The sequence below is a fragment of the Schistocerca serialis genome, chromosome 2 (assembly GCF_023864345.2).
Source record: "Schistocerca serialis cubense isolate TAMUIC-IGC-003099 chromosome 2, iqSchSeri2.2, whole genome shotgun sequence".
NCBI lineage: Eukaryota > Metazoa > Arthropoda > Insecta > Orthoptera > Acrididae > Schistocerca > Schistocerca serialis.
Window position 1 is genome coordinate 621,688,633 of NC_064639.1, and position 72,089 is coordinate 621,760,721.

At 39.0% G+C, this 72,089-nt stretch overlaps 2 protein-coding genes across 2 annotated transcripts; both read right to left on the reverse strand.

The window, feature by feature from the left end:
- Nucleotides 1-4,025: 4,025 nt before the first annotated feature.
- LOC126457677 (uncharacterized) lies at nucleotides 4,026-44,983 on the reverse strand. Its single transcript, XM_050094181.1, has 6 exons — nucleotides 44,604-44,983; nucleotides 28,704-28,800; nucleotides 22,510-22,669; nucleotides 21,627-21,782; nucleotides 19,568-19,728; nucleotides 4,026-6,531 (listed from the first exon to the last, which is right to left on the reverse strand). Exons 1-6 carry the CDS (start codon nucleotides 44,750-44,752, stop codon nucleotides 6,175-6,177), a joined length of 1,080 nt encoding a protein of 359 aa, XP_049950138.1. The 5' UTR covers nucleotides 44,753-44,983; the 3' UTR covers nucleotides 4,026-6,174.
- A 17,209-nt stretch (nucleotides 44,984-62,192) lies between these two features.
- LOC126456288 (craniofacial development protein 2-like) lies at nucleotides 62,193-63,394 on the reverse strand. Its single transcript, XM_050092040.1, has 4 exons — nucleotides 63,319-63,394; nucleotides 63,176-63,245; nucleotides 62,438-63,121; nucleotides 62,193-62,358 (listed from the first exon to the last, which is right to left on the reverse strand). The coding sequence occupies exons 1-4, from the start codon at nucleotides 63,392-63,394 to the stop codon at nucleotides 62,193-62,195; spliced, it is 996 nt and encodes a 331-aa protein (XP_049947997.1).
- Nucleotides 63,395-72,089: the final 8,695 nt, after the last annotated feature.

The following is a 72,089-nucleotide window of genomic DNA, read 5'->3' on the forward strand; positions in this document are numbered from 1 at the left end:
CCCCCTACACTATTTTTAACTTAAGAATTAGTTTTTGGTGGCCTTGCAATTCCTACCCACTTTCAACATTTTTTTATTGCAAGAGTTGTTTTTTAACAGTAACTGCTGATTATTTTATTCTTCAGCTTCAGCTTGAATTCTGTAGAACAATATATCTGTTCTTTGAAACAAAATGTGCTTGAAAATACGCTTATTTTTTTTTATATTTGATAAAGCCCTTTCATAAGCTCACAATTGAATCACTTTTAGACATAAGCAGCCAAATGGATCTACACACAAAATATTCTTCCAGTAAAATATCCACAGTCCTTAATTCTCAATTATTCGTAACATCCTTGCTCATTTCTTACTTAAAACCATTATCCAAAGTTTTCAGTTTAAATACGTAAATAACAATATGATCACAGGATTCTTCCCTTAAAATGAAAAAATTGCAAAAGTCACTGTATCTTCAGAAATACCATCATATTATTCACGCAATTTCCTTGAAACTTCTCAAGCAGAAGCAAACCACACTATATGTTTCAAAGTTTTTCAGCCATTTTTGTCATGAAAACATGTAATGTACTGTTAGCAGCTTCAGACACACTTCCAGAGTAATTTTATGTGGCATTTTTTCAGCTAAACTTGCATCTTATGCAACTGTATTTGGTTTCACTAACCTACATGCAATGTCAAATCCTCTTGCAATATCTCTGAAGCACACATTTACCTTGTAATTCCACGTAATTTCGAGATAGCCTTGTTACATCCATTTCTGTGCCATCACCAAAAATGCAGCTTTATCACAAATTATGAAAAGGGAACCTTCTTTTGACTTCGTAAATCGCAGACACATTTTAAATCAGTATGTGACAGGGTCCGTAATCTGTTATAACATTTGCACAGTGACCAAGAGGTTTCTTGTGAATAATGTCTTAAACACTTACCTGGCAAGGCACAGAAAAAAATAAAATAAAAAAGAAGAAGTAATAGCTGCAGAATACAAAGTAGACCAGATGGACAGAATTCGTAATCTTACAAATAGAGTTTTAAATTTAATCGTAAGTATGGTCCCAACATATGTTGCTCTTATGGTGAACCTGATAATCTATCTCTGTAGCCCCACACCCTATACATAAATATTCACATTATTTTGTTTGCTCTGCTCTCCAATTCTCATTTGTTATTTAGGATTGACAACATAATTTGGTGCGTACATCACGAACAAAGTAGTAATACTTCATAATCAGAGGTGTATCAGCAGTTCTGTGTCTGTGTGTGTGTTGCACTTAGTATCCGTTCTTTATGTTCCAATTCCAGTTCCATACTAATTACAAGCTTTACAGCTGTCAAATGACGCTATTGTCACTAACCCATGTGCAGAAATTTTGTGAATTAACATTAAAAATATGATTTTAAACATTAATTAACATTTAATACACAAAGGGGGTTTATTATTTTTCATAGGAAGTATAGGATGCTGAGACTTGGTTAAAAACAATTCATATCTATGAGACTATTGTTTAAAGCAGAGGGTATGTCTGATCTGCTTCCAAACCCCTGGATTTACTTCAGCCAAATTGGCACAGAAACAGCAGGCTTCCCAAGTATCAACACTGTGCTACTCATCACAAAGATTTTAAACAAATTAAGTATTAGTTCAATTTTTAAAAAAGGTTGGAAAAGTTAATGACTATGTTTGTGCTGGAAGAGTATTCCTGTAATTAGCCAAATGAAATAGGTAAACTAGGTCCTAGACGGGACTTCGACATACTATTCATTTTTCATATCGTATCAAGAACATATTACAATCAATTTCCAGCACCGAGTCTAAAAATCTGCACCTCCTGATTTTCTGAATTATCATCCACCTTGCACTGACAGAAATACTAAGTATACTGGCAATTATCCATTACAGTACCACAATTTCCATGTGCAATAACCACACTTTATGATTATATGACAGTATTTTCCTGATGCCTTATGATGGTCTAAAATTTAACTACAAATACTAATTGGCAAGTCCAGCTTTATAACAGCAGCACATGTATGTAAAACCAGAATTATATTATTTTTACATAAAACATATTATGTATGTCAAGTGTGACAATCACTGATATTTGGGAAACATGTTATTTCATTAAAAATGGAAGGTTTCAAATGCAATACAGTCAGCTCGCACCAAATTGAAAAGTTTAACCGAATTCAATTTGTCTGGCTTCTCAGTCAAAACCCACACCTACTTCAGGAATGCCATATTATTAAAAAACAATCCTGTGCCCTATTAAGTAATTCCCTCCACAAGTTTACTTTTGTCTGCAAATAAATTCGTATGGAGCTTCAATTTATCTCTTGATGATGGAGACTTTCCTGATAGTTCAAGTGGTTTCAGGTACACAAACCATGGTTCCAGTTGTCAGGATCACATCATCTGAAGTTGTGTTTGAGTGCCTGCCACCTATAGGTTATTGAAACAGCATCAAGTTTCAGTCTTGCTTTGCTGTAGCTGGAGTTGAGAAGAAAGGTTGATGATTTTAGCATTGTTAAAACTCCATGACACACGTTCTGACAGTCAATAATTGCTTAGTTGCTAGCTAAGTTCTTTGCTTTAAAGATTGTCATTGGAGACTTCAACATTATTATGATATCAGTAAGTTATTCTGGATGAAACTGTTGTCCATAGTCGTGCATTCTGATGGTAACAATGATACTACATAAACAATGACAGAAATCAGTTACGGAACACACACTTTCTTCAGGCAAAAAGCAGAAAACTGCAGTCGGATTATTAGTTTTGCCACATCTCACAAACAAACAGAGCAGCTTTTATTAGAAACTGGCAACACTAAGATCACTGTCTGTGTGCAAAACACATTCTGTCTTCAATGCCAGTCCTGAAAATATTTTACCACAGTGCCTGAAATGCTTGTGTGTGTGTGTGTGTGTGTGTGTGTGTGTGTGTGTGTGTGAGAGAGAGAGAGAGAGAGAGAGAGAGAGAGAGAGAGAGAGAGAGAGAGATATAGATATTGGTTTCATTTGAATTCTTGGGTGTGATGCAGGAATTTTAAATAAAATATGTTTTAACTCAAATGCATGGGGCTTTCATGTGAAACAGAAAATCTTTTGCTACCACTGAAGTATATTCTGGCAAAAATGTGAGCAGAAATTCAACCCATTAAAAAAGGGAGATACCTTAAAATTTTCGGTCATGAAATGTGACGATGTAACAATTGGCATAACGTGGGGTATTTCAGTCACACAATTTAAATGACTGGTTGCTTGTAAAAGTGCAGCACACCTCAGTAGGCTTGGCAGAACAAACATTACAGCAAAATTCTGTAGCTGGTACTTCAGTACAATGTGAGTATATTACTGACAGTTATTGATCTGGTTTTAAAAATTTAATCCCACAATTTTGATTTACTCATCAATGATATCCTAACTTTGTCTAGGCACATATTCCAGCCCCCCCCCCCCAAAAAAAAAAAAATCCCTCTGAATGTACACATTATAAAAGCTGCAGCACAAGGAATCAAGTGCTACTGACATATAAACACACTTGCAACAGTGATAAAGTAAAATCAAATGACAGATGCACCAGTAAGATTATTGAAAATGACACTAAAAATGTTGCACAGAGGCAGATGAGGAAAAAGTGTGTTATGTGTGGAAGAAACATATTCTCCCATTACTACTTTATTTGGGTTTTTCTCCATGCCTCAAATGCACCTAGATAGCTTACACACATTCCATAAGAAATGAACTATTGACATGGCGAGTTCACCAAAAATTAAGTGTGAGAAACTGCCACTGTGTGGACATTATGTTTTATCATAAGACATTATAATGTGACTCATTGATAGTTTTGATTACTCCTCGTTTCTTCTCTCTTTTTTTCTATTAATTTACATTCCTGTATGACAAATGTGTTGGAATGCTAACAGAATATAAAAAAAATTTCAGTAATTTTCTAAAACACATACAGGTAGGAAAAACAAGGGTGTTAGGAAAACTCATTCACATAAATTCATTTCATCACACAATTCTGGCTTCATAATTTTACTCTCTGCTTTCAGCAAAAAATTATAAGCTAATTTTGGTATTTTTATAATTCTTAAGTACAATATCATAAATAAAAAACAAAACTCTGTGTACTGACATATATACAATGATTCAACACCAAAACCATGTATCTTCCAAGTGGGTACATTTGTATTTCAACCGAGTTGCACGTGATGGAGTGATCTTGAACCAACCTTGCTTACTTGCTGATGAAAATATTTCATGTGTTATTACCAATCAGGCTGGTGTTTAATAATTAAAACACACATGAAAATTAATCTTAGTTGAGAAATTGCTGTTTCAGAGGAAAAAATAAAATAAAATAATTGCAAAGTATTGCTGATATTTGAAGATTAATGTTAACAAGAAAATTTTCAGAACTCGCCATAAAATTACAATCAACATGAAAGATAAAGTTTACAAGTGTAGCTGTAAATGCTGATTTCAACAGAACAGAGAAAAGAATGCAGGAATTGTGACAAACACTGGCAACCTATAATTACCATAACATTACTATTCTTATTAATATCATTATTCAGCTAGTCAATTCTAATTCTTTTTTTGTGTAATGCACAAGCTGTAGTGAAAGGCTTCTCAAATGTTTGACTGGAAGTGTGAAAAGTGAAAACAGCAATGGTGTGTGTGTGTGTGTGTGTGTGTGTGTGTGTGTGTGTGTGTGTGTGCGTGCCACACACATGAGCATGTAAGCATATGGGCATCCAGACCACCACTCTTTTTTTACATTAAAAATGAGAAACTACACAGAAACATCCCTGATTTGCGAGAAATTTTTGCAATGGAAGAGAGAGAGGGAAAAGGGGGGGGGGGGGGAGGTAGACAGAGAGAGAGAGAGAGAGAGAGAGAGGGTTGGGGTGGGGGGATACTTTGCAGTTTTTTAGATATTAGATACAAAAAGATGTATCAGAACACAGGCAACATGTGATATTTTACTTATCTCACTTAACTTCCAATATTTTTACAATACACAAAGTGAACTGTATAAACTGCAATGGTTTGCTGTAAAATTACCAATGAAAATAATTTATTTACAACCTTTTTATCAAATATTATAATACGTAATGCAGGTCTATTAAGTGTAATGTTGCAGGTGGTTCTCAATATCTGATCTCTTAAATTCATATTCACTTGAACAACCAAAGAAATTTTAGGAAAGGACACACAGCTCCACAATGTAATGTAACTGTTGAACATCACGACAACATGGTTGTAGCTGGTGCATCAGAAAATGAATTTTGTTTTTGCAATTGTTCATTTACATCAACTAGGATTTCGACTAGACCATTATGAAACATTTAATGTAACAACGGAATTGAAAAGCAATGTGTGATTTCATCCTGGCTGCAGGAACCGTTTTAATAATAATAATTATTATTAACTATTTAAACACACAAAACATGAAAAGTGGCTTTTTTCAGACATTCACCTGAAAAGGAAATGGTAGAGTGAAAAATAATAATAATAATAATGGACATGCAGATAAAATACTAAGAATGCTGGAATGTATAGTACACACACAAAAATAATTACTACTCTTCATGCATCATAGTTTTCTTTCCGACTCCTTGCAATGCGTTAACAACTGCATAAGATGGGTTTCCAACAGTGAACATAAAACACATCCATTTTAATAATACAGTAGCGTGCAGCTCTGCACATGGCGCACAGTAGGGAGAAAATCCTCTGCTCCTTTACACCTCATTCACAACGTCCACCATATTCAAAATGTTAAAAAACTATCTGAGGAGTTTCATCATGCACTTTTCTGCACCATATTTTACACATTACATAAACCTATCAATCTGATGCCTGATGAAAGAGAAAATGACACTAACATTATGTATGGTGTATGTGACTGTTCCTTTTTACACCAATACGAGAAAGAAACTCAGGTAGAGATGTTTTGTTTTTGTGTGCTTTTTCTTTTACTTCAGTCTCTAATTTGATTTTATTTAGTAAGGTACTAAAAAAATCACTTTACTGTATACTGAGATAATGAAACCACAATGGTACATTTTCCCTTGATACTGTGATACAATTAGAAAAGTTTACTTATGATTTGTGACTGGAACACTGTCTTACTATGAGTTTCAATAAAATTATTAGAAAATATTATACTTGTGTCACTTTTCTTCTCCAATTTTCGTTTTTTTTTGCAGGAGGTTCTTCAAGACTGCTAGTCGTCTCATCTCCTTCCTCTGTATCTGCTTTAGAAATGCTTCCTCTCTTGTTGTTACAAGCTACAATTGCTGTTGCAATTGCGGCAGAATCGTTCGTGCCTGAATCTGTGGTAGCAACCGAGTCATTGGTTGTTTCATCACAAAGAGGTCCAACAGTTGGTGTTGAGGGTTTGTCTAGTGAGTCTTCTGTGAACGATGTAGTAGTATCATCCAGTGCATCAGCAGGCCCAGTTAAGTTTTTTCCGTTAGTCGAGTCTTGCGTGCTTTCATCAGAACTATTTTCTGGGTCCTGAAACATATACATCACATTAAATTTCTTTACCTTTTCAATTTTTCCACCTCAAAACATGTATCACACACACACACACACACACACACACACACACACACACACACACACACACACACACACACACACACAAACTGTGTGTACTGAATATAGACAAGTGTAATGTGCTGCGAATACATAGAAAGATAGATCCCTTATCATTTAGCTACAAAATAGCAGGTCAGCAACTGGAAGCAGTTAATTCCATAAATTATCTGGGAGTACGCATTAGGAGTGATTTAAAATGGAATGATCACATAAAGTTGATCGTCGGTAAAGCAGATGCCAGACAGATTCATGGGAAGAATCCTAAGGAAACGCAATCCGAAAACAAAGGAAGTAGGTTACAGTACGCTTGTTCGCCCACTGCTTGAATACTGCTCAGCGGTGTGGGATCCGTATCAGATAGGGTTGACAGAAGAGATAGAGAAGATCCAACGGAGAGCAGCGCGCTTCATTACAGGATCATTTAGTAATCACGAATGCGTTACGGAGATGATAGATAAACTCCAGTGGAAGACTCTGCAGGAGAGATGCTCAGTAGCTCGGTACGGGCTTTTGTTAAAGTTTCGAGAACATACCTTCACCGAAGAGTCCAGCAGTATATTGCTCCCTCCTACATATATCTCGCAAAGAGACCATGAGGATAAAATCAGAGAGATTAGAGCCCACACAGAAGCATACCGACAATCCTTCTTTCCACGAACAATACGAGACTGGAATGGAAGGGAGAACCGATAGAGGTACTCAGGGTACCCTCCGCTACACACCGTAAGGTGGCTTGCGGAGTATGGATGTAGATGTAGATGTTCTCACACGTCCAGTAAAAAGTGTCTTTTTTTTTTTCAATGCTCCTTTGTACAACACAACACAAAATAATTAATTATCTGCAAGTCTGTGCAACAGAGATGACTTAATCCGTAAAACAACTATGTAAATAGGTCAGCAATTTTACAGTTAAATCTATACATTCAATGCATATTTCTTTCCCCTATTGGCATTTCAAGCAAACACTGCACATCTCCCAAGTCAGATGTCAGCATGAGGAAAATAATATCACAAAAAATGTCACACATTTTATGTGAAATAACAGTATCCAACTAGGATCTAATTTTGTATTATCCTAAGCAATCAAACTGTGGTGAAACTGAATTATTATGCAACTAAAGTAAAGGTGTCAAGGTTGTTAAACATTTTTATGTGTGATTTTAAACCATTATCTCTCCTATGAGAAAGGCTGTATTTTCTGATTTCTGCCAACACAGTTCTCTACAACGAAGATGCTAATAATGTGGCATCACAAATATACATACATTTGGGTGATAAAGTAATGTCGCCAGTAGTCAACAGATGGCAGGGCAATGCTCTTTTACCTGCAAAATTGCAGCTCTTAAGCACATGGCCGAGTTACCGCCAGTGCGGACACTCATGGTCTGTTGGTGTGTACTCAAGTTCCTGGTTTAAAAGGTTAACACAATCTCTCCAAGGAAAATTTCAACTTGTCAGCACAAATAATCTGCGCAAGATGAAACTGAATTATCAGTGGGGGTGTTGTAATATAACATATTTACAATGCTTTACAGTTGTTCACTCTTACCCTGCCTACAGGAGGGGGAAAATCCATGCACCCTCCTAACACAGCCAACTGTAACTGTAACAACAAAGGGAGAGATGAATTATGTAGCTCATATCAGTACCAAGCTGCCAATACAATACACTGGTACTTTCAATACCAGAGTGGTGGGAAGTAAGATTTCATTATGGGGGGGGGGGGGGGGGGGGTCCACACACACACACACACACACACACACACACACACACACACACACACACATACACTGCTCATAGATCTGGCAGCAGCCCTTAGAATCTCTTTACTTCCTGATCTTGGTGTCATTTCTTACAAGGGAATAGTATTCAAGAATCAACCACACAATAGTCTTATAAACAATATCTTTCATATGTATCCTGCGCTTACCCAGAATTATTCTCTGAAACCTGGATGCCCCATCAGTTTACTTACTAATAATTCTACGTATTGCTACCATCGCAGGGCACATACTTATCCTAGTATTGCCGTACTAACTTTTTCAACTACTTAAAAACACAGGCAACGAGCTGTTTGAGAATACTATGCCTTTGCTATGTAAATGAAATAGCCACAAATACAAGCTACATATTACAGTAAGTTTTTCCAATTTCTTTCTCATGGGATAATGGAACTGAAAAACTTATGTCAAATGAATGCTGTTGGAGACCCATTCTTTCATCGCTGCACACTTTCACATATCACAAATAAACTTACAATTAAAACAGCTCCCACCACAGTATGCACTAAGCAATAGCCTAATGCAGTTTCGGCATATAATTAATTACTGAATATTAAGTATTTAAAGGCTTTTCAGTCTGAAGTGTTTTATAACTTAATAATCTTCTGTGATTGTAAATGCATAAAGGCTTGAATACTTCTGCTAATGTGTACCATCCTCAGTCATCTCAACGCTTGTTTGCATGTACCTCCGGGTTTGAAAAATTACCCAATATTTAAAATGAAATTGTTCACTTGTATTGCTTTCCGTAATTAGACCAAATTTCAGATGTATAACAATCAACGAAATTTTGAAGAAATTTGGAGGAGAGCCTGAAAATAAAATTGTGACAGAAAAAGAAAATTAATTTTTCAATTTTGAATCAGTTTCAGGAGTTGAAACTGACACAGAACCAAAATGGAGTTATTCACCAAAAACTAGAGTAGACTTCTCAATTTTTGCTGAAGGAGGTCATGATCTGAAGGTCTCAGATCTTTGGTTGGTTGGTTGGTTGGTTAGTGGAGAGGTGGATTAAACCACAGGGTCATCAGTCGCTTTTTCCAAATTCAAACAGGTTGTGGAGTAAAACCATTCCCCAAAGGAGTCTGGGAAGTAAAAAAGGCGGAAAACTAACTGGGAAACATAATGAAAAAGAAAACAAAAGAGGCAAGACAAAAGGGGAGAATGTGCAAAAATAAGAAAAAAGCAGTAGGAGGTATTAAAAGATTGTGGCAGATGGCCAAGGCTGCCTGATCGCAAAAAGAAAAAAAAGGATGAGCCAGCCACTCTGCAACACACTAAAATCTCCACCCTAAAAGACAAGGTTAGAGGAACACAGGTTGGGAAAAGACGAACATTAAGGCAAAAAAAAAAAAAAAAAAAAAAAAAGTGAATTTCAGAATATATAACAACTCTACCTTATTTGCAACATGAGGAATTTTTTGTAATATGCAACAGTAGCACTTCTTCACAAATAAAAAAAACTTTCTGAAGACACATTTGAAAAAACAATTGTTCTGAAAATTAATGTATAAGCAATTCATCCCACATATGTTTTACAAAGAATTTGAGCAACAAAGGTTTTTGGATTTATGCAGTGCTTATTTATATAGTAACAGACCAGCAAAATGATAGTACTTTTATATGCAATCATTTATTTGCAGGAAATATTTCTCACTAGCACCTCACATAGAAGACTTCAAGGGTAGTCACTATGAAAACTGTGCTCTAGTCTGAGGGGTAGTTAAACAGTTTGTAATATGAAACCAGCAAACTTTCTGGCATGGAAGTTCAGAACTTTCAAAGATAGTTACATCCTTCGTGAGTTAATGTTGAGTAACTTAATACAGCAGGAAAGTGGAGACTGGGGTTCTAATTGCATATTTGTTTATAGTTTGCCCACATTCACGCAGGATAGACAAATGACAGGAAGACACAATACCATTATCCGTATCAAACAAGAAAACTGTCCAAGAGAGAAATTTAGACAGTATCATACAAAAAAACTCAACCCAACAAACCAGTACATTTAATCTTCTCGAAAAAAGTTTTACACTACCCTAATAATTTTAGTTGTTCACTGTTCCCAACTGGGCATGCTTGGGACCAGTTGTTGTTGCAGGAACACTCCTCCCCCTGCTCCAAAAATCTTGCTTGGAATCTTACCCCAACTTATTCTGCTGAGCCCTTACTGGGGAGTGGGAAGGCTTGAGAAGCAAAATCGAAAAGATCACACAGGTGGATGCATGGGGTAGACCTACACAGAATGTTATCTGGTGCTAGATTTTAATTTCACACATGAGCAGCTGCTAGATTTTTGCCCCCCTTTTCAGTTTTGATTCCATGCGCCCCCCTCCCCAAATCTAAGACCACAAACGTTTAAAGATATGCGGGTGAATATTTACTGTTCTGCCTTTCCATATACCACGGATACTTAAAACCATAAATACACTGAACAGTTTATTTTCACCACACCTTTTACTGGTTGTTTTCATGGGTGATTCTGTTACTTATTGTTGTTACTGGTAAGCAAAAGCTTTGTCCCAGTCTTCATTTGACTGTAGTTACATATAAAACTTTCAAGATAGTCCAGATATAATGGCTGACTAAGTAGTGAATGAAATTCAAACTAAAGTTTGTCTCACTAACATGTATAGTAATGTACATTGGTATGAAAACTTATGTTACTGGTAAAGGAGAATCAATTTTAATGCAGTCTGTGCAATGTAGTCTATCACAAAGAGAAAAATGAGAGGATAAATTGAAATAAGTTTGATAATGTATAAAATGTATGTTTGACCATAAAATGCATGTTTGACCATCAGCTGACAGTCAAGCATGCATTTTATACATTAGTTGACAACTGATCGTAGTAAAAAAAAAATGTTCAGGATGGGATAAGACTGTAAGGAAGATTTTTGGAGCAGCATGAGGAATATAATGTTGTTGATGTGAATCCATTGGTATGTTTTAACACACTCAATCAGTAATCTGTAAACAAACTGAAATGAATTTGGAGAATACATTTCAAAACAAATATTAATGATTGTACAAGACATGACTGAAAATGATATTTATTGTGGAACTTAAGCATTGCAAGGATTTATCCACTTGATGGTAATAATTAAATCAATGTCATATGTTTAACTTCACAGTCAACACCCACCACAGTTGTAGAACTTTACACGCTAACAAGCTCTGCATATGGGTAGAGAGTGAAAGAACGGATGACAAGATAAAACGAACTAGTCAGGTTGTTTATGGCAACAAAAATTTAACTGTGATGATATTCTCGGAATAAATAGCATGAAAAGGAAAAGAAAGAAATATAGTAGGAGAACATGGACTGGAAGAAAGGAATTAAATGGGCAGCCATCTGGAAGAATTTTGTATGGAGCACCATTTCATCATTGTTTAATTTAAACTTTGTTTAAAAAATCATGAAACTAAGTTGTATATTTGGAAGACTCCTATAAACAGTGCACAGCTTCATGTAGATTATACAAAGCTAGAATCAAACAATGGAAAATCCAGGATGGAATAACGAAAATATTATGAAAACAATACATTGCTACTCACCATATAGAGATGTTGAGTTGTGCAGACAGGCACAATAAAAACACTGTTATACAGGTACATTTGAGCTTTTGCTTAAGTGTCTTCCTTCTGAAGTAGAAACACACACACGCACACACAAAAGAGCACATCTCACACACACATGAGCACTGTCTCTGGCTGTTGTGCCAGATGGAAACAGCAATCTATGGATGGTGGGTTTAAGAAAGAGGCTGGGGCGGGGACGAGGAGTGTACCAGGATTGGGAGGGGAAAGGTACAGTGCTACTTGTGGGAGCATGCAGGAACATAGTGGGCACAGGTTAGGCCTGCTAGGTGCAGTAGGGAGGTGTGACGGACAGGGGGGGGGGGGGGGGGGGGGGAGGTATCAAAGGGAGTGGAAAAGTAGAGGACAGTAAAAAGACTACTGGATACGTTGGTGGAATACAAGGCTTTGTAGTGCTGGAGTGGGAGCAGTGTTGGTGATAGGAGGATAAGGACAGGAACTAAAAAATGTTGAGGTCAGGAGGATTACAGGAACATTGGATATATTATGCTTCCATAATTCCCCTGTCCTTCACCCACCCATATAACTTTACCTACTCCAACTCCATCACTACACAGACTTCCTTTACTCCATCAACACACCCACCAGTCTTTTACCCCCTCTGCTTGTCCCCTTTTTCGCTCCCCCCCCCCCCTCCCCCACCACCATACCTATGACCTGCACCTAGCAGCTTTACCCTGTCCTACCAAGTCCCTACATGTTCCCACAAGCAGCTCTGTACTTTCCTACTTTCCTCCACCCCTGACTGGCCACCCTCCCCTCTTCTGCCCCTCTTACCCCCACAACCAACAGATTGCAAATCAGGTGCAGTTGCTGTATGCAGTCCTATGCAGTCCAGCCTCAATGGCTGGAAATTGCTCATGTGCAAGAGTTACATTTGTGTGAATTTGTGTTTTCTGCTTTAGAAGAAGGCCTTTTGGCTGAAGGCTCCAATATTTAACAGTCTTCCTGCTGTGCCTGCCTGCAACTCAGCAACTCCAATATATGGTGAATAAGCAATCTATACTTTTCACAATATTGTCATTATGCAAGGGTAGGATAGACATTTAAAAACCACAAATAAAACTGCAAACCATTTCCAGGGGATTTAATTTTACTGATCATGAACTGCAGTTTAAAACCGGAGAAATTGCAGAAAGGCAGGAAATTAAGCTGACGGGACTTATATAAATTGAAAGAACTAGTGGTAGCTGTGAGTCTTTAAGGCAGTATTAGCAAAGACTGACTGAAGCATAGGGGAAAGGAATACAATGGAAGATGGATGGGTATCTTTGAGACATGGAACAGTATAGGCACCAGGTGATTAAATAAACAAAACAATTAGGCCCAACAGAATTCGATAATACACAATGTACTGAATTGAATTGACACGAAGAGAAAATATAAAAGAGCATCAAATGAAGCATACGAATATAAAATACTGAAAAAATTACAGCGGAATGGATAGAGGAAGAAATGCAATGTTTTACAAGCAAGCATGACTATGGGATGCTGTCTGCAGCACAATTAGAAAGACCTTTGAAGGAAGAGAAGTATCTGTATGAATATCAGGAGCTCAGTTGGCAAGCCAGCACTATGCAAAGAAAGTGAAGCTGAAAGGTGGAAAGAATGTATAAAACAGTTACACAATGGAAACAAATCTAAAGACAATATTATAGAAAGGGAAGAGTAAGTACAAGATGATAAGGTAGGAGATACGAACACGTAAGAAGAAACTGACAGAGCTCTGAAAGACCTAAGTTAAAACAAAGCATCTGGAATACATAAAATTTCCTTTGGTATTACTGAGATCCTTGGAAGAATATACCATAGCAAAATTACACTACCTAGTATGCAAGTTAATGAGTCAGGTGAAATATCCACAGACTTCAGGAAGAATGCTGTAACTCCAACTGAAAAGAGAGCAGGTGCTGACAGCAGGGCTGTAGCCAATCCCCATGTTGTTCGATCTGAACACTGAGTATGCAGTAAAGAAGACCAAAGAAGAAATGAAGAGTTACAGTTCGAGAATAAAAAATAAAAACTTTAGGATTTATTGACGACATTGAGAATGTCAGAAATGGCAAATAATCTCCTGTAGATTATTTGCCATCTACAGGCAACTGGAATGAACAGTATCTTGAAAAAAGTTTGAAGATAAAATAAAGAAAAATAAAACAATGGAATATAGGCTAAACAAGGAGAGACCTGCTGTGGTGTGATCGAGTTTTTGAAACTATCTATATGGTGATGTATCACACTGCAGCCATTGACCCTGTTGGGCCCTTGTTTGTGAGTAATTGAAAAAAAATTAATAATAATAATAATAAAATAAATAATAATCAGAAGTTTGTGTGACATTCAGCAGCGTTGAAAAAGTTGCATTATAGAGTCTGGTTGCATGGTATACTGGATAGGATAACAGCTATGCATAAAGGAGGTTATGGGTTCAAATCTCTTTCATCTGCGTTATTTTGTCCATAGTGCAATTAAGTATTTAGGTTATGTTTTAAATTCTCGTATGACTATTACTGTGCAAAAAATAGCACATCTGGTAACAAAAATACATTTTTTTAGATCATTTCACAAACAGATAAGTTATTAAGTGTTTTGTTTTTTAACTGATATGAATTTTCAAATAATTGGATATTGTAATAGATAAATATTATTGAATTCATATTCACAAAAATTCCAATTGGAAAAAGAATGATATAAAGAAAAAATGGAACAAATGAATATGTTCATTCGGTGATTAAAATGATGTGACAAAGGAATAGAAATAAAAAATTACTTTTAAACCAGTAACTGAATAAAAATAATAATTAAAGTAATTTCGATAAAGATTTAAAGAAAATTGTGCATCTGACAACATTAGAACCTGCAACCTGCAGCATGTGAAGATGTTATCCTATCCATTATACCACACAACCAGACTTTGTATTGCAACTTTTTTAACCCTACTGCGTGTGACATAAAACTCCGATTTTGTTTTTTTCATCAATTACTTGCAAATCAGGCTGAATGGCTACCGTGTGGTACCCGGGATCTCAACTCACATCACCATAGTTTAAAAAAGTCGATTGCACCACAGGGGACGTCTTTTTGTAAGTAAATCTGGTGATGCTGCAAGAATTAGATTAAGAAATGAGACACTAAAAGTACAGATAAGTTTCTTATTTGGGCAAGAAAATGACTGGTTATGGCCAAAATACAGAAGATATAAAATGTAGACCAGCAGTAGCAAGACAAGCATTTCTGTAAATGCTGAATTTTTGTATGAATGTTAGAAAGAAAATGCTATGGGTTGCACTGCAAAAATGTGTAGTTTTGTTTTCTTTCTTGCAGTTAGATTTAACTATGATAGCAGACATTTAAACCAGTAGACGAATTTTTTATCCCTTATATATTATTTCTCCTTATATACAGTTTAAAACAAAAATTCTATCCACAACTATATGCTGTTCCGTCTTTTTTTCTCACAGTTGGTTTTAGCAGAAAACATAATTGTATTTATGGCTTATCAGCTTATAATTAGAATACTACTACAAAATCTGAATTGTTCACTAATTATTAACCATATCCACTTGCAGATTAAAACTATGCAAAAATACTGCCTATGAAGTTACTATCCCCACAGACCCAGCACCAGGAGAGGTCTCTCATATCCTGTATACCAACAAACCCAACCAATTTACCTATTTATTTTAAGCAGCTTCAATTCCCAATCTAGGTTTTGTTGGAAGTAATGATAAACAAGTCATGATTAGGGAGAGGGTGAAGGAGATGGACAAAGAGATGGGACAAAGGAGACTAGGACATATATCCACTTACCATACATATCTAGTCATTGCAAAGGATTACCAAGTTCAGTAGTTTAATAAAAACTGCAAGTGTTAGGAAGTCTTTTCTGGAGGTATTTATCTTGTCATTGCACGGAAGTGAAACATGGACAACAGACAATTCAGACAAGAAGATACAAGCTATTGAAATGTGGTTATACTGAAGAATTAGAAAGACTGGATGTGTAGATTGAATAAAAAATAAGGAGGCACTGAAATGAACTTGTGACACAACTTGACTACAAGAAGGAGTCGCTTGATAGGACACATCTGAGGCAGTAAGTATTTGTCAATTTGGTAATGGAAGAAAGTGCTGGATGTAAAAATTGTGGATGGAGACCAAGGCAGACTGAATACTGTAAGCAGGTTAAAATGGAAGTAGGCTGCAGTAGTCAGAGAAAGTGCAAAAGGCCTGCACAGGGTAGATTAGCATGAAGAGCTGCATCAAACCAGTCTTTGGCCTTACGACCAGAACTACATCATCTTCATTCATTAGACAAAGCAGTCCACCAAATATAGACTTCGTTGAATTTTAAATTTGATGATGGAAGTTAATTTGAAGTAGAATAATTAAAGTAGCAACACAGTTTGTTCCAACAGGTAATAAGCATACTGAAACACAAGAGTAGAATACAATGTTAAGCATGTAACATTTCAAATTAGCTACTGGCATGATAATCTACTATACAGGGTGTATATGCCGATAAAGGAAAACAAAAAATTACCAATTTTTCCTGGATTTCCCAGTTAAAAATATACTTTTTCCTGGGTGAAAATACATTTCTCCAGTTAGGTGACAATTTACTTACTTTCCCTTGGAACTGTAAAACTTACCATCCTTTGAACGGTAAAGGCTTTATACACCGGCAAAGAACTTCCCCGTGCTTCAGGACCCAGAACCCAGCAGACAGACAAACATTTCTTGTAAAGATATGATGTGTAACAACATATACGCTGCATGAAAGTATAAATATGAATTCCCCCAAATCAAGCACATTAGTTTCCGAAGCACTGAAATCGAGACTGCGATGCGCTTTTATCAGCCAATCATAGCTCATGCCATCCATCTCGCCAGCAAATGACAGCAGATATTCAGAGCATATGACACTTTATGATGTCAACCAATAGCAACATCACTATTAAATAGCTTGAACACTCAAATAGGAAAGGTTCATGGTTTAAATTAATATACATACAGTATAGCTACAAGAAAAGCTAAGCTTTCACATATAACATCGGGCTTTTTTGTGTATGTAACACTTTAGATGCGTCAAACACAAATGTGCCCATAAAATTTTAGATGATGACATAATTGTCTGGTCTTCTAAGCCATTATTATTATTATTATTATTATTATTATTATTATTATTATTATTATTATTGAAGTGGCTCGTCCTCAAAGTGTCAAGTTTTGAATGAGAGTCGTACTTTTGTGACTAAGGAAATTCATTGCATGTTCTCACACACGTAACATAATTCATCTTGCATAAAAGAAAATTTACTTTGAAAGTAACGCTTCTCAAATCACCATTCGCAATATTTCCCCGCAACCTGTTAGAAATAGGTTTGTTTGAGCAATTTCCAGAGTTCACCAAAAGACAGGCATTACTGCGTATGTGCAGCTACGATGACACAGGAAGCCAGTGTTTGCTGTTTGTTCTGCTCATTCATCCTTCGCTGCATTTCTAATTTGGAATTTTGTATGTAGTGGGACAACATACATCACATGACCCTATGCAACAGTACGCCGGGTTGTTTGGAGGAGTACTTAGGATAATTGTTTTAACATATCCTATCCAAATAAGGAATGCAAAGCTAGAAAGCAGTCCTTGGACTAGTCCCCCCCCGAACTCTGCTATACTGTTATGTAGCATTTCATGTCAAATTTACATCCACACAGTACTGCAAAAAGCTAGTAAGAAGGAGTACAAATTTCTTGCAAAAATAAAAAAAGACAAGTTAGTTATATACACCAGAACGAAGAACAGTAAGCTTTTCGTGACTTTGTCAAAGTGCTCAAAAATTAACAATAATGTTACTTGAGAAGTCAAGAAACTGTATAACTGGCAGTTTATATTCTACTCCAGAAGTGAATATAAAGCCTTGTGGGAAGTTACAATGATAAGACACAGTGTACTCTCAATTTATAATTTGCGGAAGAATGTCATTCTGCAAATGAAGAAATAATGTCAAGTCTACAGGAGAAGATAGATACGTGAATTCTGCTAAAACTTTTCAGTGGGGTTTTTGGGAAGCCAATTTTCTTTGAATACCATTACTCTATCATCTCATGTTTGGTTCTTTATTATGGTGTAATGCCATTGATGCAAGATGAGAATGCACATTTGAAATTCAGCAACAGTTGCAATTAGCTAATAGTACGCAATGAACACTTCATTTCAAATAAATTTACTACCTCTGCAGAAAAGATTAATGAAAGCCAAATTTCTCTCACGAACCAACAAAAGTAACTTCATTGTTCCACAAAGCAGTTAATGTTTGACTACCAACAACATGAAAATAAAATAAAATTGGAAAACTGAAACTGGTAACATGTTTTAGTCTTCTGTAATTATATGAATGTATTTTAATTCATTTGGTAGCTCCCAGCCACTGAAATCTCTCGTTTTCATTTAATGTGAGAGCTGTAAACTAAGAGAGAACAGCAAAATCGTGACATGTACATGCAGGTCACATGGAGAATATGCCCTACCACCACTGACTGCTCCGTGCATGTGCGAATCTGACACTTTGGATACGCCAGAAATTTTTTTTCCAAATGACACCTGGCTGCTCATTGCTACTGCTCAAATGGCCAACAGCCAAACTTCCAGTAGCAAGAAGTGGGAGAAGGCCCTGCTCATACGCAACTTCAGTTCTGCGCATGCACGTAAGCCCACTGGCAACTGCTCCAATCAATCTACTTTAAACAGTTGTGACACCACACTCTTCAAAATCAGTTTGTTATTACAAAGTATTGTATAGTCTTCATCCCAAAGTTTTTGACACATTTTGCCGTTGGCGGGTGCTTGTACATGCACTGTGTTTTATAGTTGTAAATGGCGCATTTTCTCCGTAACTTATGTTTTACATTGGTGATTTCCTCTCGTTTATGTTTTGCTGCTGCAGTATTATTCTGCAGAAGCAGGTTAAACTAACATTCTTTGTTAGAGTATAAGTTCTTACCACTCAAAATTATAAAAATTTAACTCAATACTAAAACAATGAAAAAATTCCCTGATTTATCCCTCTTTTCTCCTAGATCAAAAAATTCCCAGGTTTTTCCCAAATTTCCCAGTTATCTAGGGGCAAATACACCCTGACTATAGGAATCTACTGTTCTATCATGTGCATCTGTTAGTTCACCTATAGCAACCAGCAATTGACCTGTATCTTCAGTAAAGCGATGCACCTTTTCATCACTCCTAAACTGTATCAGATTGGTTTGAGAGAAACACTAAATATGTAAGTGTGGTTGTCTGGCACCTCAGTTCACCTGACCTAAATCATATTGAGAACACCTGGAAGGTCTTCAGAAAGATCAAACTTCACACATTATGGGCAAATTTTGTTTTCATGTGCTGCCTTGATAAGAAACAGACATGCCATCTGTAGTTGCAATACATATTCTGCTGTACAATCAATCCTACATCAAGGGTAATGTGAAGAGCATTAATGAGGAATTATACAGGAGAATAAAATTATCACTGCACATAAATGATGATCTGAAATATGACAAACAACATGTACCTGTGTTTTAAGAGTATCCCCATTTTTTTCTTCATGATTCGTAGTTCCATTTTCATGTGGACCTGGCATCCCATCTAGAAGCTCTGGTTTCATTTCCGAAACAACATAGTGTGTCCATAGGGCCAGTTCTACTTGATGTGGATTCCAGGTACCGTTATTACCTGCAACAAAGATGTAATAGAAGGGTAACATTGAGTCACAAATATGGTATTTGACTGTTTTCTGGAAATTATCTTACATGGTTAATTATGACATTTTTGCTCCTAAAATTCTTTTTTCCTTCGTGAATTTCAATTTTTAAAAAATATTTTTAAGATATTCAAATATTTTGAAGGGCCACAAACACACTCCCTTTGAGTTATGTGACTGTGACTTTACTGGCTAGCACGGTGCTCCTATTGTCATAAAGCTCATTCACAACAATAACTTGTTTTGGAATTTACATTTCTGGGTTACAAATGGTTCATAGTACCATACAGTACATCTATAAAAACTTCTGAAAAATTGTTTTTGAGTATTCCAAAGAATGAAAAGATTCATTAAATCTGGCTGCAACTCACTTGCAGAGATCCAACTGAGATAGTGGTCACTATGTTTCTGTGAGGATAACATTGATATAAGTAAACCCTCCATATGAACACATCACTTTTAACATAATAGATAGCATGCTGGACTGCTACTGTGACATTCACAAGATCATTCGTTATTATTATTGTTATTATTATTATTATTATTATTATTCATGTTCATTTTGCTTTTTGTACTACTGTCTCCTTACTTTATTCACAATACGGTTAGGTAAGAACTTTTAACTATAGACATCATATTACATTTTAATATCTATTTTCATCTATTAACTTCAATTTAAACCTGATCAATTTGAGATGAATCACAAGTATGGTGTTGTGAAACCATAGTTCATACATGATATAACTCTTATTCTGCAGAATCTGGGAAATCATTTAACAACTACCGACTACATTATTCTTTCCAAACAATTTGTTGTAAACAATTTGCCACTTCCAACTGTCTCCACTGAGACTGTTGTAAAGCTGTACGATTTTTACGAAAGAAAACCTGAACACTGCTTGGGATCTATGAGTAAATGTTAGAAGACCAGGGAATTATAATACAGTGAAAGTTGGTCCCATTTAAGCACTTTTAAATCATAGAATTTTAGTAGCAGTTACGTATGCAGCAGAACAACAAACACTTTAAGGTTCTGTTGCATCAACTGCATATTTTACTGACAATTTCCTGGTGATATAATTAATGACCTGAAGGAACGGAATGTACAAAGCTGCTGAAGGCAAACTCAATGATGCTCTGCAGTTCCAAGAGTGTTATTACGCTATCTGAAAATTTTAAAACAGAGGAAAGTAGTACCTCAAAAAAGGTAGTAGCACTGGTAACAACCACAGTAGTTAACAATCAGAATGATCTTCTGAATTTTTTTGTTTTATTGAGCAGGCTCTCGTAAGTTGCATGGTTGTTCAAGCAAATAATCCAGTTCCAGATTTCCCCAATCTTAAGACAATTCTGTGGGTTATTGATGTGTCACAGTACTTCTGTGCAGTTTTCACATGTCTTACTTCTGGCATACAAAAATTCCAGGTAGTTTTCGAAGAACGAAGAGACCATAAACACATCTACTTCTGGAAGGTTTTCACTAGCAGCCTTCACAAAATTCCTTTCCACTGTTACAAGTTGTACATGTGTTTTCCATTACTAAATAACTAAACTGTGTCCAGAAAAAAATATGGAAAAATCGCTAGAACTTCAGCGAACACTCCAACACACATATAGCTTCGTCTTAATCCTAGCCTATGACATCACTATAGCTTCAGCCAATAAAGGAGTGCTTGCAATCAATCATGTTGTCAAATCTTTAATTACACAAAAATAACATTTTGTGTGAATATTGACCAAAAATGCTATTGGAATATTATAATAATTCAGAATAATAAGAATCCAAACCATATTTTTAAGAGAGGAAAATATCATACCGACAACAGTCACAAAATTGCTATTAGGATATGTTTCTCTAATTAACACATACTTTCTTTATTCAGCCTTTCAACTGCATTCTGTATGTGTTGGACAAAGTTGAGGTACTCCTTCGTTGTGTAATCAATTCCTTCAATTTCAGGAATTGCCATTAGACATTCATCTGCCATAAAGGGAGCCTGGTCTGGAGCTACAGCTGCTAACAGAGCTATAACAAAAGCAAAATGGAAAACAGATTAGGGACAATTTGAAACATTAAATTAATGGAATGAAATTGTAGCAGAGTGCTCGAACTGTGACTTAGCTCAACACATTCTTTTTTAATAATTCCAAATTGAAATAATCCATAATACAGGAAAAAAAAGAAAACAAAATAACTATTCACAATGTATTTTGCACTAGGACAATCCTACAGGAACAACTCACCTCCCTGTATACATGCAAATGAGTCTATCAGTCATTACTCACAACTAAACAGAATGTTAAAGTGTGAGGTGGGCTGGTTTAGTACGGATTAAAACCAGATTCGAGTGCAAGAAATATTTGACATGTTTCAACCCACTACTGATTCTGCTGTTTTGCACACAGTTTGGTGTCCATTGTCCAACAAACAGAAACCAATACCATCACAGTTTTTCTTTCTCCAGTAAAAAAAAAAAAAGAGGTAACAAGTTCTTACATAAGATGTCTCTTTTTTAAATCCTTTCTATACTGCTTAAGGAAATATTTCTTGTGCAGCAATAAGCCACCATCTTCTCACACGACTTTGGTGAGAACTAAAAACAAAAACTTAAACTAATTTGTGGAGCAACTTCTAGGACTGAGGGAGGTACATATTTTGACAGTTTTGTTCGACAATTCTCATGCACAAGACACAAGGAGATAAAGAATGACATCTCACTAATCTAAAGACTGACTAAAAAAATTACACATACCTGAGGCCATTGTTGTCCCTACCCCCTTCAAGTTACTCAATGTTGTAATTGCAGACTCGAGATTAGGCAATTTCCGAAATGCCTTTCTGGTTTCCAGCATGACAGCACGTGGAGTGTTAACTTTCACCAGATATGACAGTTGCGGGTAGAATTTTCCCCGCTAAAAGAAAAAAGTGACATATAAAAGTATGCATATTACATGGCATGCAAAAGTCTTATAGTTTCATGTAATACATTACAAAATAAGGGAACACAGTGCATCTTTGCCACAAACACAAGTGCACTTTCACTTTAAAACACTGCAAATGCTTGTGGTATTTCTAAATACATTATTTCAATGTCCCTCCATTCATAATGCATGGAGGAGGGAGGGGGAGGGACAGGGAGAGGGATGGAGAAAAAATTAAAATTTAATTACCTATGAACCAAAACAACACTATTTCTCAACAAAATTGCCAAAAATTATATGTTGTTAATCACAATTTCTTGAGAACTAGAAACTTTTTATATTCAAACCTATTTTTTGGTATCTTGTATCAACCAAAAAAAAAAAAAAAAAAGAAACAACACTTCACTTCAGTGTTCAACTTCTTTAACACTACAGCAACACCCAAGTAAATGAATAGGTGCTTAGGCAATTCAACTTCCTCTTGGGAATGAATCAACAGCAGCCTCAAATGTCTTAGGATAGGTACTGGTAGAATGAAATACTTGTGGATTGAAGGAGACCCCTCACCAAAAAACATTACTCACAGAGCCATTGACAGCTACACACACACACAAAAAAAAGAAAAGCTGCTAGATTTTGGAGTAATATATATATATATATATATATATATATATATATATATATATATATATATATATATATATATATATATATATATATATATATATATCTCATGCCCTACATAGATGGTGCCAGATAGACACACCGGCTAGCCGGCTAGAGCTGCAATTCAGCAAGTGGACTAGGTTGTGTTCAGTGGGTGGGGTTGGTAGTGGGAGAGACAGGCAAGAAGTAGGGAGAGGGGTTGGACTGGGTAGCTAGCAGATCGGTGGGGGGGGAGGGGGGGGGGGGAGTGCGCAGCTGGTTTGCCAGCTAGTAATGTGAGAGGAAGGGGTGAGAGGTGCACAGGCTAGACATGTGATGCACGGTTGTCAGAGCTGGTATGGAGCAGCGCACACTGAAATGATCTGGGGACATGAAATGGGACGAGCTGAGACGATGGAGGAAGGGGATATTGTTAGCAGGAGGGTGCAGGAACTACAGGTTTCTGGAGATTGAGGTCAAGACAATTATGGGAGCAAAGGATGTGTGGCAAGGATAATTGCCATCTATGTAGTTCAGAGAAACTGGTGGTGAGAAAAAGGATCCTGGTGGCTGGAATGTGAAGCAGCCATTGAAACTGAATCTATTATGCTCAGCCACATTTAGTGTCACTGCTTGATCAACTTCGCTTTTGGCAACAGTTCGGTTGTTGCCATTCATCCAGGTGGACAGCTGGTTGGTACTCGTGACATAAATGCTGTGCAGTGTTTGCAGCAGAGTTAGTGTATGACATCGCTGCTTTCACAGGTGACCCGGCCGTGATGGGGGTAAGATAAACCTGTGACGGGGTCGGAGTATGAAGTGCTGGGATACGATTCTTGTGGCAAGGGGTTGGCATAGGGATGGACTAGGATGCTGGGTGTAGTTGAATTGGCGTAAGTTAATCCCTGACAGGGGCTGAGTGTGGCAGCTTCACGGATCTACCTCAACCAATAACTTGACACTATTTTGTAAACATCTCTATGGCAAAGCCTCCTATTGTCATAGATCTATACATGGCTGCTGTTTCAGCCTGCAGCTGTAGCACTTCGCAGCCGAAAGCTGACAACATCAGTACAAGCTGTCGGGATCTTCTTATGCCATCTCAACTACAGGCTGAGTTGGTGACAGAACACAAATTTAGTAGGGGTGAGAAGGATGTTGAGTAGGATGTCCTTCATTTCAGGGCATGTGAAATATAACAGCCTGATGAAGGACGTGGTTAAGCTGTTCCAGCCCAATGTGTGATATTATTGGGTGATGAGAGGGGCACTAGGTCAAAGCTGATTCTTGAGGACAGTGACAGGATTGGTGGCATTTGTGGATACCCACCTGTGAAGGCCTTTGGAAGACCTTCAGCCTACTGGGCAAGAGAGTTATCGTCACTGCAGATATGTCGTCCATGGGTGGCTACTCTGTGTGGGAGGGATTTTTTTCGTGTGGATGGGATGGAAGCCATTGAAATTCAGGTACTCTACTCAGGTTGCTCTAATGTGGACAGAGAAGTGAATCAAGCCATCAGAGAGGTGGAAGTCAATGTCCAGGAAGATCGCACGTTGGGTTGAGGAGGACTAGATGAAGTGGGTGGGAAAGGGGTGTTGAGGTTGCGAAGGAATGAGGGTAAGGTGCCTTAGCCATGCAACCACAACATGAAGCTATTGTCAATGAACCAGAACCAGACTAGGGGCTGGTAATTTAGGGAGGCTAGGAAGGGTCCCTTGAGATGGCTCAAACAGATTAGCATATGAGGGTGCCCTGCAGTTGCCCTTGACTTAAACTTCCCTTCGGACAGAAAAGTAGTTGTGAGCCTGGACAAAGTTGGTAAGGTGTATAAGGAATGAGGAAGTGGGTTTGAAGTCCAAACACTGTTGGGACGGGTAGTGTTCGATAGTGTCAAAGCAAGGGGTGTGAGGGATGTCTGTGTATAGAGAATTGGCATCAACAATTATGAGTAGGGATCCAGGAGGTAAAGGGGTGGGGATGACATAGGTTGGAGAAGGAAATGATTAGTATCTTTGAAGTGCAACGATAGGTTCTGGGCAATTGGTTGGAAGTGTTGGTCAATGAGAATGGAAATTCTTTCAGTGGACAGCTATAATGGTGCATCCAAGATTATTGGGTGGGAAGTTTGGTGAGCATGTTGACAGTGGGTGTGCAGGATGTTGTTGGGGTGAGGAGGGAGATGGACTCAGGGGAGAGATTCTGGGAAGGGCCCATGGATTAAATAAAGACTGGAGGTTATATTGGGGTTCTGGGATGGGATGACTATGGAAGAGCTTGTAGGTGGCGAAATACAATGTTCCATTAAAAACATACTATAGGAAATCATAGGGGTCCCTTCATCATAAATGTTGACATTAAAAAGGGTTCTGCTTCTGAAAAAGATTGAGACACACTGTCGTACTTATATTAATAGATGTCACTAATTGTATATCAATAGATGGTACTAATTGTAAGTATGTGAAATGGGGCCTATAATGCAAACATGACCTCTTTGCATCTGTGATTCATATGTTTCAGAGAACCTATATAAAGTAAGAAGCTGATAAAATTACCCATAGTTTGAAAGCATGTGACTGGAGATGAAAGTGTTGACAAAAACAGTGAAAACTATTTATTTAAATGAAGATCCAGAAAGAAGCAATCACAGAATTTTTTCACAACAAAGAAGCAGATTGTGATACACTATCAAAAAAATCGTTACACTAAAATGACAAAATGAGCTCAATTTAGGAAAGATGAGTGAAAAACTGTGGCCATGTAGCTAATAAATCCTAATACTCAAATTTACAACATTAACCCTACTGTTCTGTTTGGGTCTTCAAAACCCAAAATTGTCATAACTTTTGTTTATCATCATTTAAATACCAAGGTAAGTTTATGAAATTCGGTGACTTTGGGCAAAAATGTATAAGCAACACACATATGAAAATTCTATAAAATATTTTACGTAGTTTGGACATAAACCACAGTGAAATGTGTGACGTTCAAGTCATAATGACCCAACATAAATATGCTGAATTATTTGAATCTTTACTGTTTCTGCTCAATTTGAATTGTGACAACACCACAATCGGATCAGTGACTGAGCAAGAAGAATTAGAAAATTACTCCACAGATGATGGAACACTTTCCAATCTTCCAGTGTCACATCAGTAATGCATCTGAAAGCACATGTTCTGAAGACAGTGACAACACTAAAAACTGTATAAAATCGTGTACAGTCTTTTCTTTCTACTAATGGGAATATGGAATGGCAGTTACACCTACCAGCATAACATGACCGCCTATCAGCTTAAAATGTCATCAAGAGTACCCCAAGAGTTACCAGGTATCGAACCGGCCGAATAAGTGATGTAAGAAGTTCATTTGAAGTAGCATTTTGTACGGTGCTTCAAAATGAAACTACAGATATATTGAGCACTGAGGGGCAGCGAGTATATGGCCAACAAGTGACTAATATTGATGATTCTGTTTTTTTTTTTCCCATGTGTACTTATGACTGCTATTCCTTGTGAGCTTATTTCAACCACATGGGGACTCTACAAAATATTTGGTGATAAGGATACAGGGCAGAACATATTTTGAGCAACCATATTCAATAAAACATTCTGTAAGGCATTTTGTGTCCGGTGCTTTGATAAGAAATCCATTAGAGAGAAAATACGAGATATTTATAGAATTGTTGCAATCTGTAGTATTTTAGAGACATGGGTAGAAGTCCTTTCCAAACTCTGTACTGTATTTACCCAATTGTAAGATGAGGTTCTCTCCTAAATTCATATTTTAAAAAAACAGGGTCATCTTATATTTGCAGATTAAAATATTGCTGCTGAGGTCAACAATTTACATTGTTCAATGGAGTGATTTTTATTTACAGATGAAGCTTTGAATTTTGAGGTCACATGCAGATTTATTTTGAAGCATTTGGAAGGCAGGTGTAAACAAATGATATTCATAATACAGGTTCAAGATTTCCTGATACAACAATGTGCTTGATACAGTATTGACATTGCTCGAACAATGATGTGACATTTGACTCACATGGTGCTAGTGCAAGGGATACGCGAGAAACTATGAAATAGCCCAACGAAAGCGCTGGCAGGTCGATAGACACACAAACATACACACAAAATTCAAGCTTTCGCAACCAATGGTTGCTTCATCAGGAAAGAGGGAAGGAGAGGGAAAGACGAAAGGATGTGGGTTTTAAGGGAGAGGGTAAGGAGTCATTCCAATCCCGGGAGCGGAAAGACTTACCTTAGGGGGAAAAAAAGGACAGGTATGCGCGCACACACGCACGCACACATATCCATCCGCACATACACAGACACAAGCAGACATTTGGGGGCAGTAGAACATGGTTGTGACTGATGCGCAGTGAAATATTAACACTGTTGAAATTATATTGGAGTAACTAGTCTTTTGTTTCTGTTTACCATTTCCATTTCAACATGACTAAAAATATTTGTGAACTTCTTATAGTTTGTGTTTGTGGTGCTAAATAAATAGTTATTTTAACAAGATCATAACACAGATATTCAGAAACCAACTGGAATTTACTTTAACTATCAATTATCTAGCAAAATCCTTCCTACTTCCTAAGTTTCAAGAATCACCATCAGGTGAGGAATCTAGCAATATACTACAATGCCCAAACATTGCCCACACAGGGACAACTGTAATTGACAGATCCTAGACATGATTTTATGCAAATAATGTATTTGTCAATTATAACTGAGCACATTTGGTCATCATGAAAAATTTTAGCAACAGCTGTGTATGTCCCACAAAGAGTATGTTAATTACAGAATGTACAGAAGCATTTAAACAATCATTATTTCAATGCTCCGTATAGAAACAAAATGGAAAGTAGCCCTAATAAGTTTGACATTGGGAAGCATCCTCTGCCATGCAGTTCACTATTGTTTGCAAAGCATAGATGTAGACATTCAAATATAGAGAAATACGTTGAAATGTATCAAGATTTATTTCTACTTGGCACACACAGCAATGAGGATGCAAGAGCATACAGTGAACCCATGATAGAGATAGAGATAGAGATAGAGAGAGAGAGAGAGAGAGGAGAAGAAGAATTTAGCGGAGCCACTACTGACTATATTTGTCCTTTCTCATTGAAAACATGCAAAGCACACCATGTTCCTTTACCTTCTCTGTTCACCAAATTGATAGATATTACGTGTGTTCATAGTTAAAACACCTGAAAGTATTGAGAATATACGACGGAGATGTTTTTGAAAATGCAGTAACTCTAATTTTCTTATACCTCTGAGTGTTCCTCACATTTGAGTAAGTGTCGACAGTACATCTTTACCACGAAGAAACTGTTCAAAAGCATGAATAAATTTCATTTGCAACTTACAGTTTGCTTCCATTTCATTGTCTGCACCAATTCTTCATGGATAAGATAAGTGTCCTTTCCTCTTGCCTTCAGCTTCTTTGGGAGTTCATTCTGATACCTTGAAAAAAGACTGGAGTTGAATTGACAATTTCTTTCACATAAAGCAATATGAGGCCTACTGTAAATGTTTTAACATAATGTTTCAGTAACATTTAGTATTTGTCAACAAGTAATAATACTTTTATAGGTTTGTTTGAACATGAAAGTTTCTTTTCAAGTGTATCCCTACTAATTAGTTATGTCTGTAAATTAGTCCTCTTCATGGTTAGCACTCAGCATAAAAATGGGAACTATATACAAAATGGAATGCTTGCAGTTCAAAATGCATATCCCGAAGACTAGATTGTGGAACAGTATTCAGGAATCACCAATATCTAATCCCCCATAATGAAACTCTTGTCTTTTAAAGATGTAGAGAGGAAAAAAGGCGATGCAATGCTTGAAATGCAAGCAGTCTAAGAGGAGATTTTTCACAACAAATTTGTGCGAGCCATCTTAGAATACAGTTCAATTGTGTGGGACCAGCACCAAGTAGGACTAACAAGGGATATTGAACATCTACCATCTTCCCACTACATCTAACTTCAATCCATCCATTTCCCTTTTTAAATTTTCTAACCTACCTGCCCGATTAACACTTCAATCTGTAGAGCACCAGTTTTGTTTCTCCTTATGACGACATCCTCTTGCACGCATTATTGCAGCCAACATAGACAAGAAGCCCATACTTACCATAATAACACGAGTTTATATATGCCAACTAGCTATGCAAATGATTAGGATATTGAAGAAATGCATGACAGGATAAAAGAAATTATTCAGATAGCTAAAAGAGATGAAAATTTAATTGTAATGGGGGACTGGAATTCTATAATAGAAAAAGGAAGATAAGGAAAGTAGTACGTGAATATGGACTGGGGGAACAAAATGGAAGAGGATGCCACCTGACAATTTTGCACAGAGCACAATTTAATCATCACTAAAACTTGGTTTAAGAATCATGAAGAATGTGGTATATATGGAAGACTTCTGGAGACACAAGAAGACTTCAGATAGATTATATAATGGTAAGCCAGCGATTTCAGGAGCAGATCTCAAATTGTAAGACATTTCCAGGGGCAAATGCAGGCTCTGACCACAATTTGCTGGTTATGAACTGTAGATTAAAACTGAGGAAACTGAAAAATTGTAGGAAATCAAGGACGTGGGACTTGGATAAGCTGAAGGAACCTGAGAGTTACAGAACAAGCATTGGGCCTCAGATGACTAGAACAGTGGAAAGGAATACAGTAGAAGATGAATGGGTAGTTTTGAGAGGTGAAATACTGAAGGCAGCAGAGAATCAAATAGGAAAAAGACAAGGCCTAATAGAAATCCTTGGATAATTGATGAGAGGAGCAAATATAAAAAGGCAGGACATACAGCAGGTGGAAGGGAATATAAAGGTCTAAAAATGAGATTGGCAGAAAGTGCAAAATGGCTAGGCACTAACAGCTAGAGGACAAATGAAAGGAGTTAGAAGATAAGTATCAGCAACAGTAAAATTAAAGAGGCCTTTGGAGAAAAGAGAAGCAGCTATAAGAACATCAAGAGCTCAGATGGGCAACCAGTCTTAAACAAAGAGGGGAAAATTGAAAGGTGGAATGAGTATATAGAGGGTCCATACACCCGAGGGATAAACTTAAGGAAAATATTATAGAAATGGAACAGGACATAGGCAAAGACAGTTATTTAGTTAGTTACACTTTCCATAGATCACTTGAACGATACTCTTATTGAAATGATGTGGAACAGACCAGTTTATAGGATACATATACACAATTAGTATTAACATTAATGAAAAAATGATCATTCCTAGTCCTACTAATGCGACTACACTTAATCTCTCACTGGTTACCAGTTTTTAAGAAGAAATTCATCAATGCAATACGAGTTGTCCAAGAAAAATGATTTTAAATTAGATTTAAAAATTGCTTTGCTACCTTTCAGACATTTTATATTACTGGGCAAATCAAAAATTTTTGTTTCTGTACACTCCTTCCTGAGCCACAGACAGCTTATCAAAGGGTAATAAATGTGTTGCAGGTATGCACATTACTGTTCTTCTCAAATTGAGAGGGATTATTTATGATTAACTTCATTAGCGAATATGTGTATTCTGATGGCGCAGTTAAAATGCTTCGCTTCTTGAAGAGATACATACATTATGTCCTTGAGTGAACACTACGTATTATTCCCCTGCTCACTTTTGTGCAATCAGTACTTTCTTTCTAAGTGATTAGTTACCCCAAAAATTCTTCCGTACAATGCCACTGTGTGGAAATATGCAAAATATGTCAAGATGCTGTTGTTTCCAAGATAAGTAACTGTATGAAACACAAGAGTAGCTGAACTTCATTTTTTTCAAAAGCTCAGTAATATGCTTCTTCCAGTTCAAGTTGTCCTCAGTATGACCCAAAAATTTAGAGCATTCTACCCTGCTTACTGACTCGTACTCGTGTGCAAGATTAATTGTTTGTACGACTATTTTTTTGTACAGAGCTGAGTGAAGTGTTTTTTCTTTTTTCCCTCCAAAATCTAGGGATAGTCTGTTATTAGAGAACAACTTAGAAATTCTTTTGAAAATATTGTTTACAACTCTTCTGCTGCTTTCTCTCTAGTGGTATTCACTATAACACTAGTACCATCTGCACCAATTTTCTTGTTGAATATTAAGTGGAAGGTCACTCACATGTATAAGGAATAGGTGTAACCCAAAACTGAATGCTTGGATTTTTTCCCCAGTCACTAAAATTTTCTACCTTTCTGACATTGTCTGAATTATTCAGCATAACTTTTTGGATTCCGTTTGTTAAGTACGATTCAAATAACCTGTGTGTAAAGCCATCAATTCTGTAAAACATGAACTTTTGTAGGAGAATATCATGATCTACACAACCAAACACCTCAGAAAAAGCAGAATAAATACCAATTGGAAATATACTATTACTTAAGGCTTGTACCATTTGATGAGTGAATGCATAAATAGCATCCTCACTTGAGCAAGGTGAGGGGAGAAGAATCTGACAGAGCACTGAAAGACCTGAGTTGAAACAAGTCAATGGGAACAGATGACATTCCACCAGAACTAACCACAGCTTTGGGAGAGCCAGCTAGGACAACTGTTTTATATGGTTATATTAAAGCATGGTTTTAGTCCAAAAGAATAGACAACAAACAGAATCTATAGTCGCAAAACATTATATGTAAATTGAAGGGGGTCACTGCATTCGGCTGCAACGAGATATTAAGAGGAATCGGCGGCGATGAGCAAAAAATGTGTATCAGACCAGGATTCGAACCCCAGATCTCTCACTTACTAGGCAGGTGCGGAAACCACTGTGCCATCCAGGACACAGCATTATCACAACTACACGGAATATATGGTGTGCAAGATTCATGAGAAAATCTGAATACTAAAATTTCAAGAAGAATGTAATAGTTCCAGTTTCAAAGAAATCAATTACCGACCGGTGTAAAAATTATCAAACTATCAGTTGCAAATACTAACATGAATTCTTTATAGAAGAATGGAAAAATTGGTAGAAACCAACCCTGCGAAAGATCACTTTGGTTTCCAGAGAATTGCATGAAAATGTGAGGAAAGACTGACGCCACGACTTATCTTAGAAGACAGGCTAAGGAAAGGCATACCTATGTTTATAGCCTTGTAGAATTAAAGAAAGCTTTTGTCAACGTTGACTGAGATACTCTTTTGCAAATTCTGTAGGTAGCAGGAAGAAAATACAGGGAGCAAAAGACTCTTCACAACTTCTACAGGAAACAGATGGGAGTTATAAAGAGTCAAGGGGCATGAAAGGGAAGCAGTGGTTGACAAGGCAGTAGATATGGTTGTAGCCTATCCCCGATATTATTCAATCTGTACACTGAGCAAAGATACAATAACGCGTGTGCTGATGACACTGTAATTCTGTCTGAGATGCAAAAGGATTTGGAAGAGCAATTGAATGGAACGGGCAGTGTCTTGAAAGGAGGACATAAGATAAACATCAACAAAAGCAAATCAAGGATACTGGAATGTAGTCAAACTAAATCTGGTGGTGCTTGCTATTTGGGCAACAAAATAACTGACGATTGCCAAAGCAGAAAGGATACAAAATGTACATTGGCAACAGTAAGAAAAACATTTAAGAATTGAATGTAGACTTCATTAATGCTGTAGGAAAGTTCTTGTAGTATGTTCATACTTTAGGATTAAAGGAGATCACTCATAGAAAAGTAGAAGCATTGAATTGTCCATAGGCATTCACCAAAGAAGGAAAACTTGCCAGCTTCTGGAGATATCCTTTGAACACACACACGCGCGCGCACACACACACACACACACACACACACACACACACACACACACACACACAAAAAATGAGTGGCACAAGGCGTTTGTCTGGAGTGTAGGAAGTGAGACATGGGATGATAAATAGTTTAGAAAAGAGGAGAAAATAGGCTTTTGAATTGTGGTGTTACAGAAGAATGCTGAAAATTGAATGAAAAGACCTTGTAACTAATGAGGCGGTACTTAACAGAATTGGGGAAACAAGAAATTTGTGGCGCAACTTGACTGATGACTGAAAGAAGGAAGGTTGATAGAACACATTCTGTGGCACAAGTGAGTTAATATTCAGTGTGTTTATTAGTCAACCACGATATTATTGCACCTGAAAGTGAGCGTTTGTAGTTAGATTATCATGAGTCAAAACGTAATTGAGGTTGACAGTATTTGCACAACTGACCTGAAAGCATTGACAGTGTGATGTGTTTTCCTTAAACATTGCTGTACTTTATTACTGTAATGCCACTACGCGTTTCCGAAAGTGACCAATTGCAATAGTGAGTTATAAGTATTATATGATGACTTGGAAAGAAGCTCAAACGGTTACACCACTATTTGTGTGACTCGGGGTGAAAAATAAAATTATCTTGTTTCTAAGAATGCGAGCAGTTTATTCACTCCTGTTTAACTGATAGTGCTGGCTTCTGTAACTCTCAACGGACAAAGCTAGTAACAGATGCCACTTGAATGCTTACTATGCTTCACGTCAGATTAGTTTACTTTTGAGATGGCCATTTAAAACTCATTTACTAACACACTGAATTTTACGAAGTTAAGCTCCAAGCGAACTCAAAATGCTGTTAAACTTTTCACACATTTCATCATATCAAGCTGAATCTGTGATAGAAACCAATTTGTACAGAGTTCCACATGACATACTATGTGCAACTGAACCCACTTGAGTGCATTTTTGTAGCTGTTCACCAGGATTTAATTAATCATTCCGACGCTTTTTCCCCCCTTGAATGTGATATTTCTTATTTGCAAATAGATTACAGCATTATCTTTGCTGATACTCAAATGGCTTCATGATGATGACAAATTCTCGATTTATGTCATAATTGCACACCAGAACAACTCAACAGCAGTTCTCTTTTCCCACCAGAAAAGGATCTAACAGACTATATATAGCCATCACTTGTAATTACAGGTAAGCAAATGACAACTTGCAGCAACCAAGTTATCGAAACTATACTTTAAAATGTCATCTTCACTTTCTAAAACAATAGATTTTTACAGCAACAATACAAAACAACATCTGTAAAACTAAAATTTGACTAAATTTTGTAACAGTTAATTACTTTTTTTTTCTGCAAGACAATAAAAAAATGAAAAATTACACACTAAGCCAAATGCTATCCATACTCTACAGACCAATGTGAAGTGTACTGCACTGCAGAGGGTGCCAAGTATTAGTATTTTGTCCCACTCAATTAGTGTCTGGAGTGTAGAAAGAATGAATGTTTAAGTCTCTCGGTGTGGTAATTAATCTAATCTTGTCTTGTCTTTGAGGCTCTCTGGAAGAACAGCATAGGAGTTAGTAGTATATTCCTAGAATCGTCACTTAATTTTTATTTTTGAAATTTTGTAACTAGACTTTTGCAGGGCAATTGGTAACATCTTCAAACCGTAATGAAGTATGTTAAATAAACTTACCAAACCTATCTTGAAAATCAACACTAAATATTCTATGGCTACTCTCGCACTAAAGTGCAAGCCACAGATTTGGGAGAATGGTGTGTCACATGGTACAATGTCCCTTGCTACTGTGCATCATCCCATAATCTACCTCCTCCCATATACACGACGACTATACTGTCCAAGATTCTTGTGAATGACCCCCCCCCCCCCCCCCCCCTTAAACCAATCTATCTTGTGGATGACAAACTGAAATTGAGAATAGCAAGGCAAATGTGGGAGATGCTAAATTCATTTTCGAATGTTCTGTTACAAAGGAAAATAGAGTATAATTCTTGCACCATTGCAAATATGAGTGATAACTGATATTAACCTCAATGGTGTTGAGAAATAGCTGCAATCACTAAAACAGAACACGATGCCAGGGCAAAATGGAGTCCCTGTCAGGTTCAATACAGAATTTGCAACTGAGTTAGCACCCCTTGATTCATAATACACCACAAACCTATCAAGCAAATAAGGTAGCATAAATAATCCATCAAACTACTGCCCCTTGCTACTGTGCATCATCCCATCATCTACCTCCTCCAATATACCTTAGAATTTCAGAACATATTCTTTGCTCAAATATAATGACGTATCTCAAACAGAATGACCTCCTCCATGCCATCCCATGTGGATTCTGTAAACATTGGTCACACAAAACCCAACTTGCCCTTTTCTCACACGATGTGCTCCTCAAAGATTTGAACCACGGCAACATGTCTTTACTTCTGTAAAGCATTTGACTCTCTACCAGTCAACGGTTATTAATGAAAGTATGATCATAAGAGGCATCAAAAGAAATCTTTGACTGTTGAGGATTTCTTGGTAGAGAGGACACGGCATGTTCCTTTGATGGAGAATCACTGATAGATTCAGACCTGCCCAGAGAAGTGTACTGAGGCCCTAGCCATTCTTGTTGTGTGTTAATGACCTGGCAACAATATTAACAGCAACCTCATGCTTCTGGCAGATGAGTTACATGAAAAAAGCTCCATAAATATTCAGGCAGCTCATGACACGATTACAAAGTGGTGCAAATATTGTCACATGCTTTAAATGTTCAGAAATGTAAAATTGTGCACTTCACAAAATACAAAAACACAACATCCTACAATTACAATATCAATGATCCACTACTGGAAATATTCAACCCATACAAATACCTGTCTGGGACACATCGAATAGATCTCACAGGAGTAACTCCATGTGAAATGACCTTCGTGTCCAATCTTTACCACACTTGCACTGGAAAAAATTTGTGCAGAAGGGACCTGCATGATTGTCTGCCAAGTTTCAACCTTATCTGTAATTTGGTCTAGGTATTAGAGCTGTTTTCACAGGGCCACTTTCTCCACAACTAGATGCATTTGAAACAAATTCTTAAGCTTGGTAAACCTTTGTCCGGAGCTGATAGAGCTAGGATCCCACAAAATGGTATCCTGATACAACTTTTTGTTCAGAACATGGAAACAACAGAATGCACTGCTCATAGCACAATCTCTCTCTAAACTTGCAGAAAAATTTTCCCATGACAAATCTTCCCTAAATTTTAACAAGGAATAAACAGCAAGTATAAGGCTTCAGTTGTCAGTGCTCTGTCTGTCTGCCTGTCAGAAAACTGGCAAATCAAACTTTTCTGAAAATGTGTTCACTAGGTTAGTCATCTGTAAAGCATCAAAAATAGCAAATGTACCAAATTTGCCTATATTTGACTACATGTATCTTAAAACTGACACCTATGATGGTGTGATCATTGACACCACTGAAAAAGAGATAACTTAAGACTTTTTTATTTTGGTGCCATTTCAGTTAAACACAAAAATGTGGCCAATAAACTAGTTGAAGCTGATGAAACCAATATTTCTCAAGCTCTGATTACAAGCTAATCAGCTGTTGGAATTTCAACTAATTGGTCATAATAACAAAGAAAGGCCATGGAAAGCAACAGATTAATTATTAAGAAAAATGCATCAGTTGGTGGATGCACAAGTGAGTAATGCAGTGGAAACAATGTCTCGATCATTTAGAACAGCCAATCAAAGAAATTAAGAAAATTGAATGTAACCAACCATTAAGGGAAAAAAAATCACATTTTGATCTTACTTCTACACCTATATCCACACACTGAAAACCACTGTATGGTGCATGGTTGAGAATACTTTGTGCCAATGTTAGTAATTTCATTTCCTGTTCCATTTGCAAATGGAGTGGGGAGGAAAATCCATCTAAACGCTTTCACATAAGCACAGATTTCTGTTCTCGTCTTTGTGGTCCTTATTGTCCTGCCGCTTGTCACAAATGCCAGTTCTCTAGACCTTTTAATTTAACTTTTGCGAAAAGGATGTCTTCTTCCCTTCAGGGACTCCCATTTGAGTTCATGGAGCATTTCCGTAACACCAGATGTTGACTGAACCTACTGGTAACAAAGCCAACAGCACACTTCTGAACTGCTGCTATGTCCTCCTCTAATCTGGATCTGGTGGGGCTCACAAACTCTATAGCACTACTCAAGAATGGATCGCACAAATGGACCATATGCAGTATCTTTTATAGATGAATTACAGTTTCCAAGAACTCTGTCCCTACAATTGACCTTCTGTGCTCACTCCACTTCAGTACCACCACCTCGACGACAATGACCACCACCACCACCACCACCACCACCACCACCACCACAGACCTCATGTAGCATATATGCTACACCCAACTCTCTTTTCATTATATCTCAGGCAATTAACTAAACTTGCTGTGCCTGATTGTAGTGGGTGTACTTTTTTTGGAGCACTTGTTTTTGTTTCTGCAAGCTCCTATTAGATTTCAACATCTCACTGAAGAAAGCTAGTTATTTCAGTGTAAGCAAAGCTTCAAGAAATACAGGTTATTTCTCCTTGGTTTATGCGATTTTAAAATAGATTGTGTTTAGAATATTCTGTGACACGCTGATATTCCGCACTGGGTCTACATTCAACAATTAACCATACTTTCACATTCACAAAAGCGAGTATCTGAGGAAGAAGAGTGAAGAAGAGGAGGAATGTGATAAAGAGGACGCATTTTCAATGAGGTGACACCTCAAAAAACCTAAGCCTCTTCCATCACTAACATCAAAGATGTTCCACACCATGCCTCTACCTGATATGATGAACAGATCCCACAAAACTTCATTTCAAATGTGGATTGCCCCGATATAAAGGTTCACATTTGTGCAGTGTACTAAATGCAAAATAAATCTTTGTTTCAAAGATAAAAGGAACTGATTTTTGCAATTCATAAAAAAATAGCAGAATGGCCATATCCGAAGTGATTTCACAAGTAAATCATTCATGTTGTCCCACATTAAGACATTTTTGCAACAAGAGTGGCTGATTTTCACAGATAGAAGATGCACAACTGTGCAAGAGTGAAACTGTGCAGCAGCTGGAAATATACTCCAAAGATGAAGTACATGCGACACTATGATTCTTGTGGGCAAACTGTCTAAATTGCACACAGTGAAATTCTAGCGGTACATGGACTGAATGCAATGTTGCGTCCAACTGTAGTGAAATGGGGTCAACTATATAACAAATCCTGCACAGGTGTGGCAAGACATCGCGAGTACAGACTACATGTCCACGCAATCGAGGCACTGATTAGCAGCAATCTCAAATTTTCAGACGATTAACAAGTTCACACAGCAGTTATCGAATGGCTCCACGGTCAAAGAGCAGGTTTCCATTGTTGAGGAAATGAATGACTGCTAGGATTCCAGAATGAGATTTTCACTCTGCAGCGGAGTGTGCGCTGATATGAAACTTCCTGGCAGATTAAAACTGTGTGCCCGACCGAGACTCGAACTCGGGACCTTTGCCTTTCGCGGGCAAGTGCTCTACCATCTGAGCTACCGAAACACAACTCACGCCCGGTACTCACAGCCTTACTTCTGCCAGTATCTCGTCCCCTACCTTCCAAACTTTACAGAAGCTCTCCTGCGAACCTTGCAGGACTAGCACTCCTGAAAGAAAGGATACTCCTCAGTCTCGTCAGACGAGATACTGGCAGAAGTAAAGCTGTGAGTACCGGGCATGAGTCGTGTTTTGGTAGCTCAGATGGTAGAGCACTTGCCCGCGAAAGGCAAAGGTCCCGAGTTCGAGTCTCGGTCGGGCACACAGTTTTAATCTGCCAGGAAGTTTCACTGCTAGGATTGTTTAGAGAGATTTGGTGACCATGTTGAAAAATAGTATAATGAGCCTGTGGTATTTTGAAGTATAGTGCAGCATTCAATAAAAGTTACTTGGCCTGCCACAACACTGCATAATTTAACTTTTGAAGTCCCCCTGCATGAAAAGTGTTCTGCCTATTTTCTGATATAGCACGATATTGTGGTAAATACATAAGGATATTTATGTGCTTTAATTGTCAGCTTGTAACTAAATTCCATCAAAGGAATTCCTGAAAACAAAAAGAATCTGAGAGACCTGATGTAGCATAGCCTACATGTGAAAAGCCCTAACATCTCGGTGCATCACAATGGTTTTTAAAAAAATATTTCTCTCTAGAACAGTGCATTGACAATCAATATAAACTTTTGAGTCACATAATCTAAGCTCAGGAATGAGGAAGATACTTGTTTGAAGATACTGTATTCGAACTTGATCAGCGCTTATTCAATAAAAAAGACAATACGTAACAATTTTGTGTTTATGAAAAAATGGCCTCTACCAGGCACTTATGTGTGATTTGCAGAGTATCCATGTAGATAAATGGCAAAAGTGGCATGGATGTTGCCGTTGAAAAATATATTTTAACAGAATGGGAAAAAAATATCCATAAAAAGAAGCTTGCTGGGAATATAAAGCAAGATAACACAGAATTTCTTGAAAATGAAGAATTAGTTTAGAATGTAAGGGCAATAATGAATGTTTTCCTACTTGAATATATGGAGAAAAAGTTCAGAAGTACTTGTCGCTACGCAATTTGAAAGAAATGTATTGGTATGGCCACCATGGACCAACGCAAGGATTAATAGCTGTTTCTTTAAATATAAGCAGTATTTTTGCATTAAGCGAAATGAAACCAAAATGAAAATAGATGTATCTAACAGACTTAATTGTAGGCCATTTTTTTCAGTGGCGTCAACGACTAAATCATCAGGTGCCAATTTTAGGATACATGGTTTCAAATCTACGAACAATTAGTTGCATTTGGAATTTTAAGTAACTTCAAAAGCTGATAATGTAGCGAATAAGTTGTATGGAAGCTCATAATTTACTAATTGTCTGTTCAGCGGAGCATGTGCAACAGTTAGAAGTAGAGGAAAAGCAATGGCTTGAAAGATGGTACAGGACATGTTTACTCAGTTTTGAATTCATAATTTAGATTCAGAAATTTTTTTATCAATCTACTAATACAAATCATTTGGTTGCACAAATTTTCACCATGAAACTGATTTGAATCTGCGGAATACTTTATATTAATGTGAATTATAATCAAATGGTGTGTTTTAGTAACTATCAAAGTTCAACTGCCTCAAGAGCCAATGAACAAGAGACTAAAACATTATAACTAACGATGCACTAGAACATAGCAATTTATTTTAGCACCACCTAAGACAGTCATCCATCTATGATTTTCCAATTACTACTACCATTGACTTCCTCAGTCATAAATGATTAAAGGACTTAAATAAAGGTCTGAATTTAATGTCAATCAATATATCTACTTAGCTGAACTCCGAGTCAGAGGGTCCCATCATCAGATAATGTGTGCCATATAGAACTTTGTAAGGCTACCATTTGGTCTGAATAATTCCAAGCTTTATATTCTAGCAACCATTATTTTTATAGCTTTTTTTTACGCTACTAGTTTCACCACCTCAACGGAATCATTTTCTGGTCCTGTAGCTTGAACAACAAAAAGAATCCAGTCACACACAAACATAACAAGGAAGCAACACACACGTACATAACAAGGAAGCAACACACACGCACACACACCAAACTTTCGAACAAGCTGTACAAGAAAGCAGGCCCTCTGCTCCAACAATGTGATGTGCAGCTTATGAATACAATGATATATTCAACAATACCTTAAAAGGTATGTTATGTATGGAGCAGAGGACACAACCTATGTCTCACAACAATAAAAACAGAGGACTCTTATGTCACTGCTTAGCATTGAAAATCCAAGCTGGTACCCACATCAAGTGGACTGCCTTAGTAACATTAAAATTTCATGGAAGATTTGGAAAATTTTCAGTTGGCTACAAGAAAGAGTAGTGCTGGTGAATACTAACATAAAATTGAGCCCAAAGAGTGGGGATGAGATGCTTTGCAATTGCGATGAGTCTAATATACACAGAATTTTCGAGTGTCCTTCACCGAATCAGGAAGTGCTTCATTTGAAGGACTAGGAGATTAAAATAACTGTGCTGCTGATGTAGTTCAATACTGAAAGAAAATTGTAAAAAGTTGACGACTGTCAAAGACAAAAAAGTTAAGAAAGAATGCATAGTATTTCAGTAAAACTGATACAACAAGGGTTCAACTTCCTTACGAAATCTTCGCGCAAGTAGGCCTATCTTCAAAATAGAGTATGGATTGTGGCCAAAGTAAGATACACCACTAGTCAAATTTCTGAAGCGATAACAGTCTAAATATTTTACGCTGTCTTCATGCATGCGTCACATTTAATGTCAAACACAGGGTGTCATACAGTTGGTTGAAATTCATGTGTTTAGTGTTATATGAGATTTCTATATAAACCTTGCATTGCAAAAGGTGTACAATTGGAGGCATAATATAAGCTGCCATACTCCACTTGCCAACACTGTACCGAAATTGAATAAAGAACTCTGATTCAACTGAATGCACTTATCACTTACGTAACACACGGCCTGAAGAGGACACTTCATTTCCTAATGCACAACATAGTTTATCATTTATAATTATGAGAAGTAAGATTAGGAACAGAATATCCTGTGAGCAACATGGGTCACAAGCTTAGCTTGGGGAAGGGTGGGGGGAGGGATAATTTCGTGCTTTAAAAACAACACAAAAACCTTTTGCTGTAAAGGCAGCTACACGTGTATCTGCTAAGATAACAGACATGTATGATCGAGCATCATTTGAACAAAACAAATTGCTTAATGTTTGACTAATTTTCAATTAAGCAAGCCTGTAACAGCGTAGCAACGACATGTGTACCAGTTTTGTGCAGGACTTTACAAGTCAATGCAAGTTGTGAGGCAGTCTTTGCAGCAACATCATGTCCACAGATACAAAGAAAATCAATTGTGAATTGTCAGTAGAGTTTAAGTGTTTGAAAATCAGAGATTCTCTAGAGCATTAAATCCAAGGCCAACCATGACAAAATAAAACAATACTGCATAAAATATGTTTATACTAAAATATACAGCATACAGCAAGTGACAGAGATGTAGATGTATGTTATTCAATATGTACAGTACTCGATTACCAACTACAGCAAGGGGGAGGGGGGGGGGGTCACAATAAATGTACAGCTAAGAAGACCTTTGAAGTAAGCTAACACTAGTACTACAGATGTGTAAAAATATGTAGCCTATCTATTGTCTTCACATATCCTTCCCCTCATAAGAATTTGCTGTCAGTTCACCCACAAGTACACTGTTAAAAGGGCTTTATGAGTGATACGACGTTAAAATTCACTTATTTGTTCAACCTGAAATGCATTAATGATGTTGATATATTCCCAACTCATCATAGGTTACAATGGTAGTAAGTTTTTTGTTACAGTAACTGGTCTTAACACCACAAACCAAAGTTTCTTTCCCTCTTTTCTTTGAGGCACAATCAGCACATTGTAGTCATCCAGGCAAGGCATACTTGAAACATACACCAACACACTGACATCATGGAGGGAAGAGGGAGTGTTGCACATGTATGAAGCCTGCAGTTAGTTACTTGGACTGAAGGAGAATGTCCTTAGATAACTCTCTGTAAGTGTTGTAAACTTTTTTTTTAATTTGCTTTTGCAAATGTTTTCAGGTATTTTCTTAAAATAGATCAGTACTCTGTTGAATGCTTTAGTTGTATTTCCCTGTAATGGACCATAATTGTTGAATGGCAGACAAAAATAGCGTTGATATGTTGGGCTGAAGTGTTCGTATGATACAATGGAAATTTAAATCCGATTTGGACGCTCTGGGGACAATGCATAATACAAATATGCACATTTAGCAAACAAACAATTACAGTAAATCAGAAAACTGATCAGCAGCAATGCACTCCCTTCCGAATACTACACCACTGCACAGTCATTCAGAGAGAATGTGTGAAGCTTACATGATAGATTTTAATGGGAATACAATTCTTGACAGTGCTTAGGATCTCTGGGGCTTAAAGTTGTTCCAACAATTTATTTTTATTGTAAAAGCTGAAACACTGTGAAAAAGAAAGGCGATTACGGTATATTGTTTAACTGGGATGCGAGGACGAAATCACTGCACATGTTTATACCAAAGTTGAGTTTCTGTGGCACGTAAATGTTCTGACACGTCCATGAAGTAAACAATTTATTTGGTGGAAAAAGCCTACCGTAAATTTCAACGTAAAGGGCACAAATCTGAACTCTTCGACAAAAAAAACACACTTTGGTTTAAAATTATTCCCTAATTTCCACTGACTAATGTCCCAAGCATCCGATAGCAAAATTTGATTAATTACAGGGGAAAAAGGCCGGAAATCTGTACAAATAAATGAATTGTCTAATAGAAGTTGTAACGTACATAACCGTTACGATGCAGAATACAAAACAGAAACATAAAATAAATATTGTTTTGCAACTCGCTGAAACCACATTCTAAAGCACGTCACATGGCAGTAAACGGTCAACCTCTAACAATGACTCCGAAAATGCTAAACATATCGCAACTTCAAGGCGAGAATGTTTGATTACTGCTTTCACTGACAAGAAACTAAAGCCTAAGAGTGTTAGAAATTAACCATTGACACTAATTTTCACTCAGTAAGCCCTATATAATGTTAGGGACGAAGAATGGCTCTTACCAAACGACAAATTCAGTATCAATTTTGACGATGTTAACTTGCTTTTATTTCGGGATTAGCTGACACCCAGTAACTAAAGGTAAATGGCACGAATAAAATTATAATTTCGTTGTGGCTATTTAAAAGCCATCAGCTCTTTCTCTTTCAAGCTCGAAATGTTGCTTGTAAATATAGGTAATTTAAATTCTCTCTCGGAACAAACATATTTAATCAGGAACACGTTTACAGATGTCCAAAATAGATTTATTTCTAATAGCATTTTCATTTTTACAAATTCTTTGTTCAGTCTCCATTTTGGTTTGATGCATAAACTGTTATCAGGAGGTCAATGTTTAAGACCTTTTTACAAGTTGAACGGCAAACTACTTTCGGTCTTACAATTTACGATCAAGCACATAATAAATATAAGGGGTTGATACATGTTAATCCACGAGCATTCTAGAAAATTCAGCAGAAAAAGTGATTGTAACTTCAAGGCAAACGTCAGCTCTGCAGTCGACATGACGCTACCAACACCCGACCGCATAACGTAACTAACACACTGCGTCCTAACAACCCTTTAAGGGAAAATTGGTGATGCACGCCAGTTGACACTGATTCCCACGTGACACGGTTGGCATTTAATGACCGCGCTGAAGATCGAGACGTCCGGAGAGCATTCCTTGATCGAGAGTAGTCTGCTACGTGCAGCGTAATACAAAGCAAGGTTCAATGACATTGTTTCCTAAATATCAGCCAATATTTCTGTAAAATCGTACTCACCAGTTATCCAATTTTATCATCTCTTCAGGTTTTTTGTTTTTACTATCCGCCTTTGCCTTCAAAGCTTCCGGGTAGAGCTTCAAAACATGTGCAAACTGATTTGAAGTTCCCTTAGCGAAGAAAGTTGCTGTGTCTTTTACGGAAGCCATTGTGATAACTATAGTACACCAAACGCACGCAAGAGCGCACTACATTTACTATGGCAGCTGCCTTTTTACAAAATTGTTTTAAAATTCGAAACCATGCATCAAGTTGTGTACTCTGAATTAACACGGTCCCCAACAACGGCAGACATGAGGCGCTTCGAACACTTAACTAGCACAGGTTCTAGCCACGCGGCCGATGTCCGCAGCACTGCTTGAACTGCGCGTGCAGTAGAACTGACGCATCCTTAAAGAATTCTGTGATGATTTCGGCTGAAACTTGTAAAATAACCTAAACAATTGTAATAATATACTACTGTTCTATAGTTCATCCGCAAATTATTATATTAAAGGTATGCAAGGTCGGAAACGTAAAAATTAAGTTTTTTAAAAATTTGTGCAAAACGCAGCCTTCGTCATAAAAGCACAGGCGGTTACGACAGAGAGAGAGAGCCCCGGCCACTCATATTTCTGATGCATCGAATGTGGAATATGAAAGCTAAAGGAGGAAAATTACGTGAATCGCCTCATTTATCTATATCCTGACACTTAAGTAGAATAAATAATGAAGAGACTAAAATTACAAGACAAGTTATTCGCTGTCCAAATCGTTTCTGTTCAGTGAATTATATAAATAATGAGAAAATTAGCGCACAGAGATCTCAATTAAAGGTTGAATTCGTGTACAGGAATAATTTACATTGTACGTTTATGAGTTACGTATGCATATTAACAAATTTGTTACTACAACTTGAATAGTTTTCGCATAATTCACAAATGGAAATAAACTTAATTGTTTTAAAAGAGCTGTTGCCATGAGTATGTTGATAAACCAGTTTGACCATATGACGAGATTCGTTTGATGATCAAATTCAAGAAAATGATCAATGAAAAATCGTAAATACAGACGCTGTTATGTGGAATCCGAAACTTCCTATTGAACATCACAGATAAATAAATGAGAAACTAAAGAAATACAGCATGGTATTTCGACCAACGACAAAACAGTTGTGGGGGGAATCATTAAGAAACGTAGCGAAGCGAAAAAGCATCTCCAGTTTGAAGATATCAGTTTAGCATTGAAGCAGATTCCTTACTTTTGGACAATTAGTAAGAACTTTATTCTCTTGTTGCCATTTGTAACGCTGGCTACGGTACTTCCATTCTAAACACTGTAAACGTACCGGTACCGTTTTTGGAGAGAGAATCTTGAAATAAAAAAAAAATGAAAAAACCCTCAGTGTCTCAATTCGTGCTCCCATACCCTACATTTTCAAATAAATATAAATCTAAAACCAGGAGCGTTTTTTAAAAATGAATACCGTTAAGAACTAATATAAAATCCGAGTGAATAAACGTTTTGTGTTTATAAAATTTTTAACTATCGATCATTTACGTAACACGATCTCTCTCTCTCTCTCTCTCTCTCTCTCTCTCTCTCTCTCTGGTTCAGAGGACCAGTAAATAAATGTTCATTATAAATAAGGCCTTAGTGTGTGTGGTACCATAGTATGGGAAGTAGCCTACCCTCTGCTATGCAGATCACAGTGATCTGTACGTGCTCATTTTCACCCCATTCTATTCCCCTGTGGAGTATGGGAAGAACAACTTGTTACATTCCTCTGATCACTCTGTAATTAGTGCAGTTTTGTCATTATGGCCCCTTTGGGAGCAATTCATATGGGAATGTAGTGTCTCCTAGATTACTCACTTAATACTACTTCTTGAAGTTTGGTAAGTAGGTTTTCACAGAATATTTGGTCTGTATCTTCAAAGTATCCCCCAGTTCAGGTAGGCCCACTTCAACAATTCTGTCACACAGATAACCTGTCACTATCCATACTCCCCTTCTATGTATACATTCAACACTGTCAACTGGGGTTACTTTGGGCCAGTTTTTCATGTTTTCACTTACATATTAATTAATAAAAACATATAATAAATGATTTTCAACATCAAAATTGAGTTTTAACCAATTAACAAAGTATAAAGCAGTAGCCTGTACCAACATTTTTAAAGAAATTCTCTTTTTTTATTTTTTCAATGTTTTTTTAATGTTGGAACAAAGTAACCCCTGCTCAGGGCTACTCTGGACCTCTCACATATTTTAATACAAATTGAATACAGCTCACTTGTTAGACTACTGTAACCCGTTACACAACAATCAGAGAATGAAATGACAATACAAGGCAGCAAAAAAAAAAAAAAAAATATATATATATATATATATATATATATATATATATATATATATATATATAATTAAGAAAACAAAATTTTAGGCTAAATTTTATTTGAAAAACATGAAAAACCTTTATTTTTGTTCTACAGACTTTTTTTTAATGCTAATTTCTTATACCAACTCAAAATCAGCCATCTCAGGAACATTAAAGTGTCTTTGTTTCATGAGCTTAGGAGGGTTGATTTTTTTTTCTTCATGTTAGTCCACTCATAAACAAGAATATACTTTTTGTCAGGCCACTTCCAGGACTTTTTGGTTTTGCTCATACAGTCTACTGTAGAGCCTAACTCTCCCCCATTACGTAGTTTTGTTATCAAACTTTCCTTCATACATGACAATAACAAAGTCACCTTCTTTCAAGTTATGTTTTAATTATTCTAGGTCAGGTGCCAGTGGTTGATAGGCTCGATGGTACCAACTTCTTCATCGAATTCTTCAGATTCACTTTCAGTTAAGGAAGGTGTGAGCCATCATCAGAAGCACTGTCATCATGAAGACTGTAAGAACTAGAGTTATCTGGTTCTCTTGCTGGTTCTTGCTTTCTTTGACAGGCCTTTTTTTTTCAGCTTGGATGTAGAAGCTGATGCACCTTCAAAGTCCATTTCATTTTCGCTTGACTCGTCAGCCAACTTTGAACAAAAACTTTTCCCAGCTGGAACATGCAACTTCTTACGTCTCTGAGTTGGCCTAGCACTTTTTGTCACATTCTTCCTTTTTTCTGCAGGGTGTTGCATGAAACTTTCTCCAATTCGACTTTTCATAGGGTTGTTGAAGTTACCATGTTTAAGCAAGCACTCCAGTACTTTGGTTCATCAAAAGGTATGATATCTGTTTTTTTTTTTTTAATCCAGATATCATATTTTCCTTCTTCTCTGCATACAAACAATCAACCAGCTGTTTTAGCAGTTTAGGAAATTGATCTTCAGGCAAGCCTGTCATTGACTTGGTTTTTTCCTTCCGCGAAGTCAATATCTTACACCACTCCCTTTTCATAGGGCCGTAGTAGGTGACGTCCAATGGTTGAATGATATGTGTCGAGTTTGGTGGCAGACACACAAACTTTACATCATTATCCTCACAAGCTTTTACAATTTCCGAGTTGATATGGGAACTTAAGTTGTCCCCAATCACAACCTTGACACCAGGCAGCTTTTTCAACTGAGGAAGTAAGGTGGTCATAAACCAGTCTTCGAATGTCCTGAATCAAACCACCCACTTTTTGTTCTGTTGTACTTGCGTCCTGCGAGACCACCTTTGGTCCATGTAGACCATAAACGCTCAGACTTGTACACCACATAGCGTGGTAAGCTCTCCCCACAACCACTTCCACAAAACATTGAAGAAATACAAGACTTTGTTGACTCCATTATGTGTTCAACATGCCCTTTTACAAATGATCTTGCTTTCTCCAGGATCATCTTGCAGGTTTTTCTCTTCATAATTCCATATGTTCTCATCTGGAACATTACTGAGAACAGTTTGTTTGTTGTCAAAATAATTATTGACTACCAACTCATCAGTAGCAGCCCTTACTCATTTAATGTTGCTTGCTGTATGTGCTGTTAACTTAGGATGGCGTTTTCTAAATGATGCTGCCCTATTGGGACATGGAAAGTTGTTTTTAAAACTCTTTACTGTATGCCCTTGTTTGTCAAGATAGTATTTTGTTGATTATCTTAAATCAAGATGAGTGATAGGAAATCCATATATACACTCCTCGAAATTGAAATAAGAACACCGTGAATTCATTGTCCCAGGAAGGGGAAACTTTATTGACACATTCCTGGGGTCAGATACATCACATGATCACACTGACAGAACCACAGGCACATAGACACAGGCAACAGAGCATGCACAATGTCGGCACTAGTACAGTGTATATCCATCTTTCGCAGCAATGCAGGCTGCTATTCTCCCATGGAGACGATCGTAGAGATGCTGGATGTAGTCCTGTGGAACGGCTTGCCATGCCATTTCCACCTGGCGCCTCAGTTGGACCAGCGTTCGTGCTGGACGTGCAGACCGCGTGAGACGACGCTTCATCCAGTCCCAAACATGCTCAATGGGGGACAGATCCGGAGATCTTGCTGGCCAGGGTAGTTGACTTACACCTTCTAGAGCACGTTGGGTGGCATGGGATACATGCGGACGTGCATTGTCCTGTTGGAACAGCAAGTTCCCTTGCCGGTCTAGGAATGGTAGAACGATGGGTTCGATGACGGTTTGGATGTACCATGCACTATTCAGTGTCCCCTTGACGATCACCAGTGGTGTACGGCCAGTGTAGGAGATCGCTCCCCACACCATGATGCCGGGTGTTGGCCCTGTGTGCCTCGGTCGTATGCAGTCCTGATTGTGGCGCTCACCTGCACGGCGCCAAACACGCATACGACCATCATTGGCACCAAGGCAGAAGCGACTCTCATCGCTGAAGACGGCACGTCTCCATTCGTCCCTCCATTCACGCCTGTCGCGACACCACTGGAGGCGGGCTGCACGATGTTGGGGCGTGAGCGGAAGACGGCCTAACGGTGTGCGGGACCGTAGCCCAGCTTCATGGAGACGGTTGCGAATGGTCCTCGCCGATACCCCAGGAGCAACAGTGTCCCTAATTTGCTGGGAAGTGGTGGTGCGGTCCCCTACGGCACTGCGTAGGATCCTACGGTCTTGGCGTGCATCCGTGCGTCGCTGCGGTCCGGTCCCAGGTCGACGGGCACGTGCACCTTCCGCCAACCACTGGCGACAACATCGATGTACTGTGGAGACTTCACGCCCCACGTGTTGAGCAATTCGGCGGTACGTCCACCCGGCCTCCCGCATGCCCACTATACGCCCTCGCTCAAAGTCCGTCAACTGCACATACGGTTCACGTTCACGCTGTCGCGGCATGCTACCAGTGTTAAAGACTGCGATGGAGCTCCGTATGCCACGGCAAACTGGCTGACACTGACGGCGGCGGTGCACAAATGCTGCGCAGCTAGCGCCATTCGACGGCCAACACCGCGGTTCCTGGTGTGTCCGCTGTGCCGTGCGTGTGATCATTGCTTGTACAGCCCTCTCGCAGTGTCCGGAGCAAGTATGGTGGGTCTGACACACCGGTGTCAATGTGTTCTTTTTTCCATTTCCAGGAGTGTAGTTAACTTGTCAATATGTGCTTCTTGATTGAAGACTGTAGGATGGTCATGTTTTTTTGCAGGTAGGCCTACTGGTACCGGTAACCCATAGGTTTTAAGCTTATTTATTATTGTACTTCTAGGTACATTGTAATACTGACTTGCACTTCATTGTGTTCTTACTCCACTTCGTATGTCCTTCTAAGGTCTCAGCATTATAATCAGCGTACTTTCTTGAACCTGGCTTTCTCTTGTAGGTTCTCATCATTCTGGATCAGCAACAGGAACAAAAACAACCAAAATAATATTGCACAACAGTAATGTATACAACAGCGTTAGTAAAAATATTTTTGTTTTAATTTGGAAGTAAAAAACATGTAACGCAAATCGATGGGGCTACTTTAGTCCAAATTAGGCCTGGTAAAAAGTAGCCGTGAAAAACTAGTTTTTAGGTGAAGTTTACAAAAAGTTAAACATGTAATGTTTAAAAAAAAAAAGAATAAGGAAAAACAATTATCACACATTGGTAACAGATTACGAAAGATGATATTTTGACACATACCTTGTTTTTATCTTGTTACTGAATTCATCCACGATGAAAATTTTGGAGGTAAACAAATCACGCATCAAAACAAAGGTTTACAAAAATTCCAGTGTTGCCAATGGTAAAAATTTTAAATTACCCTGAACTATTTAAATACCCTCAAGTAGGGTATAAAATATATTTTAAACCCAAAAATACCAATATACCTTGTTTTGTTTGTTCAGCACAAAAATTTAAAACTTTTTTTTTGTGTTGGACTAAAGTAACCCTACAAGGACCAAAGAAACCCCAGTTGATGGTACACCTAGTTATTTCTATTTGATTTGGACCCAACACACTTGAGCAAAATTCTAGGATGGGAGTGTTTCATAAGCAATCTCTTTTGCGAGCTGATTGCATTTTGCCATGATGCTACTAATGCATCAAAATCTGTTATCTGCTTCACCTATGACAATGCCTATGTGGTCATTCAATTTCATATCGCTATAAATTCTTGCACCCAAGTGTTTGTATAAGTTAACTGATTCCATTTGTTACTCATTGATGTTGTAATCACAGGAAACAACTTTGTTTTCTTTTTGTGAAATTTACAGTTTTATATTTTTGAACTTTGAAATCTTATTAAGATCAGACTGAATACTGTGCAGCTTTTTTTTTCAAACATTGCTCCATTGCAGATAACTGCATTATCTACAGAAAGCCTGAGACTGTCTGTCAGGTCATTAACATACATCATGAACAGCAAAGGACACAACACATTTCCCTGATGCATATCTAAATACTTGCACATCTGATGATGATTCTACATCCAAGGTAACATGCTGTGTCATCCCTACCAAGAGATCGTTCATTTAAACATAGATTTTATCTAAAAACAAAGATGATGTGACTTACCAAACGAAAGCGCTGGCACGTCGATAGACACACAAACAAACACAAACATACACACAAAATTCAAGCTTTCGCAACAAACTGTTGCCTCATCAGGAAAGAGGGAAGGAGAGGGAAAGACGAAAGGATGTGGGTTTTAAGGGAGAGGATAAGGAGTCATTCCAGTCCCGGGAGCGGAAAGACTTACCTTAGGGGGGAAAAAAGGACGGGTATACACTCGCGCGCGCGCACACACACACACACACACACACACACACACACACACACACAAACACACACACACACACACACAAGCAGAATATGTCACAAGCAGAATATGTCTGCTTGTGTCTGTATATGTGTGGATTGATATGTGTGTGTGTGTGTGCGCGAGTGTATACCCGTCCTTTTTTCCCCCTAAGGTAAGTCTTTCCACTCCCGGGATTCGAATGACTCCTTACCCTCTCCCTTAAAACCCACATCCTTTCGTCTTTCCCTCTCCTTCCGTCTTTCCTGATGAGGCATCAGTTTGTTGCGAAAGCTTGAATTTTGTGTGTATGTTTGTGTTTGTTTGTGTGTCTATCGGCGTGCCAGCACTTTCGTTTGGTAAGTCACATCATCTTTGTTTTTAGATATAGTTTTTCCCATGTGGAATGTTTCCTTCTATTATAAACATAGATTTTGTTTGATACCACACATGATTATACTTTCATTAGTAAGCATTAGTGTGGTATGAGACTAATGCTTTTCAGAGGTAAAAAAATTCTTCATGAACTTGATGGTTTTGATCACAGGTTTGTTCAAACCATGGGTAATTGTCACAGAAATACTGAGAGAAATGAACTGGCAGACACTTGAAGATACATGCAAACTACTTGCTATGTCTGTAGAACCAACTTCAAGTGATGAATATAGGAACATATTTCAGCCACTTATATAACACTCACATAGGTGTTGCAAAGACAAAATTAGAGTAATTACAGCGCACACAGATGCATGTAAGCAATCATTCTTCCCACAATCCATATGTGAGTGAAACAGAAGAAAACCCAAATAATTGGTACAATGGAATGTACCCTCTGCCATGCACTACACAGTTGTTTGTAGAGTGTAGATGTAGATCCATGACTTTCACAATGTCTTGTGATAAAACCTCAAATTGATTTTCATATGACTGATGTTTTCAAAATCCATGCAAATTGGCATGGAGAAGGTCACTCCGCTTGAGGCACCAATTATGTTGTAATATTCTTCATTAAGTTGATGTCAATGATATTTAACAGCATTTTTGTGGATCACTTCTGCTTCATTTGTTGTATACAGTTTTGAATTGTGCTTTCTTTCAACCACTGAGCACCATTTTATAAATGGGTAAAGTGTTGTAAACAACTTTGTACACAATGGTAAGGAGAGGTGGGCTACAGAGTGATGCAGCAACTGTCATTGTAGGGATGCTGGACAGGAGCAGAAATGAATAGCGAACACATAAATACAGTAAGCAGAAATTTTGTTTAACTTGTAGCTTTCTCCAAGAATTTTGAAGAAACTTTGCAAAAGAACAAACAGCAATAAATCCCAACTATTACAAGAAGCAAACCGAAGCATATTCTGCAGTGTGAGGCTCCCCATACTGATGCACAAGCAAATCCTTGAAGGATGACTAAGACTCAAGACTGTGACTGAGACTTGTAGCTGCCGCAGCAGTAGAGTCACCGCCAATGAAGGCCTAGCTCAGTGAGCATGTCTCATTGGATCCACCAGGTCCCAGCATGAACTTTATCGTTGTCTGTCAGAAATATGTTTCCGTTGCCAACTGTGAGATGCTGTTAATGGTGGTATTGATCTATGATACCACATAAAGTTATGAACAAGATTTAGAATCAACAGGGCAGAGACCAGTCACACCAGGGTCATGTGGTAGTTAGTGGACTGCATCGTCAGTGGCTTCGCAGCCACCTCTCTGCTGACAGACTACATGCACCAATGCTGAGAAAGCCTTCAGGGACATATTGCAGCCAAATTACAAGAACTAGATCGTAGGCCCCAGCCCAGAATTTTCTGCATGACCCATTAATGCAGTCGTTACCCTGTCATCAGCACAAGGAAGCAGTATTTAAGGATGTGCAATCAGCTTGTCATTGTCAAACAGGTAGGTAGTAATGTAACATCAAGCCTTTGCTATTCCGCATTGCCCTTATTGACACAGATGCTTCTGCCTCAGCTGCGACACAAACTGCTACCTGCTGCCCAATGTCAAGGGAAACCCCACACTTGGCCACCATATCCAGAGCATGATGAGAGGATCCAGCCATCTCTACTCTCACTGATGTACCAACAAAAGACCACTACACTCTGAGCCTGATGTACTTGCAGCGCCAGCCAATGACCACAATGTCACCATGAGCACACTGATGTAAGAGCACAGCAGCGGGGTGTGCAGTCAACAGCCAGAGACCACCACACCGGGGAAATACTGTCATAATCACTGCACCAACCACAATGATTGTAAACAAGTTTCCACTAAGAAACCATTGTAACCATCATCAGTCCTTCTTCAGCTACACAACATTCTTCCTCAGCAAAGAATCAGCCTGCTCTAAGCCATCAGAGCCATCCTGCTAGTGTTGTTGACTTCTGGACCTTCTCCAACTGCACCAATGTTATAATTCGTGTCAGAGCAACTGCTGAGGATAAAGATAAAGATTTAGATGGGCAACCAGATGACAGCAGCCAGAATAACGGATCTTCTACAGCAAGGGCTTCCTATGTAACAATATGGGTAAGCGCCAAATTCAAAGTTTTGTTTGTGCCTGTGTGGTTGTTTTCCCATCCTTTCTTCTTCACTTCTTTTTTTGGCTGTGCTGATATTTGGTTTGGTGTAAGTAGGCAATATTAAGAAGTTTTGATTCAGGACACTGTTCAGCAGTTAATAAATCAAGTAGCTCACTTACAGGCAGAATTTAGAGCAGTTGAGGGAGGAAAGGAGGGATCAGTCATATCCTATACGCCAATTAAAGTAATTTTGTGATTGACAGATTGCAGTTGTGGGGATCAGTGTTGCCTTTGTGCAGCCAACTACACTTCACAATGTGCTGCATCTAACCTAGAAAATAGGGAACGCAGTAAGCAAATGGTGCTCGAGAAAGAACTATGATCGGATGGTGGCTGGACCCCTACCACTCGCTTGCTAAAACATCAATCACAAAGTAATTTTAATTGGAGTATAGTACACCAATCCTGGATAACAAAGTTGTGCATTAGCCACACTGATTTCAGGAAAATGGGGGGAATCTCTTTTAGTAATGTGGACACACAGCTGCTAGGTTGGGAAATGGGAGCAATGAGCAGTTGTTGAATGTAGCCAAGTCCAAACTAGTAAGAGTTGCTAGGATGTATGTAATATGCCATGAAAAGTTAAGGTAAGCACAGTTGTTCAGTATCTTCAGAGAAGGTCTGGTAGACAGATACGGGAGGAAGAATACACTGAGGTACTGACAGAATGTTTTAAAAGCATGGGGAATCATAGAGAATGTTGTAGACTGTATTCAAGAAATTAATGTAAGTTCATATGAGCTCTCAGAAGATGTTAATGCTAACTAGGCCATCTTGTAGGAAACTGAGCAGACAGCTCTTGACACACTTTTACTGGGTTTGTAGCCAGAGAGGTTACAAAGAGTTCATGTGGAATTACTAAAAACTCTGAATGAAGCAGTAGAAACTAAGCTAGTGCTCACTGAAACTGATGTGCTTACCAAGCCACAGGAAAAAGTGGTCACATTTAGTGCAGATGTTAAAGTTTTTAGATGTGGATGTATAGGGCATATGACATGTAATTGCAGAGAATAGCAGTGTCTGATTTGCAGACATGTTGGACATTCTGAGTGGGATCGTAATAACAGAAACTTGCAGAGCAAGAAAGACAGTCACAAGATGGCTCATGCAATTTGCAGTTAAATTGGACAGGGAGTGGTGTGGTGACTGTGTAACACTCCCATTAAGAGTCAGCATAAGTTAAAAATCGGCGGAGGACTTTTTTCTGACCAGTTACATAAAAGGAAAATTGTATAAATTTGTATAAGATACTAGATCTTGGGTATCTGTGGCAAGTAAGTAAAATTAAATCATTAATTTAATTAAGTAATGTAGATGGGGAGTTGTGTAGATTCACTCTGTTCACCAGTAGTAGGTTCCACGCAGGAGAAGGTAACTTCCACATTGAGGTAGAAGCTATTCTTGTGCTCGGCAATAGCTATAAAGCCTTTCTCAGTTTAGATTTCCTGGTTGCACGTCAAAATTGACTTGGTATGGCATATAGTAGAACTGGATGGAGCACTGTTTCACCTATGACTAGAATACTATTACTGCTGCAAGGAATGCCCAAGACAATGGTTGGGCCATCTAAACTGCGTACAAGGACCCTTAGAGTCAACTTGTGGGATATCATACCAGACAATACTGGAAACATAATCTGGATTGATGTATGAGCTTATCTGCTAGTGAATTATCTGTATAGTGTTGAACTTTTTCTTGAAAATGAATAACTAGACAAGGAGAAATGTTTTGCATGGCTCAGTTTATTCTGTGTAAGGACAATTGCAGGAAGCAAATCAGTACCAGTCAGTACTGATAACTTTAGTCCTGAGGAGCTACAGTTGTCACATGGCACCCTGATAGCTAATTTACAACACATAGGGCTTTCTGAGTCTCCTGGTCCATTATCTACCACTCCACTAGCTCAACATCATATTCCCACTGGAAACACAGTGGCTGTGTTCCTCAAACTCTACAGCCTGTCACTGAAGACCTTAACTCAACAGCTTCAAAACTGGACTATAGAAACAAGAAGCACCTGTTGTCATTGTACTGAAAGAGATCATGTGCTGGCAGCAAAGCATTCTGGTTCTCTTGCGACTATTGCTACTTAAATCAGAAAACAGTGTTAGATGCCTACCCGAAGCCAAATGTAATAAAAATATTAGATAATCTGGACCAGTGGCAATATTTTACAACTATGGAGCTACAGAATTGATACTGTCAATTAGAGAAAGTCACTAAGATCATCCAGAGAGGATACTCAACCCCTTCTGATCATTAGCAATATTGTCATATGCTGTTTTGGCTGAAAAATGCACCAGCTGCTCTGATTGTTAGATGGTGTATTGTGAAGATGAAAACCAAAGCTATGCATAGGCTACTTGATGATATAATGATATTTTCTGAAGATGTCTAGGAGCATATAGTGTTTTTATGTACCAAAAATGGGATTTACGTTTATCCTTGACTTGTTGGTGCCATAAAAAAAATTGCAGTGTCCACAACAGTAAAGAAATTGCAGTCGTTTCTAGGCCTAGCAGCTTTTTTTGAAAATGTTTTCCAAAATTTGCTGAAACTGTGAAACTCCTCATGCAGCTGTTAAGGAAAGGGTTAAAGTTCCATTGGTTACCAGACTGTGAAGCAGCATTTCTAAAACTAAAAGATTTGGCGAAGAGTTCTCGGGCTTCCAGCCGGGTAGCGGTGTCGTAAAACTGCGACGTTTCGACGAGTGACATACTCATCATCTTCTGGCTTCGAGTGTGTCACTCGTCGAAACGTCGCAGTTTGAAGACACCGCCACCCGGCTGGAAGCCCGAGAACTCTTCGCCAGCTGTATACGCCGGGAAAGCATACATTCACATTTACTAAATTATTTGTTAATATCTAGCCCAGATCTTGTGTTTCCAGATTTCCAGGAGCAGTTCATGCTGTTCTATGACTCCAGCAGTTTCACCTTATGTCACGGGAGCATACAGTTCAAAAATCCCTGAGCGCTCAGGATTGTCCCTGCATGAATTTTTTGGTCAGAAGATGCTGTCTTCCTTTGAGTTTCATAAATCTCTCCCCTGGAAGTGATTTTTCGGCAGTCAAAAATTTCTCTAAAAGTTTAAAAAGTACATGGTGACAGGTGAAAAAAACTGAAAGCCGAAGTTTTGGAATGACAAGACAGGATACTTGCTGAGAAAGTAGTATCATGTAGGTCAATGGGCTATGATGACCAAATCACATGTACCAAAAGGAAAAACTAAGAAAATTGTGACACATTATCAGTCCCTTTCCACGTGATAGAAATAGCTTTGCTACAGCACCTAACTTGCCTCACAATAGCCTACATCAGTCAAATTTGTCCTTTTAAGGTGACCACTCTTGACAGTATCTTTCAAAGAGGGGAGGAGAGAATCTTGGAAAAAGGGAGAAAGAGGAAGGTTAGTCAAGAAAAGCGAGACAGTTCTGTAGTTGCCCAGACACATCTCTACACACTTAGGCCACAAAAAAGAATAATGAACTAACAACAGGATTCCCTCTTCCTTTAGGGCACATGGTTGTACCCTGGATGAAGAGAAGTAGATTTTCAAAGAGTGGGTCTGCACTGGTTATACTCCATAACAAACAAAGCAGTCATTATTTGTGCTTGTTATGGGCAAGGCTTCCGAAAATCAAAGTATGGGAACACCAGAAAACAGAGAAGAGAGCTGAATTTCAGAACTGGATAAAATCCCTGTTACTAAGAGATGAAAGGAAACACATTGGTAAAAGAAGCCAGCAAAGTTTGTGGAAAGACAAGTATGATGACAATAGAGCAGGAAACATCTTGGTGGAATGAAAGCATGAGAGCAGTAATCTGGGAAAGAAATCTCTCCAGGAAACAGAGGGATCAGGAGAAAAATAAACCAGAACTTATTAGAGATGAGGCAAAGATCAGAAACCTCGAACAAATGTACCGAATCAAGAAACTGGAAGTTAAAAGAACAGTTGCAGAAGAAAATACCAAGGCTTGGAAGATATTCACACAGAAATTGGAAGAGGACACTAGAAAAAATAAGAAGCTGTTGTATAAGGTTATCAGAGGTCAAAGGAAACCAATGAATACCATGAAAGCACTTGAAGATGAAAATGGAAACCTGGTTAGGACAGAAAATGACATGAGAGAAGTCATGAAAAACCATTTTGACCACCTATTAAATAGATCAGTTGAAGAACCAAATACAGAACTGGAAATCCACACTTACAATGAGGTGCCTCACGTCACCTGGACAGAAACAGAGGCAGCCTTAAAATCTATGCCTAAAGGAAAATCTTCAGGTGTAGATGAACATAATACCTGCAGATTGGAGCATGGGTGTAATAATTCCCCTGTTTAAGAAAGGCAGCAGGCTGAAACCCACCAATTATAGAGGAATAACCCTATTGTCTCATGAGCTAAAAATACTTGAGAAGATCATAGAAAAGGGACTGAGAACTATCATAGAACCACAGCTGGAGGTGGAACAATATGGCTTCAGAAGTAACAGATCAACAATAGATCTAATTTTTAGCACCAGAATGTTGATGGAAAAGTATTGGGAGAAAGGCAAGAACCTGGTCATTGTATTTATGGATTTAGAAAAAGCGTATGAAAGTGTTATAAGAGATAGAATCTGGGAATGCCTGAGGAAAACGAGTCTGCCTGAAGGACTAATAAAAATATTCAGACGTTGTACAAAGACTGCACTAGCTGGGTACAAATTGGGGAAGCATTATCATCATGGTCTGAGACCAAGAGTGGAGTTCAGCAAGGAAATGCACTGTCCCCACTACTATTCATCAGTGTTACAGATACCATAATGAAGAACGCCAAGGAGAAGTCAGGTGAACTGAAGGCATTTGCCTTTGCTGATGACATCATGATTTGGGATGAAATGGAAGAGGAAGTACAGATCAGACTTGATGAATGGAAATCTCAGTTCCAGAAATATAATCACAACATCAGCAAGACCAAGACAGTGGTGATGGCAGCCAACAGAGATGGGTAACCAGCAAGTGTAAAATTAGGAGATTACCAACTTGAGTGTGTGGACATTTTTCCTTACCTTGGATGTGTAATTTCCGGTGATGACTTGGTCAGAAATGAAATCACCAACAGAGTGAAAAAAGGATCTGAATTCTACCAACAAGTAAGATCCCTTTTATAGGAAGACTTGATCCCAAAGCTGGCCAAACTGATGGTGTTTAATAGCTATTTCATATCAATACTGACCTATGGTATTGAAACATGCATCCTCACAAAAAGAGAATCATAAAGGCTGCAAGGAGCAGAGATGTCCATCTTGGTCTTCTGGGTGGTGAGTCTAAGAAAGTTCAGGTTAAGGAATGAGGAGGTGAGGAAAGAAGCTGGAGTAAAAACATCCCTATTAGATCAAATTGGTGCATCTAGACTTTGATGGTACAGGCATGTGATGAGAATGGAGTCAACTAGAACAGCCAAAACAAATTTGGAAACACAGGTGGATGGGAAAAGACCTCGAACCTGATGGATGGACTTGATCAAGGATGATCTAGTGACCAGAGGATGTACAGTGGATGATGTTCTCCATAAACATGTGTATCTGGAGAGCACAAAGTGGAAGAGGCTCATAGCAAGGCTGACAAAGTGGCACACAGTGAACAGAACTACATGGTCAGGGTTGCTAATAAGTGACAAACCAGACCATCCTTCCAATTACCCACCACCACAACAGTAAACATCACCCTCAATATATCCCACACATTGGTTTATGTACCTAATCTACCCATTTAAATTTTACCCACTGAAAACCTAACCTTCTGAAATAACATGTTAGATACAACCATGCTCACCTCCGTACATCAGATGTTGACTCCTCAGCATCGTTTCATGTCACAACAACACCAGCCAGAAGCAATTTGACAAAGGACAAAGTGCACCATGAACAAAGACTTTTGTGTAGAGTTAAAAGCTAGTGAAGTTGGACAGATAATGTAAATAGTGCAAAGGACAAAGTGATGCATGAAAGGAAGTGGAAAGGAGGAGCATAAACAAAGTAGTGTCTGTAATGGACAAGATGATGCATGAAAAGAAGTGGAAAGAAGAAGTGTAAACAAACTATGGTCTGTATTTAATTAAAGTGATGCATGAAAAGAAGTGGAAAGGAGAAGTGTAAACAAACTTTCTTCTTCTTCTTCTTCTTCTTCTTCTGGTTTCTATCCATTCCAGATGTTGGCAACCATCTTGGCAGTGCTTTTCCTGTCACTAAATAGCTCTGTAGATGTTTTAGAGGTCCATGTTCTGATGTTCTTAAGCCAGGATATTCTTCTCCAGCCAACACTTCTCTTCCCTGGTAGTTTTCCTTGCAGGATGGTCTGGAGGAGATGGTATCTGTTGTTGCTCCTCATAATGTGTCCCAGGTAGTGGATCTTTCTTGCTTTCACAGTGGACAGTACTTCTTTCTCTTTTTTCATTCTTCATAGAACCTCAATATTTGTGACATGTGCTGTTCATGGTATTCTTAACATTCTCCTGTACAGCCACATCTCAAAAACCTCCAGCCACTTACCCAACGATTCTGTCAGATTCCATGTTTCAACACCATAGGAGAGGGTGGAAAATATGTAGCAGCATAGAAGTCTGATATCCATCATCATTGCTAAGCCATGATTCTTGAAAAGGTTACTCATCTTATTGAAGACAGCCCTGGCTTTTCCAATTCGAGTTCTCACCTCATCAGATAGATCCCACTGGTCATTTATTGTAGAGCCAAGGTATGTGTATTTATGTACTCACTCTATATGAATTTGGCCTATCTTAATGTGACATGCAGGGACTCTGTTTTTACTGATTATCATTGTTTTCATTTTTAGAGGGTCGACATCTAGACCATATTCAGAAATTTTTTGTGCAAGTCTATCGACAAGGTACTGCAAACTATTCTCATTATCAGAAAATATTAGTGTGTTGTCAGCATATTGGATGTTGTTGACATATTTTCTGTTTAAGAGCACTCCCATCTCTACTTCATCAAGAGCTTCCTTAAAGATGTGTTCTGAATAGATGTTGAAAATCAGTGGAGATAATATACAACCCTGTCTTACACCGTGTCTATGTCTTCTGCATTTTCTCTGTCCAGCCTTCAGAAACCAACTGGTTCCAATATAGGTTCACAATCAATGCTTCTTAAAATGTCAACAATCTTCTGGTGTTTTACTCTGTCAAAAGCCTTCTGATAATCAATAAGGCAGGCATAAATGTCACAATCCACATCTCTACACCTTTGAAATAGTACCTGGATACTAAATAATGCTTGCATATGCCAAATGCATTTCTGAAACCAAACTGTGTAGAAGAAATTTGTTCTTCATAGATCTTGTAAATTCTATGGTGAATGACCCTCAGAAAGATCTTTAGCAGGTGACTCATGAGGCTGATGGTCCTGTATTCACCACAAGTTTTAGCTCCAGGCTTTTTGGGCTAAGTAATAAATTTGGATTTAAGCCATTCCCATGTTACCAGAGTCATAGATGTCATTGAATATTGCAGTCAACCATTTTAAATTATCCTCACAGAGCAGCTTGAGAATTTCGGCATTCACATTGTTGGGACCAGGTGATTTACCATCTTTCATTCCATTTATCACAGCTTGTACTTCTTCCAGCAGAATTCTATGTCCTGTTTTGCAATATATTTGAGGAAGTTGTGGCCGGCTGTCATAAAATAGTTGTTCTATGTATGTTTTCCACATTTTTTTAAGCTCATCATGTCCAACTATTATTTTGCCTTCATTATTCACCAATCTGTTTCCTGTAATTTCCTGTCACTTCCCTGACTTTTTTTATGAATATTGAAACTATCATGCTTCAATTGTAATTTCTCTATTTCATTGCACTGTTCATGTATTTCTCTTCCCTAAGCTTCTCACATCCATTTCCTGATCTCCTTGTTGATATTCTTGTATTCATAAGGTTACTTTTCACTTCCCTCCTTCTGTTCACCATTTTAAGCATCTCTTCAGTCATCCATGACTTCTTTTTGGTGACACTGGATTTCAGATGTTCTTCTTTAACTGATTCCACTATAGAGTTTATCTTTTTAATTTTCTCTTCAGTGCGCAAGTTACCTTACAGACTCTGCATTTTCTCTTATGGGAGATTCTTTCGGTTTGTGGATATAATACATTTTGACATTTTTTTTCTTTTGAACACTCTTCATTCTGATTTTAAAGACACCAACTAGGGGAACGTGGCCTGAGTTAATGTCAGCACCTGGATAGGTTTTCATTGAGAGACAGCTTTTTCTATATCTTTGATTTATCAAGACATAATTGATCTGATTCTGGGTAATATTTTCATCTGAAGCTCTTGGGGGCTTCCAGGTGTAGAGATGTCTGGGTGGTAGTGTGAAGAATGTGTTAGTTATTACGAATCTGTACTCTCCTGCAAAAGCACTGAGTAGTTCACCTCTCTCATTCCTTACATCAAGTCCATAATGAACTATAATGTCGCCTTTGGATCCCCTTCCTATTTTGGCATTAAAACCTCCCAAAACTATTGTAAGACCTTTCTTCGGTAGTTGCTGCAAAACAACTGAGATTTGGGAATAAAATTCTGCAACTTCTTCATCATTATGGTCTGTTGTTGGAGCATAGACCCGAATAATGTTCAGTTGTATGGGTAGAGCACTTATTTGGAGTAACATCACTCTCTCTGAAACAGGTACACAATTAGTGATGCATTCTGTGATTGCTTTCAATGCTATAAATCCTACTCCAGACTTAAACTGTCCATCAATAAACTTCCAGCATCTGCTCGGTCACTGACCAGTAATATTTTCAAACATAAGATTTATGACTGGTTACTCAAACACCCATTTTATAAGATAACAGAATATTTTGAAATAATCATCGACATTAGTATATAAGAATATTCCTAAAAGAAAAGGAATTAAATTGTAAAAACTTTACTGTAAAGTTATTGTTAATTGTATATTTAATGTTCAGACCTATTCCGCTGTAAGTGGTCAATGGTGAATAAACTGAATACTGAATTCCCATGATCTTAATGCTCATCCTTTCCATTTCTCAGAATGCATTGTTGGTTTTTCCAGCCTGAGCCACTGACTTCAGATTCCATGTGCTTATCTATATACTATCTTTCAGTGATAATCTCTTCTTTGTGACAGCATTGCTCAAAGCTGTCCCCCTCCCCCTGAGATCTGATTGGGGGCTTGAAACTCTGGAAAATTTGGTTTTGAACACAGCCAAAATGTGTAACTAGAGAAATCCATTCTTTAATGTGGTGGTTTCTCGTTGCCTCCCACATTCTGATGCCATTGACCAATCTGGTTCTTCTGCCTTCAGAGATGATTTCTCATCCTAAGGACAACAGAGTGCCCTATCCTTTACCTGCTCATCCGCCCTCCACGGAGGCTATTGGCATTTGGTAGAAGGGGGCCACTTATACTGGTGGTCACTTGATTTTGGACACAGTTTAACGTCTTGCCCAGGACAGACAAACTATGGTCTGTATTTAATTAAAATTGAGTGTGAACTTTCTTTGTGGAAGGGACGAATGTAAAGTGGTAAAGTTATAAATGAAATTTAGTTAGGTACCATGGGACAATCAGCTACACCAGAGTTGGACACTGGTCAGTGGACTGTGTCATACATGGCTTAGCAACTGCATGAGGTTTAACAGACTACACATGCTGACACTGAGTGAGCCATCAGAGAAGCATTTCAGTCTACAACAACTGGGTCATTGGCCCCAGCCCATATCTTTCTGAATGACCCCCTAACATGGACCTTACCATGACATCAGCATGGAGAAGTAGTATTTAAGGATGCTTGAAATAGCTCATCATCATCAAACAGTTGGCAGTAGTGTGACTTTGGGCCTGTGCTACTCTGAGTTGCCCCTATGATGCAGACACTTCTGCCTCATCTGACTGCCTTCCACGTAAGCATCAAGGCACTAGGGGCAGCCCCACACTTGTCTACTGTCCTGAGAGTATGACGAGAGGACCCAGTCATCTCTGCCCTCTCCAGGGTACCAACAGAAGACAATTATACTCTGAGCCCTGGAGCAGGATGCAGCCTGACATCCTTGTAGTGACAGCCAATGGCCACACCATCACTGTAAATACAGTGATGCAACAGTGACCATATAAATGGAGGCATACAGTGAGCAGCCAGAGGTCACCACATCAGGGAAACACTGTCATAATCACTATGACACCCACTAGTGATTGTAGACATGCCTTAGTAGGGAAGTAATTGTAACCATAAGCAGTCCTTCAGATACAAAACACCCTTTCTCAGCAGAAAATCCTAGCATTCACTAAACCATCAGTGCCATCCAGCATTGGTGTCCTATGGATCCTCTCCAACTGCATCAGTGTTATAGTTTTTGGTAGAGTGTTCTGGGATATAAAAAGGTTGAAATTGTGACAAACTCAGCCAAAAATTCTATTTAGAATCTGATATGGATTCCACCAGGTCAAGGGTTTTGCTCAGTTTAATGTTTTAGCTGCTTCTTAATGCTTCTGTCACTAATATCAGTATCATTCATTACAGTGAGAAACTGGGGTAGTACCCCCATATTTTGAACTGTAAAGGGCACCATCTCTCTCAGACCTACCACTCCCTGCTCTCCCACATGCTTCTACAAGCTTCCTAAAATCCATAAACCCAACCATCTAGGACACCCTATTGTGTCCGGCGCCATCCTATTCATGGACCATCTAGAGGAATCCTTCCTAAACACCCAGAATCCTAAACTCCACACTTATTTCAGATTCATTGATGACATCTTTGCGATCTGGATCAAGGATGAGGATGCCCTATCCACATTCCTCCAGAATGTCAACAGCTTCTCCCCCATTCACTTCACCTGGTCCTATTCAACTCAACAAGCACCTTCCTAGATATTTACCTCCACCTCAAAGATAGCTACATCAGTACCTCTGTCCATATTGAACCTACTAACCACTGGCCTAACCTCCACTTCAACAGCTGCCACCTGTTCCATACCAAGAAATTCCTTCCATACAGCCTAGCCACCCATGCTCATCACATCTGCAGTGACAAATGATTCCTTTCGAAATACATCAAGAGTCTCACTGAGCCCTTTACAGACCATAATTATCCTCCAAACTTTGTACCAAAACAGATCGCACATGCCTTATCTTTCTAGTCACCCACCATCTCCTAAAGTCTCACTGTCCGACCACCGAGGAGCATTCCCCTCATAACCACCATGGACTGGAGCAACTGAATTACATTCTATGCCAGGGTTTCGTCTACCTCTCGTGGTGGCCTGAAATGAGAAATGTCTGGCTCACTGTCCTTGGCACCCCTCCCACAGTGGTAGTCTGCTGTCCACTGAATCCACACAATATACTCATCCATTCCTACACAACCCCTGCTCCCAACCCCTTACCTCATGGCTCATATCCTCGTAACACACCTAGATATAAGACCTGTCCCAAACATCCTCCCACCACCACCTACTCCAATCTGGTCACAAACATACTTATCCCAAAAAGGCCTGTGAAACCGGTTATGTGATCTACAAGCTAAGCTGCAACCACTATGCTGCATTCTACATGGGCGTGATAACCAAAAAGCTGTCTATCTGCGTGAATGGCCAAGAAACAATTGGACCACCCTGTTGCTGACTAAGCTGCCCATGACATCCCTAAATTTCAATGACTGCTTCACAGCCTGTGCCACATGTATCCTTCCCACCAAAACCACCTTTTCTGAATTGTGCAGGTGGGAACTCTCCCTGCAATATATCCTAGGTTCCCATAACTCTCCTGGCCTCAACTTTCATTAGTCATTGTCCTCACCCATCTAACCCTTCCCTGTTCCCATTCCAGCACAAACAGCTCTCTACTCTCCCATCACACCCAGTCTTTTTATTTCTCTCCTTTTCTGTTTTGTGAAACCAAGTGCTAGCCTTAGCCAGGTGATAGAAAACTTAGATCAGCTATACAGGGACTTTTAGAACGAAGTTCAGTAATTATAGTTAGGGGAGGGGGATCAGCTTGCCTATGAATCCAAGATAAAGTACTAGAAGAGACAAATGTGGGGTTTGTGGAGGTCTTTCAGCACCTAGATCGGCCCTGGGTAAACATTGCTGTAAGGCATGTTAACACTGAGCTGAACAGGGTGCTCTAGACACTGGCAAAATCTCAAATAAGTGTTGTTCCAGTTGTTGGTATTGGTAGGTGGGGATACACTACACATGGCCTGCACCTAAATAGGAAGGGGAAAGATAAGTTAGCTTCTCTGTTAGCAGATACTATAAGGGGGGCCACAGTTACACAAGGGGTGATCCCTGTGGCTAATGGGACCATGGAGACAGGTTTTTTAGGTTAAAGCCTAAGTCCAGACAGACAACAATAAAGAAAATAGAATAAAAGAAACTTCATGTACAGTAAATAGGGATAAAACTAAGGGAAGTATCAATTTACTTCACCAAAATATCAGGGGAATAAAAATAAAGTAGATGAGCTGTTGGTATGTTTAGATGATCTCAGAGATAAGAATGAGATTGATATACTTTGTCTATCCGAACACCATGTAACTGTGGGGATGGAAAGTGTCAGTGTAAATAGGTATAATTTAGCATCTTACACTTGCAGATCTAGCACAGATAAAGGAGGAGTTGCCATTTACACAAAACAAGGGTATAAATACAAAACTGTAGAAGTATGCAAATTTTGTGTCGATGAGAACTTTGAAGTTTGTGCATGTGAATTATAGCTAGATAATGTAGTGTTGATACTAGCAGCTGCGCCACCTAAGCGGCCAGCCGAGCAGTGGCCACTAGACTGGGACTCAGTGCTCATTCGAATGTTAACGCGTGCACATGTCTTGCTTGTCAACTTACTCTGTGACTTATGTGTGTTGTGTCGTTCTGAAATATATGTGTTCAACTTGACGTTATAACAATTGGTGACGAGGATGGGATTTTTCCTTTTCACCGTTGACCCACAGTTTTCCATGGCTACTGTCGAGCAACTATTTTTGTCGCGGCGTCAAATGAGGGGCATTTCTCGTCGTTGGCTGTACCTCCTTTTCCTCCTTACGACGAGATGGCGGAAGACTGGTCTGATTATGAAAAACATCTTCGACAGCACTTCTTGGCATTTCATGTCACGGACAAACAACCATGTAAGTCTCTGTTCCTTTCTTGGATTTCACCTCAAATGTATCGGTTGTTGTCGCAATTGGCTCCTTTGAAGGATCCTGTGTCTTTGTCCTTTGCTGAAATGTGCTGACTTCTGTCTGTCTATTTTCAAAAGCAAACGCATGTGGTAGCCTCTCGTGTTGCCTTTTATTGTTGTCAAAAACAGCCGCATCAATCCTATCGCACTTGGGCTGCTGAACTTCATGGCCTCAGTTGAAAGTGTCAATTTCTTACTGACATTCACAAAGAATCCTATGCTGATTCCATGGTATGAGATGCTATTATCCGGTCGGCGCCGGACAAAGAAGTTCGGCAATGTGCCCTTCAGTTGGCAAATCCGACTCTAGATGAAGTTCTCTCCATTGCACAGTCTTTTGAAATTTCTCATGCCGCTGGAGCGCAAATAGAGGCACGGGGTAATGGGGAAATACAACCTCTGTGCGCTGTTGACGACGCGTGCGGCGTGTCCCTGCCGGCCAACGTGGCCGCAGTGCACTCCCACACACAGCCTCGGCCTAACCGTAAACAACCCGCTAAGAAACTGCAGCGAAACTCCCGGCAACTTCCTTCATGTCCGCGGTGTTTTACGAAACATTCACATGAGGATTGCCCCCAACGTTGGGCTGTGTGTCACAATTGCAAAAAGAAAGGTCATGTGTCTTCCGTTTGCAAATCCGACCGCATACATGATGTTCATGAACATGATGCTGATTCTGATTCTGTGTTGTCTGTCAATTGCACTTCTTCCCTTTCAGGGAAGTTATTCCTCAATGTCCAAATCCTTGTTCGAGATGTTCGCATGCAGGTGGATACCAGTTCTGCTGCCACTATAATTAATTCTCAGACGTATCTTCAATTGGGCTCTCGGCTCCTGTCACCTGTCACTTGGCAATCACGGATGTACAATAAGCAGAAGATTTCTCTCTTGGGACAATTTAATGCTGAGGTATCTTACAAATCCATCGTTCGCACTGTTCCCATATTTGTGGTCGACCAGAGTAACGCAGAGAATCTTTTTGGTTTCGATGCCTTTCGTGTTTTTGGGTTATCCATAGATGACTCTGTCAATGTCGTCTCTGCTGCTATTCCTTATGCTCAATTGGATTCCTTGTCGACGACATTTTTGTCCCTTTTTTCTCCTGGGTTAGACCGTGCAAACGACTTTGAAGCTGATATCATGCTCAAACCCACTGCTCGGCCTAAGTTTTTTCGGGCTCGGCCCATTCCTGTGGCCCTTCGTGATTGGGTAAAACAGGAGCTGGATCGTCTCACTACTTCAGGGGTCTTGCTTCCTGTCACTTCCAGTGAGTGGTCCTCTGCTGTCATTGTCGTTGCTAAGCCAAATGGTGATATTCGTCTCCGTGGCGATTTCAAAGCCACTGTAAATGCTCAATGCCTCATCGACACTTACCCTATGCCCCGACCTGAAGAACTGTTCTCTAAACTTGCTGGAGGTCAGTATTTTTCTAAAATTGACCTGTCGGAAGCTTATCATCAACTTCCTCTCGACGCTGCTTCCCGGCAGTTTCTGGTCCTTAACACGCCTTTCGGCCTCTATCAATACCAACGCTTGCCTTTCAGGGTTGCTAGCGCTCCTGCTCTCTTTCAGCGATTCTTGGAACAATTATTTCTCCCTGTCCCTGGGTGTATCAATTACATGGACAACATTGTTGTCACTGGCTCGACCACTGAAGAACATCTTCAAAATCTCCGCACACTTTTTCATGTCTTACAGACTGCCGGTCTTAAGTGTAATCTTCAGAAATCACAATTTTTTCAGGCATCTATCACGTACTTGGGGTTTCAACTCTCTCGGGATGGTATTCGTCCGCTTCAGCAAACTGTCGCTGCGATCGATGCCCGTCCTTGCCCTACATCTGTTAAGGAACTGCAGGCCTTCTTGGGGAAAATAGCATACTATCACAAGTTTTTACCGTCTGCAGCTTCGATGGCTCAGCCATTGCATTGCCTGTTGCATAAAAATGTGCCTTTTCACTGGTCCGCGTCATGCGATGCGGCTTTCCAGAAATTGAAGACTATGCTGAAACAGGCCCCGTGCCTGGCTATTTATCGACCTGGCCAACATCTTGTTCTTGCCACAGACGCCTCTCAATACGGGGTCGGTGCAGTCCTTGCGCACCGTTTTTCTGACGGTTCGGAACAACCCATTGCTTATGCCTCCAAAACGCTCATGGATGCCCAACAAAAGTCTTCTCAAATTGAAAAAGAAGCTTTGGCCATTATTTATGCTCTTCATAAGTTCGGTGTTTTTCTCTATGGCTCAAAATTTCATCTTGTTATGGATCACAAACCACTTGTTTCCTTGTTTCATCCATCAACGTCACTTCCCGACAAGGCTGCTCACCGCCTCCAGCGTTGGGCTCTTTACTTGTCTCGTTTCAATTATGAGATTCACTTCCAGCCAACGGCTCAACATGCAAATGCTGATGCTCTGTCTCGCCTTCCCATGGGTCCTGATCTGGCATTCGATAGGGACGAACTTTTGTGTTTCCACCTGGATGTTGCCGAGCAGCGGGTTGTGGACGGGTTCCCCATCACAGGGGACAGGCTGGTGGCTGCTACGGGTTCTGACCCTACCCTCTCCCGGGTTTTACACTGGATTCAGAAGGGTTGGCCAGATCGCTCGTCCGCTAAGACTTCTGATCCGTTGTGGAACTATTACGCTTTGTACTACCGCCTCACAGCTAGGGATGGTGTTACCCTCCTTTCCACTGACAATGCTTCACCACGTGTTGTGGTACCTGCATCTTTGCATGCTTCGGTCTTGCGCCTCCTTCACCAAGGGCACTGGGGTGTGTCTCGCACAAAATCTCTGGCGCGCCGTCATGTGTACTGGCCTGGCATTGACTCTGAAATAGCACACATGGTCGCTGCCTGCTGCCCTTGTGCACCACAGGCCGCTGCCCCAAAGTCATCTTTGTCACCATGGCCTTCGCCTGAGAAGCCCTGGGAGCGCATTCATGCTGACTTTGCGGGACCCTTTTTAGGTACGTATTGGCTCCTCGTAATTGACGCCTACTCTAACTTTCCTTTCATTGTCCGTTGCATGTCGCCTACCACCGCGGCAACCACAAGTGCTCTCGCCCACATTTTTTCTTTGGAAGGCCTCCCCTCTACTCTTCTTACTGATAAAGGTCCACAAATTGCCTCTTCCGAATTTGCGGATTTTTGTGCTCATCACGGCGTTATGCATGTCACGGCCCTGCCGTTCCATCCACAATCCAATGGTGATGCTGAATAACTGGTCCACACATTTAAGGCTCAGATGCGGAAACTTCTGACTTCTTCTGTTGCTGATGAGGTGCTTCTCCAGTTCCCGGCGTCTTACCATTTCACCCCCATAGGCGACCACAGCCAGGCTGAGCTCTTACATGGCTGAAAGCTCTTCTGTGGCCTTCCACCTCACGGCCGCGGGTGTCTTCACTTGGCTGGTTCACTGCCGACAACCTCTCTGGGTACGGGGATATGGCAGGCAGCCAAAATGGAGCCCGGGCCGCATCTTACGACACCGTGGCCGACGCCTGTATGAAATCCAGATGGACACGGGTGTTGCAGTGCGTCATTCGGACCAGCTTTGGCCTCGTGTGCCGGCAACGCCTGTTCCGAATGCTGCTACACCACCTTCGGCTCTACCTGACGCTCGGGATCTTGGCATCTCTCATTACTCACAACGCAGCCCTCTCACCGTCATCGCGATGCCAGCACAAGAACGGACGCCACCAGGAGACGTGCCCATGCAGGAACCGGATGACCATCCTCTGTCAGAGCAAATCTACTTGCCTCCTCCTCCAACGGACGCCGACACATCGCCCATGTCTCCTGTCATATCAAGTGGACTTGCCGCAACGGGCAGATTGGTGCATGGGGCCCCAGCAGATTCGACCCCTACGTCTCCTGTCATCTCGACCCGTTATCATCGGGGACACTACCGTCTGTACAGGAAGCCTCCTCCTCGAGACTTTACGGCGAGTCAAACAATGCCTATGGACATTAGCCATCTCCAGGACACCTCCATCAGGACCAGTGCAACAATTTCAAAGGGGGGAAAAGTGTTGTGACTCGCCGATCATTCAAAGCGCCGCCGCACAATTACACGCGTCCTCTACATGCGGCGCTATCTGCCAGCCATGCAGCAGCTGCGCCACCTAAGCGGCCAGCCGAGCAGCGGCCACTGGACTGGGACTCAGTGCTCATTTGAATGTTAATGTGTGCACATGTCTTGCTTGTCAACTTACTCTGTGACTTATGTGTGTTGTGTCATTCTGAAATAGTTAGTAAAGTCCGTGGAGTAATTTTACACCATAAAAATTATTGTAACGTACTGAGAAAAGTTGTCAGAGTGGAATGTTGTTAGAAGGGAGACAGGAAAAGTACCACTTGGGCTGGTAGTGTTACTATTAAAGAGAATGAGACCACCTTGACCAACAGTACACAAATAGCTAATGTATTTCACAACCATTTCTTAAGTATAGGTGAATAAAATTGGTGAGAATAGTTCAAAAGAAAAAGCCAAGCAGTACATAGAAGAGTCAGTTTTGAGAAATCCTAGTCAGA

Coding starts and splice junctions, on each gene's coding strand:
- LOC126457677 (XM_050094181.1), bottom strand. CDS start 44,752: ATGGCTTCCGTAAAAGACACAGCAACTTTCTTCGCTAAGGGAACTTCA. Junction 21,783..22,509: donor AGGGACAACAATGGCCTCAG/GTATGTGTAATT, acceptor CTTTTGTTATAG/CTCTGTTAGCAGCTGTAGCT. Junction 19,729..21,626: donor TGAAAGGCTGAATAAAGAAA/GTATGTGTTAAT, acceptor TCTTTGTTGCAG/GTAATAACGGTACCTGGAAT.
- LOC126456288 (XM_050092040.1), bottom strand. CDS start 63,394: ATGGAAAGGATGAGCATTAAGATCATGGGAATTCAGTATTCAGTTTAT. Junction 63,122..63,175: donor CTTATAAAATGGGTGTTTGA/GTAACCAGTCAT, acceptor GTGACCGAGCAG/ATGCTGGAAGTTTATTGATG. Junction 62,359..62,437: donor GAAAATGCAGAGTCTGTAAG/GTAACTTGCGCA, acceptor TCTGAAATCCAG/TGTCACCAAAAAGAAGTCAT.